The following is a 72,089-nucleotide window of genomic DNA, read 5'->3' on the forward strand; positions in this document are numbered from 1 at the left end:
CCTCCCTTCCGCCCTCATTTTACAATTACTTAGAACATTACATATAAATAAAATTACTTACCTGAGCTGTCGCGTCCCGGGGCTCCATCTTGCTGCTTCCTGACTAGCTTCTTCCTCACAAATGCGCATTACTATGTCACTAATGTTTTTACTCGAACACCCAAACATTTGACTATCAGACTAACCTTTATAATCTCAGTACAACATAGACATAGCCTGGCTGTCATGATTGACACTGGAGCGACAGGTAATTTTTTTGATTTAGAATTAGCTTGTAAACTGGGAGTAAGACAAGTTCCTAAATCAGAACCAGAAGTTGTCAGGGCAGTCGATGGATCAGCTTTGTCATCAGGATTAATTACATTTCATATGAAACCACTGACTATTGTTAGTGAGAATGGGCACACTGAAGAAACAGTGTTCGATCTCATTGATACTCCTGCATTTGGTGTCATACTAGGGGTTCCTTGGCTAGAACAACATAACCCCAAAATTGACTGGGTGAAAAGAACGGTTACCTTAGACTCTGCGTATTGCAGAAATCATTGTTATCAGGACACTCAAGATCCCATACCTCCTTTGTTCTGTTCAGCAGTATTACCAGATGCTCCTCAGCTTCCCAAAGAGTATCAGGAATTCTCAGAAGTCTTTGACCCAGTGCAGGCTACAAAGTTACCCCCACATAGGGTATATGACTGCAGAATTGATCGGATTCCTGGTGCAGTCTTGCCCTGCAGCAGAATTTATGCCTTGACTAAGCCAGAAAACCAATATCAGAAAAATTATTTGGAAGAACTCTTAGAAAAAGGGTTCAGTAGACATTCCACGTCTCCTGTCTCCTCGCCTCTCTTTTTCGTATCTAAAAAATCTGGCGATTTGAGAGCATGCATTGACTATCGCGCCGTGAATAAACAACGATCACGAATCGTTATCCTCTACCAATAATTCCAGTTTGGTTAAATCAAGTTAAGGGATCTAGCATATATACCGAACTGGGCTTGCGCGGCGCATATCATCTAGTCCGTTTTAAAGAAGGTGGAGAGTGGAAGACCGCATTTCGTACAAAATACGGTCTTTTTAAATATACTGTGATGCCATTCGGCCTTTGCAATGCTCCGGCCGCATTTCAGTACTTCATAAATGAAGTTTTGCATGACCTGTTGGATGTTTGTGTCATAGTATATATCAATGACATATTGATTTTCTTGAAGACTGAGGAGGAACATCCCAAACATGTTTGTTTCGTTCTGCAGAGATTAAAAGACAATTCTTTGTACGTGAAACCTGAAAAATGCATTTTCAATACTAAAAAGGTTGAGTTTTTGGGTTACTGGCTTTCCCGTGACCGTATAACTATGGACCAAGGTAGATGCAATTTTAAATTGGCCTACTCCATCCTCAGTAAAAGATACTCAACGAGTATTGGGTTTCGCCAATTTCTATCAGCGTTTTATATCCAATTTTTCTGACACTGTGACACCAATCACTCAATTACTTCGAAAAGGGGTAAAATTTCTATGGAATTCAGAGGCTGAACAGGCTTTTACCAAATTGAAGCAGGCTTTTACTTCAGCACCCATTTTGGTTCACCCAGATCCTGACAAACCATTCTTTGTAGAAGCAGATGCTTCTCAAACAGCCTTGGGAGGAGTTTTACTGCAAAAAGACGCAACAACTGGTCATCTTCATCCTATTGCCTTTTATTCTCGTAAACTCCTACCAGCAGAACAAAATTACACAATTGCTGAACGGGAATTGCTGGCAATTAAAGCAGTATTCCTCGACTGGAGACACCCTTTGCTAGGGGCTAAGCATACAATCACAATCTATTCTGACCACAAGAACTTACAGTTGTTTACAACCATCAAGGCACTAACCCCTAGGCAAATGCGCTGGTTATTATTCTTTAGTGAATTTGACTTCATCATTACATATCGTCCTGGTCAAAAACAACTTTTATCAGATTCATTATCAAGATTAGTTTGTGATAAAAGGTCCGATAAAAAACAGAACTACTGAGTATTATTCCATCAGAAAAGGTCATAGCAGTTACACAAGCAGACACATTCCTTACTCAGGTTAAATTAAATTCCAGGGCTTTGGATAAACAGGAATGGCTTTCACAAAACTTAAATTCCATACATGATGAATACTTTTTCCACAATAAAAAATTGTTCATTCCTCAGGGAGAACTACGACAACAGATCTTAAAGTGGAATCACGATTCCAGTACTGCGGGGCATCCCGGAGTAAATAAAACCTTGGAATTGTGTCAGAGACATTTTTAGTGGCATAACATTAGTCAGGACATCAAACAATACATAAAGGCTTGTCCAGTGTGTGCTAGGCAGAAAGCTTCTTACCAGTCTCCCACAGGATTCTTACAACCATTGCCTATACCACAGTTTCCATGGCATACAACAGTTTAGATTTCATCACAGATTTGCCTGACTCTAATAGATTCACTACAATTTTGGTGGTTGTGGACCAACTATCCAAAATGGGGCATTTCATTCCTTTGTATAAATTACCATCCGCTGTTGAATTTAGTGAAATGTTTGTAAAACATATCGTAAGACTACACGGTCTGCCCTGCAAAATAGTTTCCGATAGGGACCCCCAAGTTGTTTCAAAGTTTTGGGGTCAATTATGCAAAAATGTAAATATTGAAATTGCTCTATCCTCTGCCTTTCACCCACAGACTGACGGCAGACAGAAAAACTTAACCAGTATCTAGAACAAAGTCTACGCTGTCTGACGTCTACAGTATCAGCTAATTGGGATGAAGTCTTGCCTGTAGCAGAATTTCCTTACAATAACAGTTATCACTCAGCTTTAGATTGTTCACCTTTCTTTTTTACTACTGGCATGCATCCACGAGCCCTGCCGACCATCCTTCCTGATCTTATCAACACAATGCCGGCAGTGACTTAAAGGTTACGCATCTTACAATAATTACAAGAAAATGCCAAGCAAATTTTAACTAAAAATAAACTAAAGATGAAATTGACTGTGGATAAACATAAAAATCCAGCACCAGACTATAAAATAGGGGATCTTGTTTGGTTGTCAACAAGAAACATCCAGATTGATGGACCAAAGAAAGTCATACCAAGATTTATTGGACCTTATCTTATAGAGAAAAGTGTGAACCCTGTTTCCATCAGATTAACGTTACCTAAAGACTTTGCCATCCACCCAGGGTTTCATGTTTCTTTATTAAAACCACATGATCCTTCCACTCGACAGGATAACCAACCTCCACCAGTAATTGTAGGAGATCACGTAGAATTCGAGGTAAATCGTGTTTTGGATTCAAAACGTATACGAGGTCATTTGTATTATCTAGTCGATTGGAGGGTTAGGACGCTTCTGAGCGCTCATGGGAACCAGAAACACACGTGCATGCTCCATGTCTGGTGAGGTCCTTCCATGCCTTACATCCTGAGAAACCCCACCCAGTAAGACGACCTTTGGGGGGGAGAACTGTTGCGAGAAACCTGAGCTCAGTAACTAAAGACCCCCTACCCATTGTTCATGAGGTATATGCTTCCTGATTGTAAGGGTTGAACTGTGTTATCACTTATGGTTGCCTTGTTGTTATCATTACCAAGCATAATTTATGAGCTGCCACGTTGAGATATGTTTGTAGGTTTCAAGTCCAAATGCAGTTGCCAATGCTTGTTTTAGCTTTGAAATTTCTTCGATGGGAACAATAGCACGAGGCAGCAGTTGGTACATGTTTTAGATCACATGCAACAGCAGTTGGTACACATTTCAGATCACATGCAACAAGACCGGTAATCCGCTTGCTAAAGAAACGTGCTATGTAAATCAGAAGCGGTTCGGAGCACGTGTAAACTGCCTTCGCGATTATGCGCTCAGCAAACTATTTAAACCCCACCCGCCTTTACCCCGATTCTTCGCTTTTCGAAAGCGGTTCTCACCTGACTCCGTCCCTGATCGGCTCCGGTTCCAGAACTCCTCGTCTTGATTCCTCGCCCGACACCAGCTTCCCAGTACCGTTAAAGACACCTCGGAAGAAGGCATCCAGCTGTCTCTTATTCCGCTGGACCGGCACCTTACTACCGACCATCCCAGCATCCTCGAAGGCTCCTCAGTAAAAGGCATCTGGCTGGCTCTTCTTCCGCTCGCCCGGCGCCTAACTTCCGATCCTGCCAAGAACAAAAGACAAATCAACAAACGGTTGCTAAGCAACCCTTCGTGAGACACGGTAATGTTATCCTGAGTTTTCAAGTAAACGGTAAGAACTCTTACTTTATTATAATTCAGGACTCACAGAGAAAAGTCTTTTTAAACCCGCAAAGAGTCAATTTAAGGAAGACTTTCAAGGAACATTTACCGATGTAAAGCAAAGGAAACTAATGAACAATTGGTCAAGAACTTAGTGTCCTTGTTAAAGACTGATAATACTTGTTGCATGATTTTTTCTGTTATTTTCTTGTTTCTTTTCTGAACCCCTTTTTAGTCTGGAGCTTGCTAGGTGAGTTAAGTTTCCAGTAAATATAGAAATGAAATGAAATGAAATGAAAAAAGGTATTTGATAAAGCGCACTGCGGCCAAGCGGCTTCCTGGCGCTGGGGACCTGAGTCAGAACTCCCTGGCTCAGCTCGAAGGACTAGGAGGGGAACGCCTGGGAGAAAAGAAAAGTTTTGAGGGCCTTACGGAAGTGAGAATAGATGGCAATAGAACGAATAGAAAGGGGAAGACTATTCCAGAACTGAGGGGCCAGGACTGAGAACCGCGTGCCACCCGATCTGGATTTACGAAAGCGGGGGATGTGCAAAAGAGACATAGAGGAAGAACGAAGAGTGCGACAAGGGGCATAAGAGGAGATAAGAGAAGTGATGAAAAGCGGAGCAGAACGGGAGTGAGCCTGAAAGGCTAGGCAGGCTAATTTGAAAAAGGATCTAAAGCGGACAGGGAGCCAGTGAAGAGACTTGAGCGCAGGAGTGATGTGAGAGGATTTAGGGAGGGAAAGAATAAGTCGGGCAGCTTGATTTTGGATGGCCTGAAGTCTGCGGGATTCAGAGGCAGGAATACCCACATATAGGCCATTTCCATAGTCGAGGCGAGAGGTGACAAGGGCCACGACTATGGTTTTAAGAGCGTCAGTAGAGAAGAACCGTGAGATCTTCCGAATAAGACGGAGGGACAAGAAACAGGAGGAAACAACGGAGCTGATCTGGTTGTGCATTGAAAGGTCATGACTGACTTTGATGCCAAGAGTACGGACAGAGGCAAGGGGGGACCGAAAGAAGGGGGCCAATAAGCGGGGGACCAGGGGTTGGAGGGACCACCAGTGAGGACAAGCTCCGTCTTGTCCGGATTGAGTTTCAGGTGATTAGCACTCATCCACTCAGAAATAAAGACTAAGGTGGAACAGAACTTAGGAAGAGAATCAGGAGAAGAAGACAGATCGAAGATGAGTTGAAGGTCATCTGCGTAGTTGTACACAGAGACCCCCAGCTGAAGGAGAGATGTGATAAGAGGTTGAATATAGAGATTGAAAAGAAGGGGAGAAAGAGAAGAGCCCTGAGGAACCCCACAAGTGACCGGGCGGGAGGGGGTGGAAAAGCTGGAAAGAAGAACCGCCTGGGATCTCTCACGGAGAAAGGACGCAAGCCAGGAAAAGGCTGCGCCCCGAATACCCGCTGATCTGATACGGTCGAGAAGGATGGAATGGTCGACCGTGTCAAACGCAGCGGATAGATCGAGGAGAACCAGAGCTTGCGGAAGGTTAAGATCGGCTTTTCCCTTTAGTTCGTCCAGAACCGCGAGAACCACCGACTCCGTGGAGTGGCCCGGGCGGAAGCCCGCCTGATGGGATGCCAATAGGCCGTTCTCCTCAATGTAAGTGGAGAGGCAGGAGGTGACGTGGGCTTCCAGGATTTTACCAAGGTAGGGAAGAAGGGAAATAGGACGGAAATTAGAAAGAAGAGAGGGATCCAGACCAGTTTTTTTTAAGATGGGAAGGACTATGGCAGATTTGAAAGAAGAAGGAACTAAACCAGAGACCAAAGAAGAGTTGAGAAAGGCAAGAGGAGGGGCGGGGCAGTTGGTGAAGAGAACTTTGAGGATGCGAGCTGGCGCGCAGTCCGCAGGGGAACCAGACCTAACTTTAGCTAGGAGTTTAAAAAATAATTCAAGAGAAATAGCAGGAAAAGAGACAAAGGAAGAGCGAGGGGGGAGGAAAGACAGGTAGAGCTAGGTTGGGCCACCACGGGAATGTTGGCTTTAATCTTCAGGATCTTGTCTATGAAGAAATCGTTGAGTGATGAGCAGAGGGACTGTGAGGGAAGAAGACTGGGGGTGGAGCGGTCAGAAGTGGCAAGGTTGTGGACCAGGGAAAAAATTTCCCGAGATTTATTGGCGGCAAGAGCCACTCTCTCCGTAAAGTAAGAGGTTTTTGCCACTAAGATCGCCTTTTTGTATACGTTAAGGAGTGATTTGTATTTGACACGCAGAGAGGAGTTGTAATTCCGTCTCCAATGGCGTTCCGCCCTCCTGAGGTCGAGTTTGAGTGCTTTTAACTCTGGGGAAAACCATTTGTGCGCGTCATAAGGACGAACCGCTTTGATCTTGTTAAGTGGAGCAACTAGGTCACAGGAGGAAGAAAGCCAGGAGTTAACAAGCTCGGCCTGGGATTCTAAAGGGAGATCATTAAGGGCCGGGGCAGAAGAAGCCAAAGTGAGAGAAAGGGAATCAAGATCAACCTGATTCCAGTTCCGGGCTACACGGTTTTTAGGAAAAGAAAGCTTGTCAACCACACCCAAGTGAATAGAAAAAGAAATGATGGAGTGGTCCGACCAGACACAAGGAAGAATGGAAGGGGATGAAATAACCGAGCGTGTAGACCAAATTTGGTCCAAAATGTGTCCTTGAACATGGGCGGGAGCTGTGACATGAGATATGAAGTTCAAGCAGTGAAGAGTGGCGGAGAAATCTTTGGAGTGAGAGTCTTCCCTAACGTCTCCCGGCCAAAAATTAAAATCGCCGAGCAGGAGAACAGAGGAATTATTGACCACCAAAGTGGCCAATAAGTCCTGAAGGGAAGCAACAAAAGAGGGCATGGATTGGGGGGGACGATATACAAGAACAACAGTAAGAGGGGCAGAAAGATTGAGTGAGCGGGCCACCAAGAGGTCAACGTTGGGTATAGGAGGGTAGGTAAGAAGTTGAAATTTAAGAGATGACCTAATGATCATCGCCACACCACCCCCAACCTTGCCAGCCGGGCGGTCAGCTCGAAGCGCATAGTAGGAATCGGGGAGGATAGCCAAAAGATCAGGTAGGGAATCAGAGGAAAACCAGGTTTCAGTCAGAAACAGAAAGTCGGGGGAATCTGTGGACAGAAGGTTGAAAAGTGCTGATTGGTGTTTGACTGCCGAACGGGTGTTAAGAAGGTAGGCGGAGGCGAGAGAGGGAACGGGAAGGGAACGAGGGGTAGGTAGGGAGTCGGAGGAGCGGGAAATGGGCCAAAGAGTGATGGGTACAGGGTGGGAGGGGGGAGAGGAGGCAATGCCATGGGAATCCAAATGTTGGAGTAACGACAGAGGAGGAGGGAGGAAGGACGACAGAGCAGTGAGCTGAGCTGCAGTGTAGACCAGGTGAGGAGCAGGGTGTGTGGCCCCTGGTCCCGGCCCGTCGCGGACGGGCGCAGACGGGCTTAACTTAGGCGCAACTTTGGCGCGCCTTCGTCGCGCCCGCTGCGCTCGTCCGCTGCGCTGCCGAGGGTGGGAGGCCATGTTATAGGGACACATGGGGGGGGATGGACAGTGAGCGTGGTGGGGAGGGAGGAGCCAGAGAGCTGCACCGCGGCACCCAGACCCGCCCAAGATGGAGGAACCAGCCCGTCTCGCACCGGGAACCAGGTGAGGAGGGGGCGGTCAGCAGCGGCGGTCTGGGGCGCGGGCGAGGGACGAGGCTGCGATCCAGGGGCGCTAAGGTAGGAGCGCGGAAGGCACCAGTGCTGGCAAGAGAACAAAGTTAAAAGAGACAGGCAGTCTCGTAAAAGCAAGGCGTCGCTCCCGGAGGTGCTTCGGGAGATCAGGAAGTAGATGCAGGGCTGGGCGTGCTGTCAGCCGTCAGCCAGAAGTACTTTGCCGGGGGGAGGAGCCAGAGAGCTTCACCGCGGCACCCAGACCCGCCCAAGATGGAGGAACCAGCCCGTCTCGCACCGGGAACCAGGTGAGGAGGGGGCGGTCAGCAGCGGTGGTCTGGGGCGCGGGCGAGGGACGAGGCTGCGATCCAGGGGCGCTAAGGTAGGAGCGCGGAAGGCACCAGTGCTGGCAAGAGAACAAAGTTAAAAGAGACAGGCAGTCTCGTAAAAGCAAGGCGTCGCTCCCGGAGGTGCTTCGGGAGATCAGGAAGTAGATGCAGGGCTGGGCGTGCTGTCAGCCGTCAGCCAGAAGTACTTTGCCAGGGGGGAGGAGCCAGAGAGCTGCACCGCGGCACCCAGACCCGCCCAAGATGGAGGAACCAGCCCGTCTCGCACCGGGAACCAGGTGAGGAGGGGGCGGTCAGCAGCGGCGGTCTGGGGCGCGGGCGAGGGACGAGGCTGCGATCCAGGGGCGCTAAGGTAGGAGCGCGGAAGGCACCAGTGCTGGCAAGAGAACAAAGTTAAAAGAGACAGGCAGTCTCGTAAAAGCAAGGCGTCGCTCCCAGAGGTGCTTCGGGAGATCAGGAAGTAGATGCAGGGCTGGGCGTGCTGTCAGCCGTCAGCCAGAAGTACTTTGCCGGGGGGGAGGAGCCAGAGAGCTGCACCGCGGCACCCAGACCCGCCCAAGATGGAGGAACCAGCCCGTCTCGCACCGGGAACCAGGTGAGGAGGGGGCGGTCAGCAGCGGCGGTCTGGGGCGCGGGCGAGGGACGAGGCTGCGATCCAGGGGCGCTAAGGTAGGAGCGCGGAAGGCACCAGTGCTGGCAAGAGAACAAAGTTAAAAGAGACAGGCAGTCTCGTAAAAGCAAGGCGTCGCTCCCGGAGGTGCTTCGGGAGATCAGCAAGTAGATGCAGGGCTAATAGACATTTCTCAATATACGATCAATAGTTTGCTCATCAATACTAATATTTGTTTACTTTCACAAGGACAACACAGAATGCTAAAGAATCACTATTACTGAATCCTGGAAGTGACTAAAACATGCGGATTTTACTTTTGGTATGTTAATTGAACTAGCAATAATTAACCATATTTGAGTTAACATAATATAGTACGCAATAGGTGAATTTATGGGTGTTAATTCTTTATAGGTGAATTTTCCAGAATACCTTGTTAGCCAGAACAAAGGGTTCGATCCTCTCCCACTCCAGAGAGACACACGGTAGATCCAGTGCCGTACGCAGACACCAGGTTACCAGTGTTATCTTTCTCTCTCTCTCCTCCCATTTCCCCCTGCCCCCGGGGTTCAGTTAGAGTCGCAAGTGAATTCTCTCCTTGCCGTTCTGGCTGATTTCAGGGGGAGTCGGGAACCGGCAGCATCAAAGAAGGAACAAACCAGAATTCAGGTGGGTGACTTCGTAACACCGGGGGGCTGCACCAGGTGGTGCTGTCTTTCCAAACTGATGGCACCTGGGATCATTCGCCTTATGATCCAGGTCTCCACACTTGTAGCACTTCAGTGGTCCCCCTTGAACAGGTGGACCTGTCGGGGCCCCTGACGGTTTCTGGGGGGGTGGCTGGGAACCTTTCCCTTGGTTCCCTAGGGGACTACTTTGGGGCCTTCTTTGGAACTCCCTCTTTTTACCCTTGTCCCCCCACTTTTCTGCTGGTGACCCTGCCCACTATTGGCTGAATCTCCCACGGGACCCTTTTGGACCCGGGTGCTCACACAGTGGTCCGCCTCCTCAGCAAGCTTCCTAGGGTTAGTCAGCCTGCTATCAATCAGGTGCTGGCGTAGCTCTGGAAAACAATTACTTGACGAGTTCTCCCATGCAATGAAATCAAAGAGCCCCTGAAAATCATCAACCTTGCTACCCTTCACCCAACCATCCAATGCTCTGCAGAAAAAAGTGACATATCACACCAAGGTACTGCTCTCTATCGTCTTGCAACCTCTGAACCTCTGTCTGTACAATTCCAGAGTCAAACCATACCTGGACATTAATGCATCTTTCATGTGGCTATAAGAATTATGGACATCAGAAGGCAAGTCTAACAGTGTATCCCACCTCTCACTAAGGAACCGCCCCAACAACCCCGCTCCCCAATCCTTCTCAGGGACCCAATGGGAAGACACTGCTACCTCATAGGCCTTGAACCACTTCCCAATGTCATCATTCTTATAAATCTCTCTGACCACATCCTTAGGAATATACACCCTAGATTCAACAAGCATTGCTAGTGTTCTGCCACCAGAGGGAGTAATCTCTAAGATCCTAGCTTTCAAATCCAACTCCCTCAAATTCTTCTCATGCTCAAACTGCATTCTCTTTTCTTCCAGGGCCAATTTCCTAATTTCCAACTGCCCATTCATTTTGGCCAGTTCCAACTCATGCATCCTATTTCTCTCCCTGTCCTCCAGCTCCTCTGGGGACAGGCTTTTGGCAGAAACACTGCTACCTGCTGGGGAAATTGCTCTTCTTCCCCTTGGACCCAATGGCCCCCCAGCTGCCCATCTGCATTTTCATCCCCTTCCTCATTCTCAGAGGTATTCCTTGCTTCTACCCAGGCCCTCAGCGCCTTGTAGAACTCATCCTTCTTGGTGAGCCCGGTAATTACAACTTTAAATTTATTGCAGAAGTGCTTCAGCTGTCTCACATTGTAGAATTCCAGTTTCTCCTCTTCCCAATCCCAATCAACATATGATATGGATGCTGCTTTCTACATGATGGTTAAACTTGGCAAAAATAGAAAATCCCAGGAAAAAGAAATCTACCAAAAGTATGTGGTCGCGTTTTGGTCTGCACTCACTAGTAGTGTTCACCAATCACTGTACATGAATCACAAATGCAAGTCCAGAATCCTCACTGCTGACCACCAATGTTAGATTTTGGGGTCTCTAGTTGGCATAGGTAGGTACCTTTGTCCAAATAGGGGCCCTTGCATTTAATCAGGGTAAGGGGGTACACTCCTAAAATAACCCCTGCTCACCCCCTTGGTAGCTTGGCACGAGCAGACAGGCTTACCTCAGAAACAGTGTGTAAAGCATTTGTAAACACATACAGTAATCAAGGGACAACACTACAGATGGACACCAAACAAGTTTTAAATGGTAGAATTGGCTTAGTTCTCTTTAGATGTTAAAATTCTAAATTTTGAGTCAATGTACCTTTGGATGCGTAACGCTATACAAAGAAAGTGTTGCAGGGAAGGTGATGCGTCGGTTCCTTACACGCAGGAATGGTGATGTGTCGGTTTCCGTGGCGATGCGGCCCGCAACGCCGTGATGCAATGAAGATCCGGTGCAATGAAACAAAGATGGCGTCTTCTTCTTGTTGCGACACGATGCGTGACAGCCGTGAGGTAACTCAACAATTCTTCTGAGCTGGGACATGCCCTGCCACACGCTTCTCTGATGATGCGAGACGTCTTGACTCGATGCGACAGCTGCAGCGGTGACACCCTTGTTCAGTGATGCGGCGACAGCGGCTATGGTGGCGACACTCTTCTTCGATGATGCTAGATGCTTCGGCTCGATGCGACAGCTGCAGCGGCGACAGCCTTGTTCAGGGATGCGACGACAGCGGCGGCACGCTTCTCCGGTGATGCGAGATGCTTCGGCTCGATGCGACAGCTGCAGCGGCGACACCCTTGTTCAGTGATGCGTTGACAGCGGCTGCGGCACGCTGCTCCAGTGTTGCGAGACGCTTCGGCTTGATGCGACAGCTGCAGCGGCGACACCCTTGTTCAGTGATGCGACGGCAGCAGCTGCGGTGGTGACACGCTTCTTCGATGTTGCAAGACGGTTCTTTACGGTGCGATGCAACAGCTACAGCGGCGACACCCTTTTTCAGTGATGCGACGACAGCAGCTGCGGCGGCGACACGCTTCTTCTTCGTGAGTCGCGCTTCCAGCTCCTTGCGACACGCAGTCCCTCAGACGTCCCCAATATAGCTGCAGGCACTTCCAAAGAACTCTGGGGAGCTGGTGGTTGAAGTCTGTTGTCCCTGAGACTTCAGCAGGAGGCAAGCTCTTTTTTCAAACCCTTGGAGATCATTCACAAGTTGAATAAAGTACATACAAAGTTCCTTTCTCCTTTCTTTGGCAGTCAGGCAACCAATGCAGACCAATCCCCCAAGCAGCACTTCAACTTAGGGATAGTCTCTCCTCAGTCTCTCTGATTCCTCTCCTCAGCAAAGGTTTCTTCTTGTTTCCCAAAGTGATCTAAAGTTCTTGGGTTTGGGTCCCAATATTTATACCCAGTTTCTCTTTGTCCTCTGAAGGCAGAGAGGCCTTTGACTAGTCCAAACCAGTTCTGGTCAGTCCTGGAACACTTTGTTGACAAGACTCCTTCTTTCCTTTCAGAGTGCAGGGCAGAGACATCAGACACACCACAGGAGGTGGAGCCAGCATTGTGGAGGGAAGGCACAGCCCTATTCAGGTCCCAGGTGCAACTCCTCCAACCCATCTAGATGCAGATCTCTCTATTCAGCCTTGTGCTGACTCACCCTGTCTCCTGGCATCTTCCAGCCCCTGTCACCCAAACTCCAGACAAGGAATACACAACCTAGCAGAGGCAGGCTTGGATGGTTAGACAAGAAAATACCTACTTTCTAAAAGTGGTATTTTTAAACACTTGGGGGTCGATTCCGATTCCGTCCGGAAAACGTACCGACCGACAAGACCGGGAACCGAGACCATCCGACACGGACCGGCGCCGTACGACCCGCGCAGTATGGTGCAACGCATGTGAATTACAACCCACTCGCACGGAACACGAGCCGAACAACCGACCCGTACGAAAATCAGTGATTCTCCCGTAAAATGACCGGGAATCCTACCGGCTGACACGCAACAGGAATTGACGCGACCAAAACGTACCTGTGATGCACGAGCCGTGCAGTACGATGCCAAACGTGTGAATTGAGACCGACTCGCACGATCATGAAATCCGAGACGTACAGCAAATAGTGACTAGCAAACAACAGACCCCTCAGCGTCCGACGCATAGGACAACGTCGAAAACAGCAGAATGTCAGTGTGACAGACTTGGGTTACCCCGCGTGAGCCACTGGCAGCGTCCGACACGTTCAAATGAACGTCTCCATCATGCACAACAAAAACAAAGGAAAAGTAAAAAAAAGCCTAAAAAACAAATGAAAAAGCCAATAAAAAAAAAAAGGAACAAAGACACACCCACAACTCCACCTATATAATGGCAAGAAAGCCCTACCATGATCCTTTGCAAACTACAGGCATAGGACAGCAGACACCTCCGCCACATTGAAGAGACACACCACAACTCACACAACACGCTACAACTACACCATTTGCACCACTTTAAAACTAAATCACATATTCACTGACAAACTCACACCCACCACACTCACATACACCCCTCCCATCAATCCCCAAAACCACCCAGCACCTTGCCCCCCAAGAAGAATCCAAAGTTCACAGATAGTAAGTTGGAAGTCATGATTGACAAAATACTCAGGGTAGAGCCACAGTTGTTTGGCACGTTGGTCCAACAGACCCCCATGTCACAGAAAACCAAGATGTGGGAGAGGATTGTCGACAAGGTCAACGCACAAGCACCTTGTTTGTGCACAAAGGACGATATACAGAACAGGTATTATGATGTGCGCAGGAGGGTCAAGAAGCTCATCGACAGGGAACAAACCCTGAGCAGGCAGACTTGTGGTGGCCCTCCTGCCAAACCAACGCACTTCAGGTCCTGGGAAGAGAAGGTGCGGGCCAACCTACCAACAGAGAGCATACATGGATTAACAGGAATACCAGAGCCTGGTGTGTACACAACAAATTCACTCAAAATTGTGTGGCAACACACATATAGCACTGTCAAGGAAACTGTGAAACAAATTACCGCCAGCAAAGCAATAGCAACAGAAAGGCAAGTATCCTGTGATGTGTATATCAGTTACACAAACACAATACCTGCCATCCCACAGTAATATGGAACTACGTCCTAACATGTACAAACCTAAAAAACAATACTGCAAGGCATGACCATAAATAACCAACAAACACTGTCATCCATTTTGCCACCACTTTCACACCACCTCACAGGAAAGCTGAGTCAAAATGAAGGAAGGTTGGGCTGCTGGGAATGTGCATATAGCAGAAAGCATGATGGGAGTTGCAGTCACAGACACCAGTCCCCCACCCACATGTCCCTGCAAGCTCACACTGAACCATGCTCACCTCACAGGGAGTGCAAAAGTACTGCCAAGATGGCTGACACTAGGCCCTGCTGTGGGGAGCACAAGGCATGCTGGGCCTTGGCCTCTAACTGACAACAGGACACCAATGCCAGACATCCTGAAAGGTGACCACTACTCCCTGAAATGGAAGCATGCTGCATGGTGGGAGGTCTGGACTGGGGGAGGGGGACTGCTAGCTCTGACTACAACTACCAGCAGGCACTTTCACACATACACATACACCCCCTTTAACACAAACTACACCCAACCCACCTGGTCTAATGCATCCCCTCTGAATCCATTTGAATATCCCGCAAAGATTGACCACACTGGGTTCTGCTGTGTGAAGGACATGGGCTTTTCAGGACTTGAGTGCAAACAAACACCAGGACACCACTGCCTGCCAAACTGTCAGCACAGGCACACCACCACATAGGGAAAAAGATTCACAGGAAGGAAGTTCAGGTATTGTGGGAAGGTGGGTGGAGCCAAAAGCATGAGGGGAGTTGCAGTCGCAGCCACCAGTCCCCCACCCACATGTCCCTGCAAGCTCACACTGAACCATGCTCACCTCACAGGGAGTGCAAAGGTACTGCCAAGATGGCTTACACTAGGTCCTACTGTGGGGAGCACAAGGCCAAGCTGGGCCTTGGCCTCTATGTGACAACAGGACACCAATGCCAGACATCCTGAACGTAAATTGTGACTCCCTGCAATGGAAACATGATACATGGGGGATTTGCTGGCCTCTATGGGTGAAGGAGATCCTGCAATGACTCCAAATGCCATCAATGCCGCATCAAAGCACACCTTCTCAGCCAGAACAAAGTGCACCCTTGGGACCAGTCACTCCAAAAGTAAATGCCTTGGCAAGATGGATGACACATGGTCATGATGTATGAATTGTCTGCAAGTCAGACCTATGCAATGGCCAACTCAAACACATCTATACTCACAGCCATTGGAACTGTAGGTATCCTCCTACTCTAGAGATTGAGTATCCCTGTGGTGTCCCCTGAACTGCCTGGGAAGGTGTGTCTTGTAGCTGACAATTGGGGAGATGTAGACACAGTACATAGCAACAAGCACACACAATGTCACCTATACATCATTGACAGTGTACACCTGACAGTGACTAGAATGGACACACACACAGCTGACACTGTAGCATGGTGTCATTCAAAAAATGTGCAGTTGTGAGCTGCATTTCAATCCCACATCGGTTTGCGTTGTACGCATCATTCATACAACTCATCATTCACTGTCATGGACACCCCAAACACAATAACTAACCTGGACCACATCTAAGGAGGCATGCAACTCACAGCAGCTGAACTGTAACACACACCTCTGCCCATCCCTGTGATGAGCATTGAAAAGCAAGAGAGCTTATGTGCCCAATCCCTCTCATTGTGGAGGAATTTGATAAGATAGACGGCGTCAGCACATACAAAAGTCAGCACCAGTTCATTAGCTATGCTAACACCATGACTTGTATGAAAAGAGATGTGAACTAGGAACACAGACAACAAATTAGTATCTCACATTGGATCTCAGACATACCGCACTGCAACCATGTTGCACAGACACACCAATGTGACGCACAGAGGAAAGAAAAGAATCACACAACACATGCCCCATGCTCGCCACGTACCCCAAGTGTAATTGTACATATGTCATTGTTAAAGCACAAATGTGGAGAGGGATAATACAGCAGTGTCAGGCATGTTATGGAACCTGAGTGGCAATGGACATCTACAGACAATTGATCAATACATGAGCTGGTCATGCACATAGCTTGACGTGCACATCGAAATGCTACAGGTTGCCATTACAAAGTGCTCCAACAATATCAACCTCTGTCTGTCACAACTTAGGTCAATGCAATGTACAGACTCTCATAATGATGTTCAGTGCCAAATGTCATGCGTGTGAAACATTGAGGTCTGTAGAAACATAACATACATTGTGTGTTTCCTCCAAACACAGAGGATGCTGGGGACATAGCAGGTCCTGAGGAACAGTCCCAGTCGTCGACTCTGGCAGACCCTGAGCTCCCCGGCGTGGATCACTCTCCGTCCTCTTTGGACGACGACCTTGACTGACCTGGCACCTCCGGCGTGAGCCATTGTGCAGTCCCAGCAGCAGTAACATCAGCATCCCCCTCAACCACTCCTGCCACATCGGACACCAGACAGAGTCCCCATGCTGACACGGACAGGCCCAGGCCCAGGCCCCAGAACAACAACGGAACAGGTACACAGGGCCCCCCGGAAGCAAGCTACAACACAACCGGCGCAAACACTCAAGGGGGCCCAGTGTCGGCTGAGCCGGCCATGGCAGGTCCTGCCTGTGTGAGTCGGGGCAGTGGGAGGGTGGGCAGGCAGAGGACACGGCCTGCCAAGGGGGCTAGACTGCATGATGAGCCACACCTGGAACGCATCATAGATGCGTACCAGAAAAGCACCGGAGAGTTTGGACAGGTCGTGGGGATCCTCAAGGAACTCAAAGAACAGCAGGCTGCCCATCATGCCCGCTTGGACTCCCACATGGCCCGGGTGGAGTCCAAGTGGGACAAATTGGATGAACTAACAGCGGTGCATAGGAACATACTGACATGCCTCCGCCAGATCAGCACCAACCTGACCACACCTCCCTGTGCACCCACAACATTTGTTGCCACAACATCCGCAACAGCCACAGGGAGGGAGGAGGACTCTGGCAGAGAGTCCTCGGCACTGCAGCAGCCTGCACATGAGGGTCCCCCGAGAAAGAAGAGGGGTCGTTCGAAGAAGGGCAATTGAGATGCTGATGGCCAGGCATATCCCCCAGGCACCCAACACCTCCTCCTGTTAACGTCCTTTGTGTGCAAACCAGTTGACCTTGTCGACCTGCATCCAAATCACCCACTTGACATGGAGGGTCAAACTTGTGACAATGCACCAAATGACTGTGGATTCCACTCTGGACATTTCAACTACCAAGACTACCAACTCACCGGTGAACTTTGGATTACCATCACATAGTACAGCACTGCAAATTCCGTTCACCATCCTTACACATGCTTGGAAATAAATTCACAATCACACAGTACTTGCCTCTGTTGTGATTCCTACTTGCTTTGTGACATGGCGATGATGTGCTGCTAAGGAACACTGTGCATGCAAACTAATACAGCAATGCGAACACCATTATGTGAGTCATGTGAATGTGACACATATGAGGGAGACACACCACTAGGACAACACAACACATACTCACCAGGGCCCCTAACTCATCATCAGCATTGATGTCAACAGGAAATAAAGTGGAATGCACACACACAACACCCATCCTGGGTCATTGGCAAGCAGCCCACGGGTACAGGATGCAAATTACTGACGGATGTGTGGACACACACAGAGCACATCACAAAGTGAAGTGCAGGTTTATTAAATATTCACATTGTGAGAATTCCACAACTGATGCACGTTAACCTCACGTGACAGTGATCAGAAAATTAAACATGTGGTGAACGATGAAAGTCCAGGGGTGTGTGGCACAATATTGGTTGGGACAACTAGTACTTGCACTATGGATCAAGGATCTGTGTCTTGGAGTTCAAACCGCACCACACAGCATCCAAAGTACCCTGTGAAGGATAGACAGAAAACACAATCAAAACACAGATTTACAGCAAACAACAACAATATACATGCCCAAAACAAAACACTAACTACCCAGAACATCCTAACAAACAGGTACACACTGTTTGGGAGTACAGACTACCAGAAAGGACACATCACAGCAAGCATCCTGACAAGTAGCATACAGCCACACTCAATCAGCACCAGTGCACCACCAACATAGGTCATGCCGACACAATACCTTGACAACACATACCTGCATACTGACATTCATGAGAAGAAGTTCTGGATCAGCTGGCTGCGGACATCACCATCACCCTCATCATTACTGGCATCATGCCCCAGGCCAGGATCCTCCACGGCTGGGGGAGGTTGGTCATCGTCATCCTGGATGAGAGGCAACCGCTTTCGCACTGCCAGGTTGTGTAGCATGCAGCACCCAATGATGATCCTGCACACATTTGCAGGTGCATATGGGAGGGCCCCTCCTGTCTTGTCCAGGCAGCGGAATCTGCTTTTCAGGAGGCCAAATGTCCGCTCAATCACTCTCCTGGTCCAACCATGTGCCTCATTGTAGCGCATCTCCGCTGGTGTCACAGGGTTCCTGAGGGGTATCAGCAACCACGGCATGTTGGGGTATCCGGAGTCACCTACAGAGAGACAATTGCACATTAATTGAGCTTGAAAATAGGGTGCAAATTAACTTTAGCAAACACACACAATGCTAAGCAGTCAGTACACACCGACAAGCCAGGAACGCTGGTACTGCATCTGTGCCATCATCGTTGGGATGCGACTACTCCTCATTATATAGGCATTGTGCGCTGAGCCGGGAACCTTACACACACATGGGAAATGGTCATTTATAGAGTAGAAATACTTTCTGTTCCTGTACATCTGCTCATGTGCCTGCGGTGGTACCAAGGCCACATGTGTCCCATCGATGGAGCCAAAGACATGTGGCATCCTGCCCAGGGCATAGAAGTCCCACTTGATGTCAGCTAGTTGTTGTGCTTTGGGGAAATGGATTTACAGGTCGAGGAAATGCAACATTGCCTCCAACACATCCCAAAGCACACAACTGAACATAGTCTGTGACATCCCACCCGCAGTAGCAACAGTGTGCTGGAAAATACCGGTGGCAAAAAAGTGTACTGCTGCCAACACATTCACCTTGGGGGACAGTGCTGTGGGGTATGTACGGCCAGGTTGCAGATGTGGGTCAAACTGCTCCGCCAATTCTTCAATCAGTGGCCTGGTGAAGCAGTACCGTTGCATGCAGTCACGTTGAACCATGGTTTCCAGCTCCGGGAACAGTCTTTGGACATTTGGTCTCCTGCAGTACATAGGAGAGCAAAGACGGTTTGTCATTCCCCCTATCTATGTGCCAGTGTACATGACAAATGGCACATGATACCACATTACAGGACACACGAACATGATGTGTGTGCTGTTGGGTATGGACACATATCAGATACATGCCCATCATCTGACATCTCAGCTCTACAGGGCCACACAACAAGGTCCCGGTTGTGCTGTGAGCAATCAATGGGCTCCGTCACAGTACATCAGTACGAGTGTCACATACCAGACACACACCACAGTGACTAGTGAGGCCAGATGTCTACCCCACATCACAGGTTCCTGACAGACACACACAGGGACTTTGTGTCACAACATGGATACCATCATGATGTGGCGTCCCATATGCACAACACAACGCACACATGACACACACATGAAGTGCCCCCTGATTTCATGCCAGCTCACATATGGATGTCTGTGACACACAGACTCAACATCAACTCACATTGATTAATAGACAGGGATGTTGTGAACATTTGACATTGAGCACATTACATCTGAGTCATCTCTGCATGGAAATGCACACATACTGTGGATGAACATCACATATGTGGCACTGTGATACCCTGTGAGGAACCTACCATTCCACTGAAGAGTCAGGGTGTATGTCACATGACATACACAATGTACACTGGGAACTGTGTACATGCCTCATGCACTGAAATGTACTGTTGTCAAACACAGTGGTTGTCGGCCCGATTCACAGAATTAACTTAAGACAAAATCCTAAACTTACTACTTTTGGTATTCCCAGAATGCACTTGCTACTTTTGGTATTCACAGAATGCACTTACTACTTTTGGTATTCACAGAATGGATTTACGACTACTAACTTTACGTCCACACTTGGGCCGGAAATTCCGGCCTGGAGGCGGAGCCTCCAGCCGGGAGGCAGAGCTTCTGGCCCGGAGGCAGAGCTTCCGGCCCAGAGGCGGGGCTTCTGGCCCAGAGGTGGGGATTCCAGCCGGTGGCAGAGATTTGGCCATGGCTGAAATCTCCACCTCAGGGCCGGAATCTCCGCCTCTGGGCCAGAAGCTCCGCCTCCCGGCCAGAAGCTGCGCCTCCCGGCCAGAAGTTCCGCCTCCGGGCCGAAATTTTCGGCCTGAGTGTGGACGTAAAGATAGTAGTCGTAAATCCATTTTGTGAATACCAAAAGTAGTAAGTGCATTCTGTGAATACTAAAAGTAGCAAGTGCATTCTGTGAATACCAAAAGTAGTAAGTGAGTGATGTTAATTTGTGGGGGTGTCTGACTGACCGTCTGCATTGTGCGCGTCTGTTCCTGATCCGGTCATAGATGTACAGTACTGGGATGACCTGCACGATGGGATTCATCGTTGGTTCGTCTCGTACTTGCTGCTCGTTGCTCCATCTCGTACATGTTGAGAATTGGTCCATCTCGTAGCCGTGGATCATGTTGTGGCACGAATCGGACCTGATATGCAGCTCTCCCGGATGCTGTGAGGTGCAGCTAGTGGTGACCCGTCCGGCACGTAGGATTTGTGCATCGTACTTGTCCGACCGGAAACTGCTGTGGGAACTGCTTCCGGGCGACTCGAATCAGCGTTCGGAGGTACGGCTCGTACGGGAAATGCTGCTGGACTCGCAGCCTACGTGTTGGACGGAAGTGTGTCAGTTATGCGCATCTTACTTCATCGCCCAGACGGACCAGCTCCCGGGACGAGTCGGTCGCAAGGTAAGGCTACAGACAGCTCTCGGAGGGCTGTCCGACCCGGATCGGAATCGACCCCAGAATGTTAAAACCAACTTCACTAAAAGATGTATTTTATCATTCTGAGTTCAGGCATAGTAAACTCGAATTTCTACCATGTTCCCTGAGTCAGTTAGGATTATAAGATGTAATAATCAAACTGCCCATTCTGGTCTATGGGGAACAGGTAGCCTTGCAATAGTGAAAAACGAAAATGGCTGTAATTCACTATTAGGATATGCCACACACACCAGGGCTTGTCCTACCTTATACTTACAATGCACCCTGCCCTTGGGCCTACCAAAGGGGTGTCTGATATGAAGAAAAGGGAAGGTTTAGGGACTGGCAAGTGGGTGCACTTGCCCAGTCAGCATGGCAGTACCAGACTGCACACAGGCTCCGCAATGGCAAGCCTTAGACACACTTTTACAGGTTGCTTCTGTGGGTGGCACAACCAGTGCTGCAAGCCCACCAGCAGCATTTGGATTACCATCCCTGGGCACTCCTGGTGCACTGTACTAGGGTCTGACAGGTAAACCAAACCAGCCAATCATGGAATCACTAATCCACACATCAATTTACAATAGGGAGCACTTGCACTAGGGCACTGGACAGCAGTGGCACAGTGCCCAAAGCATCTAACACCAGCAAAAATACATGAGGCAACAGTGAAAAATGGAAGGGAGACCCACGCCAAGGTGCCAGGTCTAACATGTATGTTAATTTAACCCCTACGCTATCCTACATTTTCCAGACTGTTACACTCACTGGAGTTGGAATAGTAATTTTAACCCCTACGCTATCCAACACTTTCCCTACTGTTTTACTCAGTGGAGTGGGAATAGTAATCTTTACCCCTACGCTATCCAACACTTTCCCTACTGTTGCACTTCCTGGAGTGGGAATAGTATTTTTTACCCCTACGCTATCCAACACTTTCCCTACTGCTGCATTCACTGGAGTAGAAATAGTAATTTTTACCCTTACGATTTCCAACACTTTCCCTACTGTTGCACTCACTGGAGTGGGAATAGTAATTTTAATCCCTACGCTATCCAACACTTTCTCTACTGTTGCACTCACTGGAGTGGGAATAGTAATTTTTACCCCTACACTATCCAACACTTTCCCTACTGTTCCACTGTTTGGAGTTGGAATAGTAATTTTTATCCTTACACTATCTAATATTTTTTGCACTATTTTAGTTAATGTAGTATATAATACATTTTAAATATATTAAAAATAAATGTAATTTTTTTAATTTGTTATAACTATTTATTTAATTTTTATTTATATTATTGTTTTTTGTGTGTAGATGTATTTATAATTTATAAGATATGTTTTAACAATGTATAGATTATTAAAATAATTTAAAAAAAATATTAATAAGTAAGTATATATATTACATAGTATATGTATATGTTTAATAATATTACTTATAATTTGTAAACATTTTGATTTTGTTAACTATGTTTATTTTAATTATATGTATTATTTACTTAATTTTACATTTTTTTAAAACTTAAATAAAAAACGATATTTTTTACAACGATATTTTTGACATCGATATTTTTTTCCGATATTTTTGTACTTATCATAATGTAGATAGGATGACGATATTCTTGACTTCGATATTCTTGCTTCGATATTTCTGTAGGTCGATATTTTGACCTTCGATATTCTGTCAGTGATTCCCGGACGGAGCTACCAACTCGTACGAACTGTGTTTTTGAGGTATATCTGCAGTTTAGAAGACATTTTGCAAAATATCTATTTTTTAAAGTACTGTATTGTGGATTCTTTTTGGTCTTATTTTGACTATATAAAAGTATTGGATATTTTTCTAATACTGGTGTGATGTCCTTTTGTAGTGCTTTCACTGTGTTACTGTTGGTTATGTGCAAATGCTTTACTCACTGCCTCTAAGATAAGCCTGACTGCTCGTGCCAAGCTACCGTATCCTGACAAGAAGAAAGGGTCCCTACTTGGACAAAGGTGCAAACCCTTGCCAACTAAAGACCCCCATTTCTAACAGTCACAGTAGCATTGGTTGTCAACGGTGAGGATAGGACTTGTATTTGCCCTTGACTTACAGTTGTTACGGAAGTACGCCAGTCCCAGACTCCACCATGCTTTATTTGTGCCCACCCGTTAGGCTCCTTGGCTGCCCATGTGTATTTCCCCACCCCATAAATACTACTTCTACATTCGCCTGCAAGAGTAGTGTTTATGCGCAACCTAAATGTCCTTGGTTTTAGCAGTGCTTGTTTATTGTGGGTAGCAATGCTTGTTGTTTTCTGCATTGCTCTTTTCCTGTGGCAAGCCTCGTGTTCCAGCATGTGGAGGGGCGTGGAGGATAGGAGTTTGCCTCTGTTTGCAAACACCTGTCCCTTTGCCTATAAATAGACAAGCCTTGCACATGCCCTTGCTTGGCTTACTTTCAGTATTCCAAGAGGTTACTGTTCCACCAGCTGTCATGGGGCCAGCAAGGAGATTCCTGTCTTCAGATGCAGACTGGCCTCAAGGATGAGTCAGCTGCAGAGCCTAAAATATGCTAAGTGCCCTGCATTTCTTCATGTCTTCATGTCTTAACCTTTTGAACCCAAACTTGAAGTTTCCTTATGATTAATCAGTGACATTTAAAAAGAGACAAACAGTGCATAAGGAGACTATTTCCTTAGTTTATTTAACTCTCCTCTCACAAGACTTTCAAGAACTGAAAACTAAGAAGCCTGGTTATTTTATGGAGCTTTTATTAGTGACATGTTGAACTGTTTCCTTAGTTTATTTAACTCTTTTGCTCACAAGACTTTCAAGAAGTGACAACTGAGAAGTTTGGATAGGTTATAGAGCTTTTACTATTAAAATGTTAAAATGAACTCTTTAGTATTTATATATTGTATGATGATACGCTATTAGGATTTTGGCAACTCTGATACAAATTGTTATTGCTATTATTGTCTCTTGTTTTCTGAGTGCATGGATGAATGGTGCCATAGTGTTTTGAGTTCCTTTTTATTTTGTTTAGCCTTAATTTATGTTTCTCTTCCAAACTGTATTGTTCCTGAACATTAGACAGTGGAAACAGAAAAACATGCATTATATTTCACCAATGAATCACTATAATTTGAGTTAGCACAAACTGTTCTTTCTTAAGTACACATAGTAAACTCCTCAACTCAAATCTCGTGGACAGAGATATTAAGGGCTTGCAGTTATCTCTGCAATAGGTGATTACATTTTATTTATCTTCATATATTCTATGTTCTATGCCATTTTCTGCATGTGTTTGAGTACGGAGAAGTGCATCAGTACTCATCCCCATTATTTCTTTGCCAGAACATCGCCCGATAAACGCTGTAGATTTCTCATAGACCCAAGACGTGGTACCCAGCTGGACCAGGTTGAGTGAAGAAGCAGTGTTTGTTTTCCTTCCATTATTTCTCTTCCACTTCCCTTTCCCTTTGGGAAGCCCTGCCAGTAGATTGTGTTTTATCACAAAACTGAGAGGTGCTCCAAGAGGTATTGGGAGCATACATCGTTCATCGCCCCTGCAGACATCCTGACATTTCAGGTGAGTGGTCACGGCACGTCCTTACATTAAGCAAAGCCACAAAAAATAGGGCTGCCTGGGCGATGGATGAACACAGGAGTTCCTTATACGCCTTAGCTCAGGCCTTACCAGAAGAGAATGAGGTGTCCCTAGTAGACATAACCAGACTCCTAACCAGTCTACAGCAAGAAGTCTCCTCTCTTAAAGTAGAGAATCAGGATTTGTGATGCAAATTACAAAGATACAAACCAAGAGATAACCCATGGGAGGGAACCAAACCTACGGATAAGTTACCCTTCAGACAGCCCCCTTGGTTTGAATTTCCCTCCACAACATCCACAACCAGAGACACTACTAACATGGCTACCCAGCCCGTGCATCTAAGTGTAACAACTCCTACTCCGGTCCCCCTGGCCCCTCCGGAACGATTCTCTGGTGATACAACCATGTTCCTTGGCATCTGTGTCATTGTGTATATAGATGACATTCTCATTTATTCTTCTTCCCCTGAAGAATACATTGGCCATGTCAGGGCAGTCCTCCAACGACTCCGAGAAAACCTTTTAAATGCCAAATTTAAAAAATGCGTTTTCCATGTTAGAAACATTGACTTTTTGGGATATGTCATCTACCCTGATGGGATAGCTATGGAGACTTCCAAGGTACAGGTCATTCTTGATTGGGAGGCACCCCGCTCAGTGACGGAGATAAAGCAGTTTCTTGGATACGCCAATTTTTACCGGCGTTTTATTTCTCAATTTTCCACCATTGTGTCACCAATCACACGTTTGCTAAAAAAAGGGAATACCCTTTCTGTGGGATGCAAAGGCTGACGAGGCATTTCAGCAGTTGAAAAAGACCTTCACAGAGGCCCAACTCCTTAGACACCCAGATCCTTCTCAGCCATTTTTTGTCGAGGCTGAAGCCTCCCAGGTAGCTGTAGGGGGTGTACTGTCTCAGCGAGACCCAGAATCCAGATGGTTCCATCCTGTTGCATATTTCTCAAAAAAACTGTTCCCGGCTGAAAAAAAACATACAGGGGCTGAGAGAGAGCTCCTTGCCATAAAGCTTGCTTTCCAAGAATGGCGCCATCATTTGTTAGGAGCACGACACACCATAACAATACATACTGACCATCGTAACCTGCAATTTTTCCAAAACATCAAAGCCTTAACACCTCGTCAGCTCCTCTGGTTGTTATTCTTCAATTAATTTGATTTCCTTATCACCTACCGGCCAGGGAATACACAACAAAAATCAGATGTGTTGTCACCCTTGGGTTTCTCCTCTTTAGAACAACCTAAGGAAGAGACCAAACTTATTATCCCAACTGAACGCATAATAGCTATATGTTCCGCAACTGAGTTTCATGAAAAACGTACCCACATGAAGGATAGTATTCCTTATCCCCCAGATGTAGTGGAATGCAATGGTCTACTCTATCACAATGAACAATTATACATACCCACTCAAGAGCTGCAAGAAACAGTATTACATTGGAACCCCGACTCAATGCTTGCAGGACACATGGGAGAAAAGAATACCTTAGAGCTGTATAAGTGCTGGTTTTGGTGGCCCAAGATGCCACAGGATGTCATCATGTCAAGCACTATGTCCAGAACTGTCCCACATGTGTCCAAGCAAAGACATCACATACTGCACCATACGGTCTGTTACACCCATTACCCGTTCCACCAACCCCATGGCATCCCATTAGCATGGATTTTATCACTAATCTTCCCCTAGCTCATGGTCACATGGTTATCTGGGTGGTGGTAGACTATCTGACCAAAATGGCACATTTTGTCACATCAAAAGACGTTCCCACTGCCAAGACTCTGGCCACCCTTTTTATACAACATATTGTACGACTTCATGGGCTACCTTCCACGATCATCTCCGATTGTGACCCCAGTTTGTGTCACGCTTCCGGTGGGGTTTGTGTTCCTCGTTAGAAGTGGACTTTTGGTTGTCTTTTGCATGACACCCCCGGACAGACGGAATGCACAGACCAATCATCAGAACAGATCCTGCGATGTCTTTTGACCACTTGGTCTTCTGACTGGGATACTGCTTTGCCACTGGTTGAGTTTGTATACAACAATAGTGAACATACAGCAATGGGAGTTTTGCCCTTTTACTGTTTGTTCGGTCACCATCCCAGGATGCTTCCTGTCTGAAACCCCACCATAGCAGAGACACTTCCATCAGTTCAAGAACATCACACGAGGTTGAACGATATCCAACACCAACTTCAACAACACATAACATATTATCAAGAGCAAGTAAAGAACCAAGCTGACAAACATAGGAAGCCTGCTCCTGATTATCAGGTGGGATACCAGGAATGGTTGGCCACAGCTAATCTCCATCTAGCCGGTTCCAAGAACTTACATCCACGTTTCCTTGGCCCCTTTGCCATCAAGCGAGTTATGAACCCATTGGCCATGGAGCTTGCTTTGCCTGATGATCTTAAAGTACATCTGGTGATTCATATATCCCACCTCCGTCCCTATTCCCCAGAGACTAGAAGTGCACCTCCGCCACCTCCTGTGCATGTGAAGGACCATTGGGAGTTTGAGGTTGCCAGGGTCATTGATTCCAAGAGAGTTCGGGGAAAATTGTTTTATCTTCTAGCTTGGAAAGGCTATGGGTCAGAAGACAACTCCTGGGAACCCACTTCTGCTGTCCATGTCCCACGCCTTCCTCGCCAATTCCATCTGTGGTGCCTCATATAACCTCGTCCCCTTGGAGGTTCTTTGGTGGGGGGACTGTCAGGGAAGTACGCCAGTCTCAGAATCCACCATGATTTATTTGTGCCCATCTGTTAGGCTCCTTGGCTGCCCATGTGTATTTCCCACCCCATAAATGCTGCTTCTTCATTCGCCTGCAGGAGTACTGTTTATGCGCAACCTAAATGTCCTTGGTTTTAGCAGTGCTTGTTTATTGTGGCTAGCAATGCTTGTTGTTTTCTGCATTGCTCTTTCCCTGTGGCATGCCTCGTGTTCCAGCACGTGGAGGGGCGGGGTTTGACTCATGTTTGCAAACACCTGTCCCTTTGCCTATAAATACACAAGACTTGCACATGCCCGTGCTTGGCATACTTTCGGCATTCCAAGAGGTTCCTGTTCCACCAGCTGTCATCCACCAGCAAGGAGATTCCTCTCTTCAGATGCAGAGTGGCCTCAAAGGATGAGTCAGCTGCAGAGCCTCGGATAAGATAAGTGCCCTGCATTTCTTCATGTCTTCATGTCTTGACCTTTTGAATTCAAACTTGAAGTTTCCTTATGATTAATCAGTGACATTTAAAAAGAGACAAACCGTGCTTAAGGAGACTATTACCTTAGTTTATTTAACTCTTTGCTCACAAGACTTTCAAGAACTGAAAACTAAAAAGCCTGGATATTTTATGGAGCTTTTATTAGCGACATGTTGAACTGTTTCTGTAGTTTATTTAACTATTTGCTCACAAGACTTTCAAGAACTGACAACTGAGAAGCTTGGATTCTTTATTGAGCTTTTAACATGTTACACTGAACTCCTTAGTATTTATCTATTGTATGATGATACGCTATTAGGATTTTGGCAACTCTGATACAAAGTGTTATTGCTATTATTGTCTCTTGTTTTCTGAGTGCACGGATGAATGGTGCCATAGTCTTTTGAGTTCCTTTTTAATTTGTTTAGCCTTAGTTTACGTTTCTCTTCAAAACTGTATATTTCCTGAACATTAGACAGTGGAAACAGAAAAACAGGCATTTTGTTTCACCAATGAATCAGTATAATTTGAGTTAGCACGAACTGTTCTTTCTTAAGTGCGCATAGTGAACTCCTCAACACAAATACTGTGGACAGAGATATTAAGGGCTTGCAGTTATCCCTGCAATAGGTGATTACATTTTATTTATCGTCATATATTCTATGTTCTATGCTATTCTGTGCATGTGTTTGAGTACGGAGAAGTGCATCAGTACTCATCCCCAATGTTTCTATGCCAGAGCATCGCCCGATACACACTGTAGGTTTCTCAAAGAACCAAAATGTGGTACCCGGCTGGACCTGGTTGAGTAAAGAAGCAGTGTTTGTTTTCCTTCTCTTATTTCTCTCCCACTTCTCCTTCCCTTCGGGAAGCCCTGCCAGTGGATTGTATTTTATCACAACACTGAGAGGTGTTCCAAGAGGTATTGGAAGCATACATCGTTCATTGCCCCTGCAGACATCCTGAACAGTGATTGGTGAGCACTACTACCATATCGCAGACCATTATGTACCATCTGCTGGTTTTTTGGTCTATTTTTGCCTTTCCATTGGTCTTGAACTTAAACTTTCCAGTACAACATGCCTGAATCAATTGCATCATCTGCTACATCCTTGGAAGTGGCCTTTGAGGAGGGAGGTTAGAAACCTACAATGTTAAGGAATTGAAGGCGATCTACAAAAACCTCAAAGTCCAAATCAGGGGCCTCACCAGAAAAGAGGAGCTACAAAGGGTGCTGAGGGCCTGGGTAGCAGCCAGACATGCTAGTGATCTGTCTGGGGATCTTGGCATGGAGGCAGAGGAGCCTATTCCAAGAGTGGATGTGCTTTTGGGAGGGGGGCACCCTCTAAACCAGGCAGCAGTGGCCAGTCCCCAGAGGAGCTGGAAGACAGGCGGGAAGCAAGGAAAGTTGCTATGGTACTTGAAAAGCTTAAGTTAGCCATGGAGGAGAAAAGGATGATGCTAGACCATGAGATCAGGATAAAGGAGCTGGATCAGAGGAGTAGAACCAGCTAAGAGGGTGTCAGCAATTCATCAGGGCAGTCAAACAGAATTGTGCATATCCCCAAGAATGTAGACAAGGAATATAAGAAGGGGGTTGACATACGAAGGTGGTTCCAGGGGTATGAGGCATCTATTTATTAAAGGTGGGCGGAATTTGCAAAAGTGCCTTTCGCAAAATATCACGAAACGTCAAAGAATCTTTTTTTGTGCTGATTAATGCGTTACTGAATTTGACCGTCAACTCGGGCACCTGCTTAAATTTATATCTGTAAGACTTACAGATATAAATAAAGCAGCTGACCGAGTTGAAGGTCAAATACAAGTGCTTCCTGTTGGGGTTTAATTTTTGCGACAGGAGGATCGTGCCAGAATGAATCCTGCCCTGCCTGCATAAATTATTTACCCAAGAAGATGCCACCGTTTTGTGCAATACCTCTACTCAAATTGAGTACTTTCTACTGGCTAATCAGTAAGTGCTACCTCGTTGGGTAAATGTATAGTGCTTTTCCTACACTACAGCTTCGTAAAGGGCCTGAAGAGTTGTCTACAGCGACATGTGTGTCTGTAACGTTGCCACAGCGCCGACGGGCGCCGGGGTCCCTCGAGTGAGCTGTCCATCATAGTGGGGGAAAGGGCGGGAAGACGTTGCACACCACTGGTATGTGGGTCGGTGCCAAACGGGTGGGGCTTCCATGCAGTTCACATGCCTCTTGTTTATAAAGGGCCAGAGAGTCGATCAGAGCAGCAGATGAGGACGAGACAGAAGAAACCTCCTTGTGTCAGGAACTACACTGGGATTGTGCTTCGGGGTCCCTCGAGTGAGCTGTCCATCCTAGTGGGGGAAAGGGCGGGAAGACGTTGCACACCGCTGGTGTGTGGGCCGGTGCCAAACGGGCGGGGCATCCATGCAGTTCACATGCCTCTTGTTTATAAAGGGCCAGAGAGTCGATCAGAGCAGCAGATGAGGACGAGACAGAAGGAACCTCCTGGTGTCAGGAACTACACGGGAATTGCACTCGAGAAACTCATGGGTGCACAGAGCTCCATCAAGGATTACAGCAAATTGTTGATGGTAGATATGGGGAGAAACCAAGAAAGCACACCTGCCTAGGCCACAATTTCCGTTCCCTCGCTGATCGCGGAAGTTTCGACATTTTCCCGTTCCATGCGGAACGCGAAAATGTTGAATTTTCGCAATTTCCGCGAGAGGAACGGAAATTGTCACCCACCCTTACTATTCATATGAATAGGGTCCCTGAAAGGAGTAGCGGGGCAGGGTTGTGGCCTCTTTTTCCAGAAAAAGCTAGGGATACTCTAATAGCTTTGGGTGGGGCAGAACCTTACCTATGCTGTTGAGGATGCTCTCCTCAACAGGTGTGGTCTCACTCCTGAGAAGTATAGGGATCAGTTTAGGTCTAGCAAGAAAACTGATGCCAACACTTGGTTGGAATGTGTAGATTCTTTCTGCAGGTCTCTGGATGGCTGGGCGAAGGGCAGTAATGCAGCAGATTTTCAGTGGCTCTACAATTTGATTGCATGGAAGCACTTGTCTAGACTATGTTTTGCAGAACTGTGCCAGCACTGGGTTGATAGTAAGCTGACTGACCACAGGAAGCTTGCTATGGAGACGGACTGCTGGGTAAGTACCAGTGTCCCCAAGAAAGCATTTGGGGGAGGCTCAGCCAAAGGTGGGCAGGGTCCGCAGCAGAAAAGTGGGGGTGCAAGGGTAAATCACAGGAGTTCTCTAGAGGGCACCAAACTAACACCCAGGGTAAAGGTTCCCAATCCCCAGGAGATAAAAATCAAGGGGTCCCTTCAGGAAAGCCTGCTGACACCGGCCCCGCAAGTGTTTTTCATGTGACCAAGTGGGTCACTTGAAGGGGGACCCCAAGTGGTATTATTATTATTATTATTATTATTTGTATTATTATTATTATTATTATTACTATTATTATTATTAAGGATTTGTAGAGCGCATGGCTGCCCTAAGGCTTCCTAGCACTAAGAGGTCAGAAGCTGAATACGGGCTAACCATGTTTTAGAGATGTTGCGTGAACAGCGAGGTCTTGATCGCTTTGTGTAACTGTAGTTCTTTGTCTATCAATCTGTATTCCAGCAGCAAGGCGTTTGGGAGCAAGGTGGGAGAAAGATCTTCCTCCCACCTCTCCCTCCTGGCCTTTGTTTGTTTGAGGCGTTCCTCCGTGCTGGATCTTAGCTGCCTGTTTGGAATCTAGGGAGACCCTATCTTTGCAAGTTTTTTTGGGACCTCTATTATGGTGTGCTCTATGGGTAATAACCAGTAATTTAAATTTTATTCTGGCTCCTACCAGTAGTCAATGGAGTCCAAGTAAATGCTTTTTCATTGGCTCCGGTGCAGGAACGTTGCACAGCAGCCTTGCAGCTGTATTTTGAACCATCTGCATCCTGCGGGTGACATATTTAGCCGCCCCCAAAAACAGTGAGATTCCATACTCTAGTCGTGAAGTAACCAGTGAGTGGACCACCGTCTTCCTGAGCTGTGTGTGAATTATGTCTAGAATTTTCCTAAGGCTTCTAAGCAGTCCAACGCAAGTTGCTGCGACCTTCTTGGCCTTTGTCACCATGGAGAGATCATTTTCTAACCAGAACCCTAGATTTTGTAATATTTCTGTAGGGGCGGGTGGATTGCCTAGACAGGCCAGCCAGCTGATCAAGGGCCTGGGTATTGCTTTATTTCCAAGGAGTAATAATTCAGTTTTTTCCCCATTTAACTTTAGACAGTTTGTGGTCATCCACTCTTTGATAGGATGATAGTCTCTCCCGGTCCCTGTCATTTTTTGGGTCCAAGGAGATGACTAGCTGCGTGTCATCGGCATAGGACGTCATAGAAATATCAAACTCCAGCACGATCTTAGCAAATCGCTCGATGTAGACATTAAAAAGTGTTGGGCTCGATGATGAGCCCTGTGGGATGCCACACCTCAGAGACACGGTTTTGGAGAAAGTATTATGTTCCTGTACTTGAAATGTTCTATCATTCAAGAATGATGACAGCCATTTAAGCACCGTGCCCTGGATCCCAATGTTTGAGAGCCTTCTATGTAATACATGATGGTCTACCGTGTCAAAGGCAGCGCTCAAATCCAATAGGAGCAGAGCGGCTGGTTTTCCCTGGTCTAATGATCGTCTAAGATCCTCCGCCACTACCAACAGGGCAGATTCTGTGCTGTGCCCTGAAGCCCATCTCAGTTGGATGAAGGCACTGGTTGGTCTCTAGGAATTCTGATAAAGTTCTGTTGACATGTTTTTCTAGTAGCTTACCAACAAATGGTAGCAAGGAGATGGGGCGCAAGTTGCCCAGTTGCGATCTATCTGCATTTGCTTTTTTCAGCAGCGTGTTTCCAAGCAGTCGGAACTATGCCTGTTTCTAGGGACTGATTCATGACTCTCATTAGAGTCGGTACAATGATGGGGGTGACTATTCTGAGAATTTGCGGTGGCGCTGGGTCCAGAGGCGAGCCAGACTTCACCTTCTCCATCAAGGCTTCTACGCCCTTCTGTCCCATAGGTGGGAAGTTGGTGATGGCCTGTTGTGTGGGATCTTCTTCCCTCCCTGCTGTGAGGTCTCTGTTTGCTTTAAAGCCACTGTAAATATCAGTTACTTTAGAGAGGAAATAGGCAGCCAGATCATTGCACCTCTCCACTGTAGTCTCGGAAGGACCAGTGTCCGTGGGTGGGTTGGTCAAGGTCTTAATTACTGTGAACAGCTCCCATGAAGAGTTCTGAGCCCTGTAGATCTTTTCATCAAAGAACTTGGCTTGGGTCATTTTGAGATTGTTATGGTGATTTCTGATGGCTGTTTTATATTCAGTTTTAAGTTGGGGGTCATTACTTTTCCTCCACTCCCTTTCAATCTTCTTACAATTTTACTTTAACTCCAGCAGCTGGGGATTAAACCATCCTTCTGCTCTTGTTCTAGTATTGGGTTTGTGGGTGACTTTAGGGGCTACTAAATCCAGGGATTGAGTGATCCATGCTTCCCATCTCATGTATCCTTCTTCAACTGACCCTGGATTTTCTATATTCTGGCTTTCTATGTCTGTTAGGACGCCCCCCCCATGCTTCAGGGTTGATCTTAGCCCAGCATATTTTCCTTATCGTCGCCTTAGAGGTAACTTCCCTGTACTTACTTCCTGATTTCTGTACATTGACCGGGATAAAGTGATGGTCTGACCATGGTACCGGTACTGATGCGACCACTTTTATATCGGGTCATTGGATATTACAATATCCAAAATATGTCCCTTAATATGTGTGGCCATTGTAATCAGCTGTCTTTCAAGGTCTGATCGTTTTTTAACACTCGGGTGGTTCTTGTCTTCCATATGAAGATTTAAATCCCCCAGTATAGTGATGTGAGATTTCTTTAGTAAGAGACTGGCCAACATTTCTGGCAGCTCTTCTAGAAACTCTCCATAAGGACCTGGTGGTCCATAGATTAAGAGGCCTGATAAAGTGAAGTTGGGAGATACCAGAATTGAGTAAGAGAGACATTTGCATCCTTTCAGGGCCAGTGGCTCTGTAATACATTTGTACTCCTTTTTTAAAAGGATGGCTAGTCCACCTCCTATCTGGCCTATCTTGTCAAGCCTATGTATCTCATAGTCTGGTGGGAGTACCATTACTATGTCAGGGGATGAATGCTCCTTGAGCCAACTTTCTGTAACAAACAAGACATCTAATTTAGAGTCCTCTACCAGTAGTCAGAGTTCAGTAGTATGTTTGGGTAGTGATCTAAAATTAATCAGCCCTAGCTTCCATTCCTGTGGATCTTTTGCCCTGCTCCTTACTTCTTTTTTCCCCTTTCCGATAAGGTGCATTCCAATGTAGTTTCTAAGCCAGCCTTCCTTCTCTCTTGAAGTGACGCCTGTCACATCTCATCCCCTCTCACAATTCTTTCCTCTCTGTATGTTGAGACTGTATAGTTCCTCTCTAGTATATACAATTAGAGAGAGTTGTGCAGGGGTCCTGGCCCCCGGTCCCGGATGGGAGCTGTTGGGCACAGACGGGCACAGATGGCCGCAGACGTGCTTGCCTTTGTCATGCCTTGGGCGCACCAGTGGCGTGCCCATTGCGCTTTTAGTGTTTACCCCAGAAGTGGCGATCAACTGGAGCGCCAACCCTCTTCTCCGAAGGCGGTGCCGCGCCCAATGCCCAGCACTGTGAACTCAGCCCTACGGTCCCTCCGCACAAACGAGAGCCCCAGCGGCGGACCAGAGAGCAAGGGACAGGTGAGTAACTTATTCAGGTTTGGCAGTGAAACCAGGCTATCGATAGTGCAATAAAAGTTTAAAAGCAGTTATTTCAGTTAAAAAGGATTAAAAAGACAGGCCTGTGCAAAGTCGCAGTTAGGTCTGTGCAAAGTGGCAATTACTAGAAGCATGCAAAGATCCCTGCGGCTGGCGCGTGACTCAGGTTGTGTCCGCTGCGCGTCTGGCTGAGCATTGAACTTTAAGTGTTTCCCCCGGAAGTGGCGATCAACTGGAGCGCCAACCCTCTTCTCCCAAGGTGGTGCCCCGCCCAATGCCCAGCACTGTGTACTCAGCTCAACGGTCCTTCCGCACAAATGGGAGCCACTGCGGTGGACCAGAGAGCAAGGGACAGGTGAGTAACTTCTTTGTGTTTGGCAGGGAAACCAGTCTATCGACAGTGCAATACAAGTTTAAAAGCAGTTATTTCAGTTAAAAAGGAATAAAAAGACAGGTTTGTGCAAAGTAGCAGTTAGGTCTATGCAAAGTGGCAATTACTAGCAGCATACAAAGATCCCTGTGGCCGGCGCGTGACTCAGCTTGTGTCCGCTGCGCATCCGGCTGAGCATTGAACTTTAAGTGTTTCCTCCGGAAGTGGCGATCAACTGGAGCGCCAACCCTCTTCTCCCAAGGCGGTGCCCCGACCAATGCCCAGCACCGCAAACTCATCCCATGCTCCCTCCGCACAAACAGCAACCCCCGTGGCGGACCAGAGAGCAAGGGACAGGTGAGTAAGTTCTTCATGTTTGGCAGTGAAACCAGGATATCGATAGTGCAATAAAAGTTTAAAAGCAGTTATTTCAGTTAAAAAGACAGGTCTGTGCAAAGTCGTAGTTAGGTCTGTGCAAAGTGGCAATTACTAATAGCATACAACGATCCCTGCGGCTGGCGCGTGACTCAGCTTGTGTCCCTAGAGGGCACAGCCACCCACCGGTGGCCAGTCCAATGTGTTGGCTAGTGTAGCACTTGGGGATGAGGGGTACCCAGAGGAGGCTGGGGATCCTGCAGGAATTACCCTTCTCTCACTAGGGGACAGTGAGATGGCCCCAGGGAACTAGGTGCCCCCTAACAAAAAGAAATAAAGCACCTGGGTGACCATCAATGGGAAAAGGGTAGAGGCTCTCAAAGATACTGGAGCCAGTGTGACCTCAGTCTGGTGTCACCTGGTCTCTGAAGAGCAGGTAGTCCTAGAGGCATTCCACCAAGTAGTTGCTGTGGGCAACTCAGAGCGCCAGTGTATGGTGGCTTAGGTTCCCTTTGAATCAGGGGGGTCTCAGGTCCCTTGAGGGTGGATGTGAGCCCTACTATGCCTGCAGATTGTCTGCTAGGTAACGACCTGGAGAAGTCCTTTTGGAAGGATGTTGAGCTCAGGTATCACTTGGAGATGCTTAGGTTGCCAGAGTGGGCATGCGTGTCCACTCGGTCAATGGCGGCCAGAAAGGGTGATCAGAAGGACCTGGAGCCTGAAACAATGGCCCAGGTCCCTACCAAGAAAAAGGGCAGAGGGCATGGGAAATAGGCCCCTGAGGTTCCCACAGACTAGGAGGAGGCTGGCCTTGAGTGGGACTCCCCGGTACCTATGGGGGAGCAGGTAGCTGAACTGGGGGACATCTCTGAGCTGACCCATTGGCAGCAACAAGGTGGTCCCACCAGGGATGAGTTCTGCAGGGAGCAGAAAGAATGCCCTTCTCTAGAGGGTCTGCAGTGGTAGGCTGTAGACTGCAGACCAGGCAGCTGGTGATCAGTCTGGATCATATTGGATCTACTGGTAGAATGGTCTCCGGTATGGCGAGCCTAATGTCGCTGAGCCTAGGTCAGCCCATGTACTGGTGTTACCCCAGTGCTTCCGGATCTTCCTACTGGGTCTGGTTCATGACCTGCCTTTGGCAGGACATTTGGGGGGGACAAGACCTTTGACAGGCTTTTCACCCACTTCTTCTGGCCCCAAATGCGAAGTCATTCAGATGGACATTGCAGGTCTTGTCCAACTTGCCAGGCAAGTGGTAACAGTGGGAGGAAGGTCAAAGCTCCTCTCTAAACTTTTCCAGTTGTTGGAACCCCTTTTAAAAGGGTAGGGACAGACATTGTTGGTCCACTGGATCCCAAGACAGCCATGGGCAACAGGTACATCCTGGTCTTGGTGGACCATGCCACCCGGTACCTGGAGGCAATCCTTCTCAGGATAACGACGGCACCAGTGGTGGGCCAGGCGTTAATGGGGATCTTTTCCCACGTTGGTTTCCCCAGAGAAGTGGTTTCTGACCGTGACACCAATTTCATATTGAAGTATATGACATCCCTGTGGAAGGAGTGTGGTGTAACCTACAAGTTCACCACTCCTTATCACCCACAAGGTAATGGTCTGGTGGAAAGACTCAACCAGACCCTTGAAGGGCATGATTAAGGACCTAACAGAATGCATGAGGCGTAAGTGGGACATCCTCTTTCCATGCCTTCTCTTTGCAAACAGGGAGGTATCTCATAAGTCTCTTGGGTTCAATCCATTTGAGCTTCTGTATGGCCACCCTGTGAGAGGACCTCTGAGTTTGGTGAATGAAGGCTGGGAGGCAGCTTGCAGGAAAACTCCCCAGGATGTGTTTAGTTACATGCTGGCCTACAAAAACCAAACTTCCCTCTTCAGGAAACTCGCTCAGGCGATCCTGAAAGTTAGCCAGGAAGAAATGAAAAAGGGGTATGACCAGAATGCCACTCTGGTCTAATTCAACCTGGGCAAAAGTGTGGGTCATGGCCCCAGTGGAACCTTGTGCTTTGCAGGACAAGTGGACTGGGCCATTGAGGTGGTGAAGCGCAAAAGTGATGTCACCTACCTGGTGAATTTGCAGACTCCTAGGAACCCTTTGAGGGTCCTCCACGTGAACCGCCTCAAGCCCCACTTCTAGAAGTCCGAAGTGAGCATGCTCTTGCTGACATATGATGGGGTGGAGGTGGAGAGTGAACCTCTCCCTGACATCCTGTCCACTAAGAGCATGATGGGTCAGTGGAAGGTGTGATCCTCTCCCATACACTGACCCCAGAGCAGAAGAGTGACTGTCACCAGTTATTGGGACAGTTTGCCCCACTGTTCTCTGTGACTCCAGGTGTTACTCACTGGTGTACCCATGACGTGGACACCGGTGACAGCCCTCCTGTAAAACTCAAGATTTACAGGTTGACTGACCGGGTCAGGGCCAGCATCTAAGAGGAGGTCTCTAAGAGGTTGCCGTTAGGGGTGACCGAGCCCTCCAACATTCCTTTGGCCAGCCCAGTGGTCTTGGTCCTAAAGGCTGCAGCATCTGGGACCACTCCAGAACTGCAGTTTTGTGTGGACTACCGTGGGCTCAATGCCGTCACCAGGACTGACGCACACCCCATCCCCAGAGCTGATGAGCTCATTGATCAGTTGGGAGCTGCCAAGTTCCTCAGCACGTTTGATTTAAAATCTGGGTACTTGCAGATTGCCTTAACTGATGGGGCCAAGTAGAGGTCAGCATTCTCAGCCCCAGAAGGACATTACCAGTTCTGGGTGATGCCCTTAGGGTTGAAGAATGCCACTGCCACCTTTCAGAGGTTGGTCAACCAGGTGTTGGCTGGACTGGAGTATTTCAGTGCCGCATACCTTGATGACATTGTAGTGTTCTGTTCCAGCTGGGAAGAACACTTGCACTTGATGCACCTCAGGGAAGTGTTGAGGGCTCTGCAGAGGGCCGGCCTCACGATCAAGGCCAGTAAGTGCCATATCAGGCGGGGTTCTGTGGTGTACTTGGTACATCAGGTAGGAAGCGGCCAGGTGGCGCCCCTACACCCCAATATTTACACCATTCTGGCTTGGGAATCCCCCAATACCCAGACAGAGGTGAGAGCCTTTTTAGGACTCACCGGTTACTACAGGAGGTTTGGTAAGGGCTATGGCACCATTGTTGCCCCCTTAACAGAGCTGACTTCCAGAAAGCAGCCCAAGAAGGTAATCTAGGCTGAATCCTTCCAGAAAGCTTTTGATGCCCTGAAGGTCGCCATGTGCATGGCGCCCGTGCTCAAAGCACCCAACTTCTCCAAAGAATTTGTCGTGCAGACTGACGTTTCAGAGCATGGTGTGGGAGCAGTGCTCTCACAACTAAACAAAGAGGGCCTGGACAAGCCTGTAGTCTTCCATAGCAGGAGACTACTCCCCAGGGAACAGAGGTGGAGTCCCATAGAAAGGGAAGCTTTTGCTGTGGTCTGGGGACTGAAGAAGCTAAGACCCTACCTGTTTGGGACTCACTTCCGGGTTCAGACAGACCACAGGCCCCTCAGATGGCTGATGCAAATGAGGGGTGAGAATCCAAAACTGTTGAGGTGGTCCATCTCCCTACAGGGAATTAACTTTATGGTGGAACACAGCCCTAGTACAGAACACGCCAACACAGCTGGTCTGTCCAGGTTCTTCCGCCTTAGTGAAGAGAACTCCCAGTAGGTTGGGTAGTTCTCCATACTTTTAGCTGGAGGGGACTTGTGCTAGACTTGGCATCTTTTGGTGTATTTCCCCTGACTTTTTGCTTTCTGACCTTTCAGTTTGTACGCTGTTTTTGCTGGCTTAGTTGCTCTGCACACTTTCTCACTGCTGATCAGTGTGAAAGTGCAAGTGCTCCTATTGTAAATTTTGTTATGGATTGGTGTTTCCATGATTGGCGATGTATTTGTCAGTCAGTAGTAAAGTGCACTGACTATGCCAGGGTCTTTAAGTCAAATGCTGCTAGTTGTCTGCGGCACTGGATTGTGCCACCCACACAAGCAACCTGTAAATGCAACTCTGGCCTGCCATTTTAGAGCCTGCGTTCAGTCTGGTACTGCCAAGTTGACTTGGCAACTGCACACACTTGCCAGTCCCTAACCTTCCCTTTTCTTAAATGTTAGTCTCCCCTATGTTAGGGCCAAGGTATCCCTGTGGGCAGGGTGCATTGTATGTAAAAGGTAGGACATGCTCTGATATGTGTGGCATGTTTTGATAGTGAAATACTGCCAATTTGTTTTTCACTTTTGCAAGGCTACCTGCTCCCATAGGATGGAATGGGGAGTTTGTTTATAACATCTTATAAACATAACTACCCCTGGGAACAAGGTTGAAAAATAAAATTTGATCTGCGTGAACTCAGAATGTTACAATGCATCTTTTAGTAAGGGTTATTTTTAAATTCTGTGTTTTAAAATACCACTTTTAGAAAGTAGGTATTTTCTTGCTTAACCATCCGGTATGCCTCTGCTAGGTTTATGTATTGCATGTCTGGCTGTGGCTGACAGGGGCTGGAGAGGGGCAGTGTCTCCAGAGATCCTGATGAGTCAGGGCTGGGCTGAATAGGCCTGGTCTCCATTTGGAGTGGTTGGAGGAGTAGCACCTGCACCTGAATAGGGCTTTGCCTGGCTTCCACAATGATGGCTCCGCCCCACTGTGATGTGTTTGGAGCCAGTGCTAACACTGACAATGAATGTTGTTGTGCACTTGCAAAGTGCCCCACAGAACTTGTTTTGGCAGGGTTGGCCTGCAGTTGCTGCTTCTGCCTTAGGCAGTGAAAGGACTAGAATGAACTTTCTTTACTTGTGCTGAGTATCTACAAGGCCCTGAAATTGAGCTGGCCTCCCGTTCTGAAGTCTCAGGGACTGCAAAGACTTCATCAGCCTCTGGGTACTGCTTCTGGAACCACTGTTTCAGGTGCCACAGAGAAGGGAACCTCAACCGACTCTGTCACTGACTCCTTTGCTGGCTCTGTGTCCTGACAGCACCGCAGACTGCACCGTTCACATCTCGCAAGGCAATTCTGGTCTCACCAATGATGACTACCGCCACCACCACCACTCAGCCGCTGCTTGCACCGTGACCTGTGGACACCGCAGTCCGCACCACCTTGCTTCACTTCGCCATCCTGGTCTCACCGACACTGTCGCTGCTGCTGACTCGACACCCGTGACCACATCGTGGTTGGGGGCACCGCTCGTAAAGTTTCACAATGCACAACGTCATCCCACACAGCTGCCTGGGCCGACTGACGCCAGCTCCTGCAAACCGGCTCTGTCGCATGCACCGCAACCTACCAGCACTGCATCGAGCACCGTCTTGCCCTGCACCGTAAGCCTTGGTCTCACCCACGCCGTCTGGACGATCGTCACTGAGCCGCTGCCTGCACCGCATCGAGAGGGCATCGAGAGGACACCGTGCCCTGCACCGCTCCCATTTTGCAACGCAACCACAACGGTTGGCACGACCGGCACACACCCCCATGTTAGCCACAATGAGAAAGGTATTTGTTATCAAGTCTGTACACGCTTTTGCTGGCTTGTATCGACGCTGTCAGCTGGAACTGTTAGACTCTGTTGTTTTCAGCATTGCGATAGACCCAGACGAAGCTACCGACTTGTACGAACTGTGTTTTTGAGGTATTTCTGCAGTTTAAAAGACATCTTGCAAAGTAACTATTTTTCAAGTACTGTATTGCAAATTCTTTATCGTTTTTGGTCTTGTTTTGTGTATAGAAAAATATTGGATATTTTTATAAAACTGGTGTGGTGTCCTTTTGTAGTGCTTTCACTGTGTTACTGTTGGTTATGTGCAAATGCTTTTCACACTGCCTCAAACATAAGCCTGACTGCTCGTGCCAAGCTACCAAGGGTCTGAGCAGGGGTTATTTTAGGAGTGTAACTCCCTTATCCTGACTAGAAGGAAGGGTTCCCTACTTGGACAAAGGTGCAAACCCTTGCCAACTAAAGACCCCCATTTCTAACAGTCACAGTAGCAATCTGTAAACTATCGAGCATTAACAATAAGGTAAAGGAAGAACAGCAGCAGATGTAACCACAACGGTCAAAAAAGACAAGCAAAAACAGGTCTCTGGGAATAGCTGTGTGTAAAAGTGAGCAGGATAAAGTCTCAAATGCCTAAAATACACCATCCAAGTAGGAACACAAACTAAAATAAAAGGCAAAATAAGTGTTGCAAAATGTGCAGCAGATCTCTCCTTCTCGGATCAAATCAGGCAACAGTATTTGTCCGAGAGTGAGTTCAGCTCTTCCTTTCCCATGAAATAACATGCAGCTTGCAATGTTTTATCACAAAATTCTTTACAGACATCTTATATATGTTGCTTCTTGATTCACCAGCCTCTGTTCCCATAGGAATCAAACACAGTTTAATCTTCTAATGTTAAAGTTTCATTGAGAAAACAATGAACTATGATATCATGTTTAGTCGCGTAAGCAATTAACTATGATAAAAAATAAATACATCAACTTGTAAAAATACTTTATAGTAATAATGCATTTCATTAACACAAACAAGAAATACTGTTTATAAATGTGGAACTATTTTATTCAAGCATTATGTGAAATATGGGGTAAATAGTAAGTTTATTTATCACAATCAGAAGTTTCTCAGCAAAATGTAATACATTTGTGTTAGAAATGGGGTCTCTAATTGGCAGTGGTATGCACCTTTGTCCAAGTAGGGACCCTTGTTCTAATCAGAAATTCAGCGGGAGCTGGTGGTGATGGCGTTGGTGCGAGTGCTGGCTTCGGGAAGGCCAATAACTGCAGGTGTCTGCAGGCGTGAAAGGGCGTCAGAGCCGTGGTGCAGGCAGGTCGGTGTGTCGTGCACTTTACGAGCGGAGCCCCCCGGCCTTGATGAAGGTCACGGCATCACTGGCAGCGTCGCTGACTGTGTCATAGTTGTTTTGCTTTGCAGCACAAACCACACATTTCTCAGGGCCCAGGAACTGGAATTGGTGCCCCTTTGAATGCAAAAGTCCACAGAGGGGTCCAGGTGCTGATCAGTGGGTTGCAGATGAAGTCTTTGTGGCCCTGAGAATTCAGAAAAGGAGGCAAGCACACACAACCCCTCGGAAATTCTTCTTTAAGCAGGCTCATAGCAAAGTTCCAGTCTTTGTCCTCTCCTTGGCAGAAGCAGCAACTGCAGACACAGAAAAATGCTGTTTAGTAATAATGCATTTCATTAACACGAACAAGAGATACTGTTTTAAAATGTACAAATATTCTATTCAAGCACTGTGTGAAATATAGGGTAAATAGTAAGTTTATGTACCATAAATAAAAGTTTATTAGCAAAATGTAATACATTTGTTAAATGGGAACATTTTGCAGTTATGATGAATATTTCTACGCATGTCACATTAGGTCAGGTCTCTAAATTCCAACATGTTTCCATGTTTGATCCAATGTAGAGGTCTTTGGTAAAACAAACATGTAGATGCAGAGTACAGGCTTGAGTGCTATGATGGACCACTACCCCAACGAGCCTTTCCGACAGTGCAGAGATGTTTGCTTTTTATCCTTAAACCTACTGGCAGACAGTGTAGTGCTTCTTGAATTAGGTTTATGTAGCCAATCATCTACCTATTTGGACAGAGTCTGGCAGTCTTCTTTTATAGATTTCCATCCTGGTTTGGAGCATAGTATTAGTAAAATTGTCTTCATGTTGCATTATGCTAAACTGCTGTTGTCCAGTTGAAAGAGTGTGACAATTCTGTACACAATGGAGAGTCACGGGTTAAAATTCTGACTTGGGGCGAAATCACTCTAAGATCCTTATTTTCCCTGAAGTATGGAATGGTGCAATTATACTAAGAGGTATCTCCAAAAGCAAACTCCTGGTTTCTTTTGCTCCAAACACTACGTTTGTGGCATGGACCCATTCAAGCTTAGGAGATTCTTGTTCAGACATTTGGATACGTGGTCTAGGTAGGAGGTTAACTAGATATGTTTTTTTTATTGAAAATTGGCGTATACTTACATTTATGTCACAATTTGAGTAAGAGCAGGAGAGATTTGTGTTAATTGAAGTGTAGTTTCTGATACAGTTGGGCCAGTTGACATAGTTGATGCAGTAACACCCACAAATCACACATAATTCATGAACACGCAACATATGTAGCCACGTCCATTTCTGCAGTACGCTCCCTAGTAGTTTTGGGCCTCTCACTACCACTCAGAGATTTGGTTGTTGAGGACATATTAATTAAAAAAAAAAAACATGCTGGCCTAACACAGCCCACAGGCCGGCAGCCCCTACCCAAGCTGTTTGACATCATCAGGTTTGTATCATGTATCTGGCCAGTGCTTAATTTGAGTCGGTGCTTTCCGGTGCTCAGCACTGGCACTTAATTGCTTTCTGGTGCTTGGCATGGTGTTGACAGTCTACCACATGGTGGCGCTGCTCATCTAATTTAGAGATGAGCAGAACAACGGTTGTTTAGGAATACAATATACATTAAAGTAGTGCTAATGCCTGCTTCCCCAGCCATTCCTTTAGTTTTGGGGACCTGGAATAATCTGAACTGTTGCATTTACATACGAGAGAGATGTTTAGTAGTTCTCTTGGCAGTGATGACAAGGGTGATGTGTGGTGCAAGCCTCAGTGGCCTCCTGGTCAGAGCCCTGGCACTTAATATTTTACAAACAAACTGAACTGATCCCACCAGAATGCCGGAAGGTATGTTACATCACTCAAATCACAGCCAGGATCTGATTTCGAGTTAGATGAAAATACAGCATCCTTTGACTTTTAGAAAACGGATGTGTGCCAGGACATTGATACATTTTCTGTTAGAATGAATCTCCCGCTGGTATTTCATTGAAAGGAATGTCCTTTCAAAACAATTTCAAGCCAAATATCAGTGAAGTGATTTTCATGTAGTTTATGGAAAGTTCCATCATTTTCACAAAAATAATACATATGACATGGAATTTAAATAATTGTCCTTCACAGTTGTTAGTTAGTAAGTGTGATGCCAATGCAGACAAAGATCTTGAAACGAAATGCAGACGTGGATTATTTATTTAATGTAGGATTAAGTCGGACATACTGTAAGAACGCGCAAGAAAGTAACAGAGTGAGCGAAAGAGAGAGAGCGAGGGACAGAGAGAACAGGAAATGAATGTATAGAGACTGCAGGGTTTGGAACTGTATAAACAGAGATCACTCAAAGCTATAATATTTTAGCTCGCCATCATTTTTCTCCTGCATCTCCCCGTACTTACACAAATGTTTTATTTTGCTGGTATTTATTGCTATCCGAATATGTAAAGTTTATAATGTCATAATATAGTGAAGAAAACAAGCTACAATTCGCCTTTAAAATGTATGGGGATAAAATAACGAATTATCACCCAGAGAAACCACCAGCTTAACACACGAGCAACTGCTACTGCTCTAATTAAATTGAACTTTCCTGGAGGCTCTGTGGGGCCCATACATCTTTCATTTGTACCAGGTTAATGCGATTGAGCTTCAGATGGGCATAAAATCAGCCTCCTGCCCCACCACAAATGCTCCAACCTATTTGTTTGTGTCAATTTGTGCTGACAGTAATTGCATTCTTGTTACACCTGGGGCCATTCAACAGTTCAACTCCTGACACTGCCAGATTTGTAAGATCCATTAATCCATACCGCCAGGATCAACCACGACTGAGAGAATAGTATAAATCGAAGCTGCCCAAGGAATGCCAAACCTTCTGACCTTTAGCATCTGTGGATTGATCTGGCTCTAGGGCCGATCCTTGCTACCTGTGCCTTCTCTCAGTAAGTACGTTACAGCTACGATGAAATATCCAAACATCAGCTGCACGGCTCACAATTTAAAAGTCAGACAATTGTGTAAATTCCGATAAACATCTAGGTCTGATCAGATTTTCAAACATTGCCATACAACTGTATCTGAAAATATATTTCGGTCACGTGGAACGGTGCTCAGTAAAATATATGATTCGGGTCATTCTGTAAAGAATGTGCCCTCTGGAGGATAATGCTAATTAGTAGATACATTATGTGACAACACAATTCTGTGTCTGTTGCAACATTACAGGAAGGGGTGGTTATGCAAGAATACCAAAAAATACAAACTAGGAAGGACAAAGGTGATTGATGGTAGTTGTCGTGCCTGTTTATATTTGAGGTATTGGACTTGGCTCTTTTTGCAGGGTCATCCCTGAACTTTTTGCCTTCCTCTTGGTATTTGTTCTGACCTGGTATTGGTGGTTTTAGGACTCGGGGCACTTTCTCACTGCTGTCCATTGCTAAATTTCATGTGCTTTCTATGGTAAAACATGGTAAAATTGGTCTTTACCTCTTTGGCGTATTTAATTTACCTATCAGTCCCTTGTAAAGTGGTATCTCAGATACCCAGGGCCAGTGAATTGAATGCTACTGGTGGGCTTGCAGCGCTACTTGGGCCACCCACCAAAGTCACCTTTCAAACCTGTCTCAGGCCTCTGGCATTGCAGGGTCTGCGTACGCAGTTTATTGTAGCTGTGACGTGGCACATAAAGTGGCTGCCACGTCTGTGACTCTCCTTTTACTACACATCAGTCAACCCCAAGGTAGGCCCTAGCTTGCCCTATGGGCAGGGTGCGCTGTAGGCAAAAGGAAGGACACAACTGTGTGGCATGTCCTGGTAGTGACAAAAACAGCCATTTTGTTTTCTCACTACTGTGAGGCTGTCCTCTCGTAGGAATGCATTGGGGATTCCCTGATATGTATTTCAGTGGTAGTTCCTGACATGAGAGGAGTAGCCGGGTCAAGTTTGGTATGTTTGGAATAGTGGTAATAAATGCTGCGTAATGGTGTTCTCAGATTTATTATCACTTTTTTAGAAATGCCACTTTTTGAAGTGGGCATTTCTGTTTGCTATGTGTCTTTGTGCCTGCCTGTTGTGCATTGCATGTCTGGCTCTGGAGTGACAGGGGCTTGGGAGGTGCAGTGGCTCCAGAGGGGCTGGGTGAGTCAGCACTAGGCTGAATAGGCCAATCTGCTTATGGAGTAGTGGGAGGAGTAGCACCTGGGCCTGAATAGGACTGTGCCTGCCTACCAACAATGCTGGCTCTGCCCCCCTGTAGTGTGTCAGAGGACAGAGCTTACACTTACAAAGGAGGTTGTTGAGCACTGTAAATAAGATATTAAGTGCCTCCCCAGAACTGGTTTGGACCAGACGCAGAGCCCTGGGCCAGGGGGAGAAGAAAGACACTAACTGGTATAACTGTTGGGGCTGAGAGCCCATGTAATGTGCTTTGTGCCTACTTGGGACCCACAGGGGACTAACACATTGTGTGGACTGCAGTGTGTGAGAAGGAACCGCCACATGGACTGACCTGCTGCCTCCTGGGTTAGCTGGAAGGACTCCCCCTCTGCTGGAGAGCAATCTGTGCTGGCCTGCCTGGTGAGGCTCTGGAGACTTAGCACCGGGCTGAGCCCGGTGTTCTATTCATTGCCCTGGACCTGGGCTTGGAGCGCTGGAGGAGTCTTCTATGTAGATCCCTGGTGTGAGCTGATGTCACTGCAGTGAGAGCTGAGTGCTTTTTATTGTACTGCCTGAGCACGAGGAAGGGGGCTCTTCTCCGGAGTGTGGCAGGCACTGTCACGCAATGAAGAGAGCCGCAGGAGAGGTCAGAAGCCAGGCAGGGTCCAAGCCTAGTTGTGGGCGTGGCTCCAGAAAGAAAGGGAAAGTCTTGTAGCTAGAGCATGCGGCGCTGCTCGTGCCTGGTGTATGTCCGGCAGGAGAGGGGGAAGCTGAGGCAAGAAGTTCTCTCCCCTTCTCTCTTGCATTCCTGGGATCCTCTTGACTGTCACCAAGCCGCACTGCATTTTGACAAAGTTCCGGCCGGGAAGGGAGACACCAAGCGCGGGTAGTTAGGTGACTGTTGCCTGGTTGGGGGCGGGGCCATTACCATGCTCAGCAAATCAACAAGAGCGGCCAGGAGAGGCTGCCGGAAGACAGGCAGAGGTTGCCTGGTTGTGGGTGGGGCCTGGTCGAAGATAGAGCCGGCGCCTCGTGGGTGCCTGAAACCGAGATTGCGACGTCTGAAGGACCGGAGCCTTGCAGGCTCCATTCCGTGACTTCCCGCCTCCCCCCACCGGGTAGATGGAGAGGCGGGCCACCTGAGATCGCAGGGCAAGGCGAGGAGACCGGAAGAGTCTAGAGAGGCCCCAGTGAGTAGGGCCTGTGGGGAAGCCCTAGTGACACAGTTTGCCTTATCGCAGTTGCACCACATGGTCGCGGGCAACTGCATGCTCATTTTCAGCACAGGGCACCATCCACCATTGGAGGAGATAGGGGTGAGTTGCACCCCCACCCCTGTGCATTACGCACATTGTTTATTGCTGCATCGGCAGCCAGGAGGGGCCAGGTTTAAGGCCCCGTGTGAGGGGAGACACCGAGCTTGGGAACACTGACTGGGGGACGACATTGAGTGGTAATAGGTCTATTGAAGCGTTGAGGTTCCCAATAGGGGCAGTTATGTTGTATGCCTAATACGCTGATTATGTCCACGATGTTCATGCCTCATGCTGGGTGCTAAGTGCACTCTCACCAGTAGTTACTGTTTGTCCTCCCTATCGGTCATTTATGTACTTGATATGACAGTGGCCCGATTGGCCTGGTGACTTATGTGTACTATGACCAGTGCTTACAGTGGTGCACTATAGTAGAGGTATGCAGAATGTACAGTGTTTTACCAGTAGTTACTGGTTGCTTTTCTAACTGTGCATGCTAATGGTTATGACAGAGGCCCGATTGGCCCTCTCATGCATATAATCCCTATAAAGTGACACCAGGCGGCACAGTGTATATATTTGATTATGCTCTAATGTGTTTTATGAGTAATACAAAGGATATTTTTATATAACCTTGTGTGGAGTTTCGTTTGTGGTGTGGCTAGTGTGTCGCTGCTGTGTGAGTGTGTTGCACCAACACTTTACACATTGCCTCTGGGATACGTCTGACTCTTCTGCCAACCGACCACGGGGGTGAGCAGGGGTTATCTTCAGTGTGTAATTTCCTTGCCCTGACTAGAGTGTTGCTTTCTGCCAGGCTAGGCGCATGCCCTAGCCAACCAGAAATCCCATTTCTAACATGTGGAAATCATTAAGGAGAACTTTAAATCACTCACGAACAGAATCTATGTAGAAGCACACGTGGACAAGTCCGAGCACGTTCACATCGTCTTCCTCGAGTTGTGTTTTTCTAAGGCACGCAGTCATTGAAGACTAAAACCCTTTGCAGCTTAGCCATTATGGTTACATTCATCTGTCAATCACAATGACGAAATGCTCAGGTTGAATAGAGTCGTTTGAGTTTACAATGAAAAAGACCTCACACCCGACCTTGAAGAAATGACTCAAAACTGTCTTCATCCATTACCTCGACCCTTCTGAAGTGACGGTCAGAGGATGTTTCAAAGGGAGAGTGTGTCTTCTATTTCTGACCTTACGCGTTGTGAATGCCTGTCCTTGCCTCTATGAGCCCACGCAGGCCTTGTTCTACATTAAATGTTCTGGCACAGCTCGTGGACAAGTACGCACAGCATGAATGCTGCAAGTAAAATACATGCATCAGTAAACAAGGAAATAAATGCATAATAAAATAAAATCAGTGCACGATTACCTGTTAGCAGAGCCTTTTTATTCAAACCTTTAGACTTTAAGCATTTTGAACTATATGTGAATAACAACATTATTGTTATTGTTATTATTATGCTAACAATATTATTAATAATACTGATAATAATAATACTGATAATAATAATAATAATAATAATAATAATAATAATAATAATAATAACAACAATGCCATTTTATAGAAAATAGATGTGGACATATAAAAAAATTGTTTGGGGCAAGTATAGCAATACAGCCAGATTCAGACAGTTACAAAGAGAGCAAATCCTATGTTATTGCATTAGCAAATGTGAAATGTTCGGACCAGCCATTGTTTTATCATGGTCGTTATGGTGCTTCGCTACTCAAACCAAGGTCCTGTGAAGCAAGATGGTGATCTGATCCTGTTGGAATACCTGGCTTATAACTTTGTCACTCGAAAAAACAGGGCTAATAGAAGCCATACAAGCAACAAAGTTCAGAGTGCAATGTATTATTTATTAGGGTTGTATAGGGAAGGGCAGCATGGCACACTTGGAGCATTGCCTCTCATGAGGTATGGCCCTCCCCAAAGTAGACTGCAGTAATACCTAGTGTATTACACTCTGCACATCTCCATATATGCCATGCTTTTTAAGTAATGCTTCATGTTACACTTGTGCCATTTCCAAAGAGTCTGAATAACATGGTGCTAATATTACCACGTCACCTGTGCAGTGTTTGACTGTCTCAACAACGCGTCACCCGCAGTAATGTTGCTCAACGATGAATATGGTACAAGGATCATCTATTGAGGGAGGCGTGGTCATTCCTAGGGGTGGCATGATTCAGACATGCAGGTATGCCCACGGCAATGGTAGAGAGGCTGATTTGGGTATTCAACTGACAACAGTGACAGGAGGATGCTCCCACGGGAGTCCAATCGGAGAGAAGGTCGCAGGAGTATGTAGGTTGAGGGATTTACTAGTAGGTACAGAAGGAGTTTGACGGGAGGTGTATGTTTAGTGTGCAGTAAGTTACATTCAAAGCCTACACCCACATTAGCTTAGCAAGTCACTCTATATGCCCACACATGACGCTTTTGAATGCAATGGGTACAGACGAGCTCTGATGTGCACAACCTCCTGTGGGCACACTGGGGCTGAACGGGAAACAACGTTTACAAAGCTTTCGCCACAAAAAGGTACCATTACAAAGCGGTCGTTACAACGACCGTGTTGTTACCATGCATACAATTACATCGCAAGTCATTAGTACGACTTGCTGTAGGGGGCGCAATGGTGTTGGATTTAGAATACAAAACCTTCCCTGCTGTTGGGGAAACTGGGGAAAGTAGGAATAGTAAATAATGCTATTCCTAAGTCCAGGGCAACCCCTAAAGCAAGTCGCAGTGATGATTTGCGATGTAAGGGTATGCGTTCTAACAACGCGGTCGTTGTAACGATCGTGTTGTTTTTGCATGCGATGTATTCGCATGCGTTGTAAGTGTATATATTCGGCTGAACACAAGTGAAAGCCTTATTAATGGTCGGGCGTTAATTGTAATGACCCTGTACTGGGTAATAATATGCATGACGGAAAACTACAGCATGCGTCTCTCCATGAATTGCCCATTACCAGACAACGTATTGTAAATTAATATTATTTTATTTTTGGCAGGTCGAACTTTGCTTAGGTTTCACTGCACGTGGTGATGGCAGGTGCAGTAAAGCCAAGAAGTGGATACAACTATTTTAGATAGAAACACTAGATTATGGTCGAAACAACTGTTCCATTAGTGGTCAGGACAATGTTGTTGACTGGGGGATGGAAGGACATGGGGCAACAGTCCAACCGAGCAATATTATTGCAGACATAAACTCTGCCAGATAAAGGTAGCTGAATCTAATGTATGCATATGATTAATGTACAGCAAGGCCATCTACTCTCCTTCATCACAGTCAATAAGCCCATTTCTACACGTTGACTCACGGTTTCTTGCCCATTTCTACTCCTTCATTCTTTGATATGGAAAGCTAATCTGGTCGGCAGATATTCAGCTGTTTAAATGGCAGGACTGGCTTTCTGTGTCAACTTCTTATTTCCATTTAGCAATCGATACCGCAGCTGACTGGTTATTTGCAAATACATGTGATTAATAGCGATTAATACCTGCACTAACGGTTATGCGTGGCAAAAAAAAAAAAAAATGTTACTCTTGATAGTAATAGTGCTTTTCTGTCGTCAAGTTTTTTTCCACCGACTTCAAACTCTAGCTATTTTTGTCTTGTCACAAATTTTGGCAGTTCAGACATTTTATTGTCAAGCTCTGCAAGTTCACTCCACTGGAGACGCATAATTTAGATCACACCTTGAGATAGAAGTAGGAGTGTATCATATCTATATGTAATCGCACTCAAATATATTTTGTGCGATTATTGTACTAAAGGAAAGATGAAGAATCACATTTAAAAAGTGTTTCAGGTATAATAAAAGCAGTTTATAGAATGTGTCTAATGGAAAAAAATGAAGTACTGATTTACAAATAATTAGGGAAAATCTATAGCATGATGTATTATCATGAAAATGTAAAATGAAACATGCAAACTAATGTTTATGAGATTTAGGGGTAAAAGGACATCATGCTCACTTGAAAGTACCTTAATTAATGATTCCTAATAGGCTTTGTATTTTTCATGTATTATGAGATCATTTGTGATGCTATCACATGGTGCCAGTATTTGTAGCCGAGTGCACTTGCTAAAGTTGGCTATCAATTTGAGGCCTAATGATAAACAAAGCTGTAACTTATTGATGTGGGAAAGAAGGCTAAAGTGTCCAATTTGTGCCTGAAGATTGGAAGATGTCCTGGGAAAGGAATCACGAGGGGTTTCCTACCTCGAACTCAATTGCTATTATGCTGTGCTTATCTAGGGAGAGCATTCATTCTTTCCTTCTCCTATAGGAGAGACATCCTGTGACTTCATAGGGGAATACCTGCATTTTGTGTCTGTGGCTTTATGCTAATCGACCCAAATGCTTCAAGTGTTTCTATGGAAGACTTCAGCAGCTGACACCTTTCTTCCTTTTATTCACAATTGAATTTAACCAAATGCATATAAGAATAGTGGGTTTCCAATAGAGAAGTAAAGGGAAAGACAGGACTAATGATTTATTTTGAAAATCGATTAATGACATTTAATTCACAATTCTTTTTCCTTATCTTCTACCTAAGAATAATCAAGCTAATAGTATTTTTTCTTCTGTATAGGGTAAATCTCTTCAGGAGATTTGGACGTTTTGTTTGTTTTATCCTTCTATACTCACGCTGATATTGGTCTATATAAACTAATTTCGGAATTTTTGAGTAAAATCTTACTAATCCCATTTTAGAATTCAACTTTTTTATTGCGTGGTTGCAAGATCAATTGTACACAGCTTAGCTGCCTCCATCAGAGTGCCGGCAGAGCGCAAAGCAAGGAGAATGACACAGTGTGAAGGTCTACATCCCGGAGGACGACAACGCGTATAGTTCAAGCAAAGGTAAAATGTGGAGGCATCTAGCGAAGAAACCACTTTTAGAAACACATAAACAACAAAAACCACCTACCCTCCCTCCGCATCAGTTCGAGCGCGACCACCAATTACACACCACAGCTCCCAAGAAATGGATCATCATCTACCTACTCCAGCACTGGCTACTCCAGGTGGCTCTAAGGGAATGAGCTGTAAGATTTGAAAATATTTCGGGCAAGTTACCTCCCTCATATCTCTAGTGAGAATCTGCAAGAACGGAGCCCACAGTTTAGCAAATTCCCTGCCTTTCCCATCTGCACTAAGCTACAGACGCTCCATAGCCAACTGCTGCCAAAGTCTGATGATCCGATCACGGGGATCCGGGGATACTAGGGACCCCCAGTGCGCTAAAAGTACCTGTCGTGCCACCAACAATGCCATGGCTATCTATTTACCCCGCAATGATTTCAGTGGGAAAAACTTAGGATGGGGAAGACCCAATAGTGTGTATTCCCGCGTGCGTGGCAATGTGATCTGAAAGGCCGCGTCTACATCATCAAGGATTGCTGTCCAATAACGCCCCAGCTTCGGGCAGCGCTATAGCAAATGCACCAGGGTGCCAGGCAGATCACACCCCTGCCAGCAGAGGTCCGATCTGGATCTATCCCAACTCCTAATGCGCACCGGGGTATGATACCAATAAGTAACCACTTTGTAGGTGGATTCTGCCCCTGCGATGTTGGAAGCAGTATGATGCGCCAGGAAAAAAATGTGCTCCCACTCTTTGTGCGTTAAGGGCCTCCCCAGCTCCGTTTCCCATCTGATTTGCACTCTCGTGCGAAGTGTCGGCGAGTGCAAGGTAATCATGGAATAAAGTTCAGATATGAGCTTACGGTCCCCTTTTTTACACACCAGCCACTTCTCAAAGGCTGTGAGGGGCCGAGACATAAGAGCCAAATTCTCCGCATGTATAACCCAATGTACAACCTGCGAGTAGTGGAAGGCATCCGAAGCTGGTAGGTCAAAATATTCACGCACCTGGAAAAAAGGAATCACGCCCTCAAGATCAAAAAGAGAGCCAACATGTTTACAACCCTCCTCCCTCCAACGCTGAAAAATGGGGGATGCACATCCCAGCTGGAAATCAGGGTTATCTACGATGGGGGACATAGGGGAAGAAAACGTGGTCCAACCTCTCAGACCCGCAGTCGATCCCACACTCTGAGGGTTGGGGAGGTAATCGGCGATGAATACAGCCCCCACGCTCTATGTCTGCGCGGAAGTCACAGTTCCCGCCATATATTTCGACCGGCCACTGTTTGATCCTTAAAATTCCAGTGCTTGCTGGAGAGAGGTCAGTTCCATTCTACAATGTAGCGGAGGCACGCCGCCTGGTAGTAAGCGCCCACCAAAGGAAAGCCCAACCCTCCTTGCGCCTTTGCTGAGGATACAAGCACCAGCGTGAGACGTGGCTTCTTATTATCCCACAAAAACCTATTTAGCAGTCCCTGTAGTTTTCGAAGCACCCCCGGCGTAGGACTCAAGGGGAGCATTTGGAAGATGTACAAAATGCGAGGAAGCACCGTCATCTTGACCGCCGCCATCCATCCGTACCACGACAAATTGTGCCGCGACCAAGCCACCAGCGCCTTGGCCGTCTGCTCCATTAACGAGGCATAATTAAGAGCGGCTGTTCTAGCTGTGGACGCCACCAGACGAATGCCCAGGTACATGATATCCGAGTGCGACCACTGGAAAGCCAAGTCCTGCTGTAGATCCGACACCTCATCTGCCGGCATGGAAAGATTCAGAATTTGTGATTTTGTAAAGTTGACTTTGAACCCCGCCACCGCCCCAAAGGCAGTTAACTCCTTGGTCAGATACCGAAGCGTTGACCAGGGTTGTGTAGGCAAAAAAATGACATAATCGGCATACATGGTGATTTTGTGCGTATCAGCCCCGAATTTAAGGCCCACAATGTCAGGATTTGACCGAATACGCTGGGCAAAAGGATCCATATAGAGCGCAAACAGGAGTGGGGATAGGGGACAGCCTTGCCTCGTGCCCCAGGCAATGGGGAAAGTGCCGACTTACATCCATTCACCCTCACCGCCGCCGTGGGGGAGGCATTTAAGCAACTGACCCATCGAATAAAGTTATCCCCAAACCCGAAGCCGCGCAGCACAGCAAATAAGTACTCCCAATCTACACGGTCAAATGCCTTCTCTGCTTCAATCGAGAGCAGGAAGGCCTGCGTGCGCGATCGGTGGACAAGATCAAGGAGGTGCAGAATGCGATTCGAGTTATCCCCCCCCTGCCGCGTCGGAATGAACCAGACTGATCTGGATCGATAATATCATCCATAAGGGGGCTAAGTCGAGCAGCCAAAACACCCGCGAAAAGTTTCACGTCAATATTAAGGAGTGAAATTGGCCTATACGACCCACACTCCGCAGGATCCTTTCCAGGTTTAAGAATCACAGATTCCGCCGCTTCAGACATGGAGGGCGTCACCGCCCCGGAGATGAGGAAGGAGTTAAAAAGCCTCGTTAAAAGGGGAGCCAGCTCCATACAAAACGTTTTATAAAACAAGGCCGTGAAGCCATCCTGGCCCGGGGACTTAGCAATTTTTAAGCGTGAAATCGCCGAGACTACCATTTCAACGCGGATGGCAGAGTCAGTCAAGCTTTGCTGCCGATGATGCAATTAAAGGAGTGATATCGCAAGCCAGTAAGTAGTCCTTTGCGTCCTGCATGGGAGCATCACTTTTCGCATAAAGGCGCTGATAAAACCGATGAAAGGTCTCGACAATAAGAGCATCTGTGGTATGCTCAACCGCGTTCTGATCACGTATGGAGTGAATTGCAGACGTCTGCGTTTGCGCCCGCAGCCTATGAGCAAGCATCCTCCCACACCGATCTCCACTGAGGTAGAATTTGTGACGCAGACGCAGAAGAGCATGCTCAGCCCTATCCAGATCCAAATGCTTTAGCATGCGCCACCGCTTCTATAGCTCTCTCCACACCCTTGGCGCACCTGTCTGCTTATGGACTGCCTCCACTTCTCCCACTTCTCACTCTAACTCCGCACGCTTCTCTCTGCGCAGCTTCGCATAAGATGCAGCAATCACAATGAATTCACCCCACGCTACTAGTTTCAAAGCTTCCCACACTGATGCTAAGGGCGTACCCTTCTGCTCATTCTCATAGATGTAGTGCACAATAGTATCCCGGATGCGCTTTGTGACTTCCTCAGAGTGAAGAAGGGAATCGCGAAGACGCCAGCCCGGGGGTGTTGACCGCACGCATCGCGCAGGGAGGAGGACCGAAATCAGAGCATGATCCGAAAGGGAGTGGGGAGTAATATCCGTGGCGTGCAAAAGAGGGAGAAGATATGAAGAGGCCAAGAAGTGGTCAAGGCGCGCATATGTTTTGCGTGCCGCTGAGAAGTAAGTGTAATCACGCGCATTCGGATGCTGAGGTCACCACACATCACACAGCCCGCAGTCAGACAACCACTGCGTCCCAGCCTGCGACAGCGCACCAGCCTGAGTAGACCTCTGTTCTGACCTATCTAATATAGGGTCCATTACTACATTGAGATCCCCTCCAATCAAGAGTGCCGAATCAGGGGAGGCAAGCACCTCGGACAGGGCCAGGCGCAAAAATGGCTCCTGACGCTCATTCGGGGCATATAACGACCCAACTGTCAAACAAGCATTCCCCCATTGGATCCTGACAGCCAGTAGCCACCCCCTTATGTCTGCCACAGTGGAAACAACTTTATATTGCGATTTTGCACTAAAAAGAATCGCCAGCCCGCTTTTCTTAGACGGTCCCAAGGACCAGAACTGTTGCAGGAACCGTCTATCCCTCATGCGTTTAGTATCCGTAGCCAGCAGGTGGGTTTCCTGGAGTAAACATACATCGCCTCCAGCATTCTCTAAGAGGGAGAGGATTGCAGCTCATTTGACAGGATTATTCAGCCCCCTTACATTTAAACTAAAAATGTTCAGGTCCTTACCCAACACAGAAACCGGGAAGCGCCGGGCTAGTTATCCGCTCTAGATCGCCCACCCCAGAGGCAAAGAGGGCCAGCTGACTCAAACCAGTAATCTTCCGCGGTATCCCGTGAACTGATGCGGGGCCCCAAATTAAAACCCAAGAACACCCTGTACAATTACCAAATAAAACCCCTGCAAAATACAAAACAGTGAGCAAACCAAAAAACATGACAAAAGTTTGTCACAAAGTTCAGTGTTTGGGGAAACGTGGCACAGGTCCAGACCACCACAGGATGTCCGCAGTTGTTAACTCGACAACGGAGTCGTAGGGGAAATCACTCACTGGCAAAACATCTCCTCCCTCCGGCACCAGTTAAAGCACCCAAGTGGTCGCCATAGTGAATGACTCAAGGTGTCGCCGGATTTTCCGGGGCTTGCGATACGGAGGAGAGCACTGCCTGTCATTCCAGCTTGCTAGAAGCCATGTCAGTAGTGGGGCTCACTCGTGCTACCCCCATTCTCCGACACCCCGAGGAGCGACAGCACCTGCGGGGGTGACTCCCCGGCTCCCGCCCCATCAGCAGGCTTCTCAATGCGCAGTAAGTCGTACGCTTCCTCCAAAGAATGAAGCTGGTGCAATGTGCCTTTGTACTTGAAAATGAGATGAAATGGGTGGCCCCAGGAGTAGGGGATTTGTTGATTGCAAAGGTAGTTGGTAATGGGCTTAAAGGCTCTGCGCTTACTAAGAGTGGAGGCGGCCAAATCCTGGAAAAGCATGGGTTGGTGACCACAGAACTGCACCGGATTCAAATCCCGCGCTCTCCGCAGGATACTCTCCTTCAACTGAAAGTTATGAACGCAAACAAGGATATCAGGAGGGGGAGCTTTGGCACCGCATGGCAGGTCCACCCGATGAACCCGGTCTAACTGAATCTCCGTTAACTCCTTATCCCCGAGAATCTGCAGAAACAAAGCACTGACATAGGCCCGCAGGTCGTTGCCCTCACTCTTCCAAGGAACCGCTCGAATCCGAATGTTGTTACGTCTGGAGCGGTTCTCCAAATCTTCCATGTGCGCCTGGAGCTCCACGTTCTGGTCCCTCAGATGCAACATCTCCTGCTGAAGCTGATGCAGATTGTCCTCCCTGCTGAGATCGTGCTCCTCCAGTGTCGCAACCCGCTCCCCAATGCCATCGACGTAACACCATACCTCACGCAAGCCAGCCGAGAGTTGCGACCGGAGGTCCTGGATGTCTTCCTTGATAGCAGAGAAGAGTTCGAGCATATAGGCCTTAGTCGCTGGCGTGTCCTCCTCATCCACCGATGAAGTCCCAACTGCAGGTTGCAGGGCCGACGAACCCGCCGACTTCTGCATAAGATCACCATCCGCTCCCATCGTCACGCCCCAGTGGCTGTATATTCGCCTACGGGTCAAGTAAGGCTCACCGCCGATTCCAACCGCCACCCGCAGGGCTGCCAAGTCCCAGACGTGGGACCCGTGCTCACTACGCCACTGGAGTCAAGCTATCCTGGCTGATGACGGCTGATAGCCAGAAACCGGTCCTAGGATGCTTGATTCCGGTCCAGGGAAGACATGGCTTGGCAGTTCGGGCTGGACTGTTCCCATGAGGCACAGGGTCAAGACTGATTTGCATATGGCCATGTCTGAACTGGGGTGGCGTAGTGGGCAAAAGAACGATGGATTTAACCCAGATCTCTTGACTGGGGGAGAATGTCTGCATTGTCAGCATTCCGTCCATCATTTGTTTGTTGTAACGCTTTTCGCCCTAAGTGGTATGGGTATTCCCAGACGTGGGACCCGTGCTCACTACGCCACTGGAGTCAAGCTATCCTGGCTGATGATGGCTGATAGCCAGAAACCGGTCCTAGGATGCTTGATTCCGGTCCAGGGAAGACATGGCTTGGCAGTTCGGGCTGGACTGTTCCCATGAGGCACAGGGTCAAGACTGATTTGCATATGGCCATGTCTGAACTGGGGTGGCGTAGTGGGCAAAAGAACGATGGATTTAACCCAGATCTCTTGACTGGGGGAGAATGTCTGCATTGTCAGCATTCCGTCCATCATTTGTTTGTTGTAACGCTTTTCGCCCTAAGTGGGATGGGTATTCCCAGACGTGGAACCCGTGCTCACTACGCCACTGGAGTCAAGCTATCCTGGCTGATGACGGCTGATAGCCAGAAACCGGTCCTAGGATGCTTGATTCCGGTCCAGGGAAGACATGGCTTGGCAGTTCGGGCTGGACTGTTCCCATGAGGCACAGGGTCAAGACTGATTTGCATATGGCCATGTCTGAACTGGGGTGGCGTAGTGGGCAAAAGAACGATGGATTTAACCCAGATCTCTTGACTGGGGGAGAATGTCTGCATTGTCAGCATTCCGTCCATCATTTGTTTGTTGTAACGCTTTTCGCCCTAAGTGGGATGGGTATTCCCAGACGTGGGACCCGTGCTCATTACGCCACTGGAGTCAAGCTATCCTGGCTGATGACGGCTGATAGCCAGAAACCGGTCCTAAGATGCTTGATTCCGGTCCAGGGAAGACATGGCTTGGCAGTTCGGGCTGGACTGTTCCCATGAGGCACAGGGTCAAGACTGATTTGCATATGGCCATGTCTGAACTGGGGTGGCGTAGTGGGCAAAAGAACGATGGATTTAACCCAGATCTCTTGACTGGGGTAGAATGTGTGCATTGTCAGCATTCCGTCCATCATTTGTTTGTTGTAACGCTTTTCGCCCTAAGTGGGATGGGTATTCCCAGACGTGGGACCCGTGCTCACTACGCCACTGGAGTCAAGCTATCCTGGCTGATGACGGCTGATAGCCAGAAACCGGTCCTAGGAGGCTTGATTCCGGTCCAGGGAAGACATGGCTTGGCAGTTCGGGCTGGACTGTTCCCATGAGGCACAGGGTCAAGACTGATTTGCATATGGCCATGTCTGAACTGGGGTGGCGTAGTGGGCAAAAGAACGATGGATTTAACCCAGATCTCTTGACTGGGGGAGAATGTCTGCATTGTCAGCATTCCGTCCATCATTTGTTTGTTGTAACGCTTTTCGCCCTAAGTGAGATGGGTATTCCCAGACGTGGGACCTGTGCTCACTACGCCACTGGAGTCAAGCTATCCTGGCTGATGACGGCTGATAGCCAGAAACCGGTCCTAGGATGGTTGATTCCGGTCCAGGGAAGACATGGCTTGGCAGTTCGGGCTGGACTGTTCCCATGAGGCACAGGGTCAAGACTGATTTGCATATGGCCATGTCTGAACTGGGGTGGCGTAGTGGGCAAAAGAACGATGGATTTAACCCAGATCTCTTGACTGGGGGAGAATGTCTCCATTGTCAGCATTCCGTCCATCATTTGTTTGTTGTAACGCTTTTCGCCCTAAGTGGGATGGGCATTCCCAGACGTGGGACCCGTGCTCACTACGCCACTGGAGTCCAGCTATCCTGGCTGATGACGGCTGATAGCCAGAAACCGGTCCTAGGATGCTTGATTCCGGTCTAGGGAAGACATGGCTTGGCAGTTCGGGCTGGACTGTTCCCATGAGGCACAGGGTCAAGACTGATTTGCATATGGCCATGTCTGAACTGGGGTGGCGTTGTGGGCAAAAGAACGATGGATTTAACCCAGATCTCTTGACTGGGGGAGAATGTCTGCATTGTCAGCATTCCGTCCATCATTTGTTTGTTGTAACGCTTTTCACCCTAAGTGGGATGGGTATTCCCAGACGTTGGACCCGTGCTCACTACGCCACTGGAGACAAGCTATCCTGGCTGATGACGGCTGATAGCCAGAAACCAGTCCTAGGATGCTTGATTCCGGTCCAGGGAAGACATGGCTCCGCAGTTCGGGCTGGACTGTTCCCATGAGGCACAGGGTCAAGACTGATTTGCATATGGCCATGTCTGAACTGGGGTGGCGTAGTGGGCAAAAGAACGATGGATTTAACCCAGATCTCTTGACTGGGGGAGAATGTCTGCATTGTCAGCATTCCGTCCATCATTTGTTTGTTGTAACGCTTTTCGCCCTAAGTGGGATGGGTATTCCCAGACGTGGGACCCGTGCTCACTACGCCACTGGAGTCAAGCTATCCTGGCTGATGACGGCTGATAGCCAGAAACCGGTCCTAGGATGCTTGATTCCGGTCCAGGGAAGACATGGCTTGGCAGTTCGGGCTGGACTGTTCCCATGAGGCACAGGGTCAAGACTGATTTGCATATGGCCATGTCTGAACTGGGGTGGCATAGTGGGCAAAAGAACGATGGATTTAACCCAGATCCCTTGACTGGGGGAGAATGTCTGCATTGTCAGCATTCCGTCCATCATTTGTTTGTTGTAACGCTTTTCGCCCTAAGTGGGATGGGTATTCCCAGACGTGGGACCCGTGCTCACTACGCCACTGGAGTCAAGCTATCCTGGCTGATGACGGCTGATAGCCAGAAACCGGTCCTAGGATGCTTGATTCCGGTCCAGGGAAGACATGGCTTGGCAGTTCGGGCTGGACTGTTCCCATGAGGCACAGGGTCAAGACTGATTTGCATATGGCCATGTCTGAACTGGGGTGGCGTAGTGGGCAAAAGAACGATGGATTTAACCCAGATCTCTTGACTGGGGGAGAATATCTCCATTGTCAGCATTCCGTCCATCATTTGTTTGTTGTAACGCTTTTCGCCCTAAGTGGGATGGGCATTCCCAGACGTGGGACCCGTGCTCACTACGCCACTGGAGTCAAGCTATCCTGGCTGATGACGGCTGATAGCCAGAAACCGGTCCTAGGATGCTTGATTCCGGTCCAGGGAAGACATGGCTTGGCAGTTCGGGCTGGACTGTTCCCATGAGGCACAGGGTCAAGACTGATTTGCATATGGCCATGTCTGAACTGGGGTGGCGTTGTGGGCAAAAGAACGATGGATTTAACCCAGATCTCTTGACTGGGGGAGAATGTCTGCATTGTCAGCATTCCGTCCATCATTTGTTTGTTGTAACGCTTTTCACCCTAAGTGGGATGGGTATTCCCAGACGTTGGACCTGTGCTCACTACGCCACTGGAGACAAGCTATCCTGGCTGATGACGGCTGATAGCCAGAAACCAGTCCTAGGATGCTTGATTCCGGTCCAGGGAAGACATGGCTCCGCAGTTCGGGCTGGACTGTTCCCATGAGGCACAGGGTCAAGACTGATTTACATATGGCCATGTCTGGACTGGGGTGGCGTAGTGGGCAAAAGAACGATGGATTTAACCCAGATCTCTTGACTGGGGGAGAATGTCTGCATTGTCAGCATTCCGTCCATCATTTGTTTGTTGTAACGCTTTTCGCCCTAAGTGGGATGGGTATTCCCAGACGTGGGACCCGTGCTCACTACGCCACTGGAGTCAAGCTATCCTGGCTGATGACGGCTGATAGCCAGAAACCGGTCCTAGGATGCTTGATTCCAGTCCAGGGAAGACATGGCTTGGCAGTTCGGGCTGGACTGTTCCCATGAGGCACAGGGTCAAGACTGATTTGCATATGGCCATGTCTGAACTGGGGTGGCGTAGTGGGCAAAAGAACGATGGATTTAACCCAGATCTCTTGACTGGGGGAGAATGTCTGCATTGTCAGCATTCCGTCCATCATTTGTTTGTTGTAACGCTTTTCGCCCTAAGTGGGATGGGTATTCCCAGACGTGGGACCCGTGCTCACTACGCCACTGGAGTCAAGCTATCCTGGCTGATGACGGCTGATAGCCAGAAACCGGTCCTAGGATGCTTGATTCCGGTCCAGGGAAGACATGGCTTGGCAGTTCGGGCTGGACTGTTCCCATGAGGCACAGGGTCAAGACTGATTTGCATATGGCCATGTCTGAACTGGGGTGGCGTTGTGGGCAAAAGAACGATGGATTTAACCCAGATCTCTTGACTGGGGGAGAATGTCTGCATTGTCAGCATTCCGTCCATCATTTGTTTGTTGTAACGCTTTTCACCCTAAGTGGGATGGGTATTCCCAGACGTTGGACCCGTGCTCACTACGCCACTGGAGACAAGCTATCCTGGCTGATGACGGCTGATAGCCAGAAACCAGTCCTAGGATGCTTGATTCCGGTCCAGGGAAGACATGGCTCCGCAGTTCGGGCTGGACTGTTCCCATGAGGCACAGGGTCAATACTGATTTGCATATGGCCATGTCTGAACTGGGGTGGCGTAGTGGGCAAAAGAACGATGGATTTAACCCAGATCTCTTGACTGGGGGAGAATGTCTGCATTGTCAGCATTCCGTCCATCATTTGTTTGTTGTAACGCTTTTCGCCCTAAGTGGGATGGGTATTCCCAGACGTGGGACCCGTGCTCACTACGCCACTGGAGTCAAGCTATCCTGGCTGATGACGGCTGATAGCCAGAAACCGGTCCTAGGATGCTTGATTCCGGTCCAGGGAAGACATGGCTTGGCAGTTCGGGCTGGACTGTTCCCATGAGGCACAGGGTCAAGACTGATTTGCATATGGCCATGTCTGAACTGGGGTGGCGTAGTGGGCAAAAGAACGATGGATTTAACCCAGATCCCTTGACTGGGGGAGAATGTCTGCATTGTCAGCATTCCGTCCATCATTTGTTTGTTGTAACGCTTTTCGCCCTAAGTGGGATGGGTATTCCCAGACATGGGACCCGTGCTCACTACGCCACTGGAGTCAAGCTATCCTGGCTGATGACGGCTGATAGCCAGAAACCCTTCCTAGGATGCTTGATTCCGGTCCAGGGAAGACATGGCTTGGCAGTTCGGGCTGGACTGTACCCATGAGGCACAGGGTCAAGACTGATTTGCATATGGCCATGTCTGAACTGGGGTGGCGTAGTGGGCAAAAGAACGATTGATTTAACCCAGATCTCTTGACTGGGGAGAATATCTGCATTGTCAGCATTCCGTCCATCATTTGTTTGTTGTAACGCTTTTCGCCCTAAGTGGGATGGGTATTCCCAGACGTGGGACCCGTGCTCACTAGGCCACTGGAGTCAAGCTATCCTGGCTGATGACGGCTGAAAGCCAGAAACCGGTCCTAGGATGCTTGATTCCGGTCCAGGGAAGACATGGCTTGGCAGTTCGGGCTGGACTGTTCCCATGAGGCACAGGGTCAAGACTGATTTGCATATGGCCATGTCTGAACTGGGGTGGCGTAGTGGGCAAAAGAACGATGGATTTAACCCAGATCTCTTGACTGGGGGAGAATATCTGCATTGTCAGCATTCCGTCCATCATTTGTTTGTTGTAACGCTTTTCGCCCTAAGTGGGATGGGTATTCCCAGACGTGGGACCCGTGCTCACTACGCCACTGGAGTCAAGCTATCCTGGCTGATGACGTCTGATAGCCAGAAACCGGTCCTAGGATGCTTGATTCCGGTCCAGGGAAGACATGGCTTGGCAGTTCGGGCTGGACTGTTCCCATGAGGCACAGAGTCAAGACTGATTTGCATATGGCCATGTCTGAACTGGGGTGGCGTAGTGGGCAAAAGAACGATGGATTTAACCCAGATCCCTTGACTGGGGGAGAATGTCTGCATTGTCAGCATTCCGTCCATCATTTGTTTGTTGTAACGCTTTTCGCCCTAAGTGGGATGGGTATTCCCAGACGTGGGACCCGTGCTCACTACGCCACTGGAGTCAAGCTATCCTGGCTGATGACGGCTGATAGCCAGAAACCGGTCCTAGGATGCTTGATTCCGGTCCAGGGAAGACATGGCTTGGCAGTTCGGGCTGGACTGTTCCCATGAGGCACAGGGTCAAGACTGATTTGCATATGGCCATGTCTGAACTGGGGTGGCGTAGTGGGCAAAAGAACGATTGATTTAACCCAGATCTCTTGACTGGGGAGAATGTCTGCATTGTCAGCATTCCATCCATCATTTGTTTTTTGTAACGCTTTTCGCCCTAAGTGGGATGGGTATTCCCAGACGTGGGACCCGTGCTCACTAGGCCACTGGAGTCAAGCTATCCTGGCTGATGACGGCTGAAAGCCAGAAACCGGTCTTAGGATGCTTGATTCCGGTCCAGCGAAGACATGGCTTGGCAGTTCGGGCTGGACTGTTCCCATGAGGCACAGGGTCAAGACTGATTTGCATATGGCCATGTCTGAACTGGGGTGGCGTAGTGGGCAAAAGAACGATGGATTTAACCCAGATCTCTTGACTGGGGGAGAATGTCTGCATTGTCAGCATTCCGTCCATCATTTGTTTGTTTTAACGCTTTTCGCCCTAAGTGGGATGGGTATTCGCAGACGTGGGACCCGTGCTCACTAGGCCACTGGAGTCAAGCTATCCTGGCTGATGACGGCTGATAGCCAGAAACCGGTTCTAGGATGCTTGATTCCGGTCCAGGGAAGACATGGCTTGGCAGTTCGGGCTGGACTGTTCCCATGAGGCACAGGGTCAAGACTGATTTGCATATGGCCATGTCTGAACTGGGGTGGCGTAGTGGGCAAAAGAACAATGGATTTAACCCAGATCTCTTGACTGGGGGAGAATGTCTGCATTGTCAGCATTCCGTCCAACATTTGTTTGTTGTAACGCCAAGTCCAGGGCACACGGAGACTAATAGAGCCAGGAAGACCAAGCCCAGCCACCTCCCTCCGGCTCAGAGATGAGACCAGCCCGGGTGAGACACCAGGACACAGCAGATCCAACAGCCCTCCTCCGTTGTCTGCCTCATAGGCGCTTGGTCGAGGTAGCGATGCTGCCTGCAGACTCCACCAGGCATCAAAACGCAATCTGCCAGGCATTCCCAGCCACGCAGGTATCTTCAGCCACCCCAGCTGCAGCACGATGGACGGAGCAACCCGGCCTCAGCAAGTCCGGCCCTGCAGTCCCTGCCAGGTAGGCCCAACCTCCACACCTCAGCCCGGGCCTCTGCGTGCCTCTCCTCTGTCACTGGGGTCAGCCACTCCACTGCAGCTACTCATCAGACCCCACAGCTGGGCCGCGCGTCGCTCAGCACAGTCCTCCCCGCGTAGCGCAGCTCTGTCTGCCGATCCACGGACCGACGCCCTCCAGTGCCGGCAGCACGGCCCGCGCCCCGCCGAACCTCCTCACCTTGCACTCCTCAGGGGAGCCGCCATCACCCGCAGGCCTCTCTCCAGATTCAGGGCTCAATCAGGGTGTACCCCTGTTGTACTCTTCAAGCCCCGTCAGGGGTCCGGAGCATCAGCCGCCATTTTCACAGCCCCGACCAGGCCGTCACTGCCGCACACGTAATGGCGCCCGCCACGGAGCACCCTCGGGTCCGTTGCCACTCCTGTAGGGCTCCAAACAGTGATAGAGGTGCTCCGCTGTCACGCACCTCGGGCGCCAGGCCCACCGTTGACCTCCCGCTGGGCTGCATCAATGCCAGGGCCGGGAGGGATGCGCCACACAGGAGCAGTCCCCAGCACCAAGGATCAGAACAAAAGCCGCCACCAGCTCCGGAACAGCTACAGACCAGCAAGGCACCCTCCGGTGAGCATGGTGCTGCACCGTTTAGCAAATTTTGATTAACTGATAGTGTTCTCCCTTTACCTCTCATGCTTCCAATAAAAGATCATCACGTCTGGGTAAGAGAGTGAATGGGCCAGAGCTCTCACAACTGGCAACAGAGCTCTAGAAGTAGGTAAAAGTGGGTGAGCCCTAACACCACTACTGGTACTTCAGGTCTGCTGAACAACTGTGATCAACTTCCTTCCTTCATGGCTCATGTGGTGCTGTTCGTCCTCATAGCAATGCCTAATGGCACGGAGATCACAGCACCATAGACAATACCACATCTCTCTCATTGGCTTTTAATTTCCATTGACATTGTTTATATACTAGTTCTGTGTATGTACCAGATGAACTCTGACCTACCGAAATAGCAATATGAATATAAAAGTATAGTATTTTAATTATTTCATTTATTCAAAAAGTTTTATATATAGTATTTTAATTATTTCATTTATTCAAAAAGTTTTATATGTGGCATACAAAATTGCCCAAGGGATGTCAAGGCTCCTCACGAGAATACTAGTGACCATGTCATGCATAGTTGCATGCTCCGCGCAACAGAAAAGTTTTCTATGCGTTTGCAAAGTCTATTGCTCTTGCATGTAACTGGAAATTTCTCTTAGTTAATGCAGGACCTGCAGACTGCATAAGTCAGAAACAGAGAGCAGTGATTGTCTCATACTGTTCTGAGCCAGCACAACTGTTTATGATATGGACCTTGAATTCTAGTGAATCATGCATTGTAGTCAGACATGTTGGAAACAGCAAACAGTGACTGCCTTTCACTGGTCTGAGCCAGTGAAACTGTCTATGATACGGACCGTGAATTTCTATGCGGCAAAAATCTTAGTCCATTTCCTTCATAGGATATTTGGCAGTACCAGGTACTGTACATTTCTGAACGGTTATCTGAATGCAGCCTCTAGTCTGACCATCAATCTGAGAGGGTAGGTCATCTCAACCTAAGTTACTGAACCAATATAGTTGAATTTATTCTCCAGGATTACCTTGCCATTCCCACACAGAAGTCAATAACTCACAGCTATAAAAACATGCAGCAGTCTGTGGTCTAATTCTTATTTTTCCCTGTCCCCATGTTCTCATACTGAAATCCAATTTTGGCTTATGATTACATGCTTTTGTTGTTGTGCTATTACTCCCACCTTACTCATTACCGTTTATTCCACTCATCGCAAACAACATATGTATTAGTGTGTTGATATGTTTATTATTCATTGTGCTATTTGCTAATGTTTAAAGCTGGAGTGTGATTCAAAAACCATTGGGCCATTCCCAAAAGTAATCTTAGTTGTAAACTACCTGCTAAATGTACCTTTTCTTTCTTTCCCTGCCATAAATTTACAACTGGTAAAGCTCTGCAGCCATACACTCCACTCAAGTGGTGGGATGTGGGAGTTGCAAATTGTAGTTTATTTTTATTTTTTGAAACTTCGACAAAGTCCTAGGATTGTGACCATTCGTAAATTGTGAGCGATCCTCCCTTCTACCCTGGTAAGAGTCAGAAATTTACTCCGGAACAGAGTAGATCCCCTCCTAATGTGGGTACGGCAATGCATATGCTAAGGGTGTAAAGAAAGTGCTTTTTCCACTGGGATCTATTTTTATGTGTGTGAAAAAATCATGTAAAAAAAGTGTATCGCCCCTGAATATCGTATTTCCCCTGTGAGTATTTCTCGGGAATGTAGAACTTTGCCCAGTGAGAAGAATAGGGTCCGGCTGAAAAAGTTTATTGGCCGTCCCAGGATTACACCTGGTAACCTGCACCTGGTTTCTGCTTTCCATGCATAACCTTTGTCATGCTGGTGAATGTCAAAAGGTTCCTGAAGAGGTGGGGGCCGCTGCACGTATGTTTTCTGTTTTATTGTGAATCAATCACTTTGTTTTTATGGCCACAAATACTGTAACAATTGCTCCAGTGTAAAATGATGACGTGCCATTAGAAAGATGAAAGAATGGTTAATGATGCTTATGGTTTCAGTCTCTTTCTAGTATTATCGTATTTGGGGCACTTGAATCTTCAGGCAAGGATTTAAAGTACTAAGGAACTCATTGCATGCGCCCTAGTTTTACCCCTAGTATTTCCCTCAGAGGTACCAATGCAAAAAGCATTCATGGCTGATGGGATACTAAAAAAGTATCAAGTGTACCCTAAGAGTACACCTTAAACTGGCAGATTATCAGGGGAACCTGTTGTTTCACATCCAATTGCCTAGTTCGGTGGTTCTTAATCTTTTGACTTCTGTGGACCCCATCTTAATCTTTTCTGGAACCCAGGGATCCCCACTGAATCATTATTTGAATCAGAGGACCCTCGCTGAGTCATTACTGAAAGCTGGGGACCCAGCCTAAGCATTTTCAATGAATTGAATTGCAACAAATTCTCAAAAGATACAATAACATGCATTTATCACACAAATACACATATGATGACATTTTTATTTAATTCTCAAACAAAGAAGAAAAGAAAAAACCTTGTAATTCTAATGTGAAAGTTGGAGCTATTCTAAGTGCAATTAAGGTCCATCATCACCCGGGCTATATTCTGTTTGATGCAATTCCACTGCTTCCACAAAACAATCTGAGGATACTAACTCAATTTGTAGACTCCAATTTAAAATTCCTTCACTTTTTGGCGAGCGGTTTACAATTTCTTCATTTTGCTTCTTTAGATTGACTATAAGAATGGTTGACTGGGGTGTGAGCCCTGGTAAAGCAACAGCCACATTTGTCAGTGTGAGGTCAAAGCCAAACCTAAATTAACCTGTGCTCAACCGTCTGGCAGTTTGGCACAGGGCAGTCAGTCTTGACTTAGAGTTAATGTTTAAAGTATTTGTGCAACACTTCAAACAGTAATTGTTAGACCTGAACCCTTCAGGTACCATTTCCCCAAACTTGTTTCTGTCTTCTTTCGAGTTTTGCTAAACCTTTGTGGTGACCTTAGGGCCTGGGGCACTTTCCCACTTTAAATGCATTGCAAAAGTGCACACACCCTTCCTACACACGTTAGCAAGAGGAGTGGACCTGGTGTGTGAATATGTGTCCAGCCTTCCATTGCAGGCTGGTGTACGCTCTGCACCAAGGATGTCCCTAAACATGTGTCAGACCTGCCATTGCAGGTGGGTGGGTGCCCTTGCACTGATGGTATCCTTAAATACATTTTCAGCCTGCCATTGCAGGCTGGTGTGCACAATTGCAAACTTACTCAGACTGGCCTGTTTAAGTTACTAGCCATCCTGTGAGGACCTTTCACCCCCTGAGTACCCCGAGGGTATGCCTTCAGGAGTGAACCGAGTGGTACATGGAAGGCAGGGAAGGTACACATATGTGTCCCCTGCCCAGGTAGTGTGGATTACCCATGCATGTTTTCACTACCCATGAGGTTTGCTTCTCCCCTAGGCTAACATGGGGAAATGATTGACATCTCTTCAGGCTGCAATAATATATTGCAGTGGAGCAACCTCATGGTGTTTCCTATCGTGGTATTTGCAGTGACAACCCCTTGCCAATATTAAAGGTGGCTTGTCTTAATTTGCGTAGAAATGCCAGCACTAGCAAGTTAACATTTCTATGCTCTAAAACTCTTCGCGTACCTTGTTGCTAGGCTCCAGTCCACACTGGAGGTTGGGGGAGCACATCTGGGCATTCCCCAGCAACAGCCATAAAACACTGGGCATGCAACTGGAATGACAGTCCTCTGCCATTTGCGGGCCAGTTGGAGAAATTGAAGTGAGAGTTTTTGACACTTGGCCTCTGGGAGCCAGATCATGGCCCCAAAAAAGACTAAGATCTGCATTCTACAGCCCCATGGCAGACAGGACTGAAATATAGGGGCCACATCTCTGGTTCAAAAGGAGACCCTTTGAACCACCTCCATATTCAAAGGCACATTCCAGTATAATTACTGGTGCCATACCTCAGAAAAGTGTAAGATTGGCGGGACGTAGGTCCAGATCTGGACTTGTGTGGTGCACACTGCCAGGGGAATCTGTTATGAACATGGAGGACCAGTGCCCTTGAAAGGAACTGTGTGCCCTTCCTGAATAGTGGCTGGACTAGGCCTGCTATCTGCTGCTGTGTGGCACCCAGAAGTGTGCTCTCCAAGGGCTTGGTTAGCTTGCCCCCTGCTCTTTGGACTCACACCAAGGTCCTATCCAGCAAGATGGTGTTCTGATCCTATGGGAATACCAGTGCTTATAACTTTGGCACTCAAAAAACACAGGGCTAGTAGAAGCCATACAAGAAACAAAGTTCAGAGTGCAATGTATTATTTATTAGGGTTGTATAGGGAAGGGCAGCATGGCACACTTGGAACATTGCCTCTCATGAGGTATGGCCCTTCCCACACTAAACTTCACTAATACCTAGTGTATTACACGCCACACATCTCCATGTATGCCATGCCTTTTAAGTAATGCTTCATGTGCACTAGGATATACCAATCTACAGGTCGAGCAGGCTGCTAGATCCCACACATGGAAGCAAGCCTCTGGGTGGGGGAAGAGGATACCAGGTTCTGCCAGCCAGGCACCTTCGACCCTGGCTCAGGCCAGTATAAGGCTCCCTCTGGATTCGACCCCTATCCTATCGCCTGTGACCCAGCTGGTCCAGACCAAACAAGGAGCACTAACTCCTGAGTACCCCACTGGGTACCATAAGGTCAGGAGGAGGATTGTGGCCCTCCTAGAGTGTTAGTTCATCAGTGGAGGAGAGGAAAGGAGCATCTGCCCCATAAGATCTGACTCTGAAGGGGGAGCCACAGGCTGCACTCTGCCCAGGCAGCCCTATGGCACAGAGGAATAATCAGGGAGTGAGGTTGACGCCAAATCATTGCACAGAAAAACAGCACCTAGCACAGAGCGAAGGAGTAAACCCAGGTGGGAGGTAGAGGAAAGGCTTGAATTAAGGCTAGAAAGAGAGAGAGCTCTTGCCTGGGAAGCACAGCAGGGAGGGGAACCAATGTTCCCTCCCCTGGAGGTCACAGAAGCTTGGCCTCAGGTACCAGGTAGAGATGATCCTAAGGATGAGTTGTAAGGAAGGTCCCTAACAGAATTGCACACATCACCGGGCTGTCGGTGTAGGTGAGGGGCAGACCAGGAAATAAGAAGTGAAGAGAGCCTGACAAGGACGCATTTGAGATGTGGAAGGAGTAACATGGCACCTTTACATGTGCACAAGGATAGCGACGATGAAAGCATCTGGCGCTATCCCCGAATGAGCTGGTCAGGCAGACCAACCCCTAGTGAAATAATGTACAGAGAAGTGGGTGAAAACTTTGTGTGGCCTTTTTGCCATCTGCAGGCCTACTGGACCGAAAGTAAGGGCCCCCAGTATGATCGCCCTTAGCCAGAGAAGGGATCCTTAAAACCTGAGGACAAGGCTACTGTGGGGGGGTGCGTCCGGCACGGAGGGGGTGATCCAAAATGGAACTACCCCTACATGCAGTAATGCCTGAGGCATTTGGAATGCTACGCTAGAGGGTCAATGCCGTCCTTCACCATGTAGACAAACGCCGATGCCCATTGTTTACAAATAACCAGACGGGAACTGATGTGAATGATAAATGATACTGACCTCGGCCTAAACTCTATCAAGGGAGAACTGCAGGCCACCGGCCTGATGGTAATCCAACATAGATACGTGTTGAACTTGATGACCGCCATGGAGAGTGGGGTGTGTGATAAAGGTTGGTGCTTCCTGTTGTACTTTTATGGCAGGAATAATGGGGCATTAGCCCGTTGCATTCAAGATCTGCATAATCTACAAACAGATATGAAGTAGGAAGGAGGTGCTCTAGCGCAGGACTTGTTACATAGTATTTTTCCGTGGATGCCCTTTAAGGTGTCCAAGCTACTGACATCCATGATGCCTATACTCCTTACTGTACATCTATTATTTGGTTTCGTGCAAGTGGGAGTTTCTTGCTGTAAAAAAGCAGTCCTCAAATTTGGAAGTATACACTTAGGGAAAAAGCGACCAACACTAAACACTCACAGACATTTTTAAATAACAT

This window comes from Triturus cristatus, chromosome 8, assembly GCF_964204655.1.
Source record: "Triturus cristatus chromosome 8, aTriCri1.1, whole genome shotgun sequence".
Classification (NCBI taxonomy): Eukaryota; Metazoa; Chordata; class Amphibia; order Caudata; family Salamandridae; genus Triturus; species Triturus cristatus.